Raw genomic sequence first — 72,089 nt, forward strand, 5'->3', positions numbered from 1 at the left:
GGATAGAACAGAACAAGAAAGTAACCAGCAGAAGACCATATCACCAGTAATACAAAGCACAATATCACATCAGATGTTAAAGGAAACCTATCATTTGATTTGATACACTATGAAGCAAACATACCTTGAGAATGCTGTAGCTGCACTGATGCAGGATCATATTTTGTGCTGAGGAGTTTCCCAGGACCCTGGGAAAGCTGGGTCAGGCTGGCTGACATAAACACATTACACACAGAGATTGTAATTACAAATGGAGGTTAACCAAGCATGACTAATCAACCTGGTGCAGAAATTGATTATTCTGCCTTTTGGCACAACCTAGGGATTAAATCATCCTCTCATGCAGTGAATTACTCAGGTGCTAGAAGAAGCGAGACAGAGCTTAATTATCATAATTTTATATCTGTTTTATCAGCAAAACCACTCAGCACAGGGAATAACCAAGATATGATCCTGCATCAGTGTAGCTACAGCATTCTCAAGGTATATTTGCTTTATAATGCATCAAATCAAATGGTAGGTTTCCTTTAAAGAATTTGATACATTTTTCTATGAATAGTTAATTCCGGACTGAAATTAGCTTCTCCTCAGAATATCTTGTCCCATGAAATGTATTTTACAGATTTTTTTTTACATGCAATGATACATTTCTAATATATGTTTAAAGATATCCTAAATGCAATTTCATTACAATCAGTGCGGATACAGAAGTATGCAAATTCTATTTGACAAACAATTGATTATAAAAATTAATTTCAGGTTGAAAGGTAAGTGATCGACTCAAACTGCAAATAGCAAAGTTCCTGATAGGAATACAAGAACCATGGCCAGGCTCGCCACCTTGGAGTAGGCTCCTGCAATAGAATCAAAGACTGTTATAGGGTACTGTGCAAAAGATATGTAGCTACAACATGTATCTATCTGTCTATATGGTAGACAACTGGTATGGAAAAATATAAAAGAGAGTAATGTTGGGTAAAGCCTATATTATAGGACATAATAATAAACTGGAGATGTCAATTATACCTAAAACATTTTATTTAAAGTGGACCTGTCACCAGAAATGTCATTTTAGTTGGTGATAGGTTCCAATAGACTATAATATGCTAATTTTAATATGCCTTTGTCAGTTTTCTGAATAATTTCAGTACTTAATATAAGTTTCATTCATATTACCCTTGTCTGCAAGCAGTATGTGTTGAGTCCTTGGGGGGGGGGGGGGGTCGAGGAACAGCTGTAGCCTGTATGTGCCTATATCTCCTCATATATTCTTTGTCTCCTCCACACCATCCCCCTCCCTCCCCTGCCTGCTCAATGGACATGGCAGGAAGGGGGAGGGAGCTGCATAAGTTTGGAGGTGAGTAAAATGATATAAGCACACACTGGCTGCAGCTGTCCCTCCGCAGGACTCACCACATGCTGCTGGTTGGGAGCCAGGTAATATGAATCAAGCTTATATGTACTGAAATGATTCAGAATTCTGACAAAGGCATTTTTACAATCAGCTAATGGAACCTGCCACCAGTTAAAAATCACATTCCTCGTTACAAGTTCACTTTGAAGTGAACAGTAATATTTAAAGTTAAAGGCAATTGCTGAATGATTTATGCTTCATCTTGGATATTTCTTGCAGACAAGTTATTTTTATCATTAACCTTTTGTTCTATAAGCATGAAGTACTTACCTGCGGTGGGTGGGCTGGTAGTGGGATCAACTAAAAATGCAAAAAAAAGTAGTTAGTAAAAGCAAATTTGGATCACATTCAATCCAGAATAGGAGACCACAAACATTTTTGACAATATGCAATAACTATATCTTTCAAGAAAGCAGAAAATGCGGATGAGTTTAAGGCCTAAGAGGAGACAGAATGAGGTGAGTGTGGATAAAGGAAGAAGAGAGATGAAAAACTGCAAAGAATCACACATTTAAGATGTCAGTAAACATTTGGGTGCACAAATGTGGCAATTTCATATATTATATTTAAGGTTTATAATGTTATATTGAAGGGGTTGTCCGAGTCGTAAAAAAAAAGTGATTTGTGGCCGGGATGGGGCAGTTTAAAACAATATACTAGTACTTACCTCTGCAGTCCCCCCCCAGCCATGCCCGTTTGTTCACACAACCTCCCGTCCTTATTCTCTGTGCTGTATTATGCGCTGAAATATAGGGACAGGCACGAGCTGGAGAGACAACAGCGTGGGACACTGGGAGGGACTGCATAGGTAAGTACTAGTTTATTGTTTTAAGCAGCCCCATGCTGGCCACATATCACTTTTATTACGACTTGGACAACCCTTTTAACAGTTGTGTCACGGGGGCATATCTATGCTCCCCACCGGGTGCCAGCGCCCCAGCAGTCTAAATCACCCGTCCTAGCTCCTGCTCTGGCTCCCCCAGCGGTCTGGTGCGCTCGTCCCCACCTCCTAGATTGGTGCTGGCCATTCCCGGAATCTGTGATAAGCCCACCTCTTCCTTCACACCCTGCCAGATATCTGTGCCTTGTGCCTGAGAGAAAGCTTTGATCCTATACCCTGTTCAGTTCCCGACTTTGGTCCTGTGATGCCTGACCTGACCTTCCGCAGGCAGTATGTTATAGAGCAGAAAGAGATGTGCCAGTGGTACATAATGTCCTATCTACAGGCAGAATGTTATAATGCAGGAGGAGCTGAACAGATTGTACATGGTGTCCTATCTGTAAGGAGCATTTTATAGAGCAGGAGTAGCTAAGCAGATTGTACATAGTTTCCTATCTGTGGGGAACATGTTATAGTGCAGGAGGAGCTGAACAGATTGTACTCAGTGTCCTATCTGTAAGGAGTATGTTATAGAGCAGGAGGATCTGAGAAAATTAATTTAAAGCAAACCTGTCACCAGGAATGTCATATTTTGCTGGTTTCAGGTTCCAACAGCCTATGCTATGTCAATTAAAAAAAATCCCTTTGTCAGCATTCTAAATCATTTCAATCTTTTATAATACTTTATTTTATATAACTTGGCTCCTGGTCAGCAGTGTGTGGGAGGAGGGGGGGGGGGGGGGTAGAAGCTGCAGCAGCCTGTGTGTCTGTGACTCAGTCTTCTCATACATTCTTACTCTACTCCACACCTTCCCCATCCATCCCTCCCTCCCCTACCTGCTCAATGCACATGACAGTTGTGGAGAGGGAGCTGGAGGAGTGTGGAGAAGAGGAGACATAGACACACAGGCTGCCCCTCCCCCTGCCCCAGGACCCACCACACACTGCTTGTAGGGAGCCAGGTAATGTGAAATAAAGTTTTATAAAGTGCTGAAATGATTCAGAATGCTGACAAAGGCATTTTTTAAATCAGCATAGCAAAGGCTATTGTAACCTGTCACCAGCTAAAAATGTCATTCTGCTTAACCTTGCATATTCTTCTTTGAAGCTCATTTGGAGACTAGAAGTGTAGAAGGCAGACTTCTCCACAGCTATGAATCACCGATTGATGTTCAAGCTGACGTCTTATTTAAATAAAAAATGTAAAATAATATTAAAATTTACAAACCTTGTTTATTGATAGGGCCTAAACCTAAAGTGGCATCACTCGATACGGTATCAGTGGCGATCAAAGCTCTGGCTCCACCGCAGCTCTAAAAGCAGAAGATTTTTGGTAAGGTTAGCCTCTTCACATCAGTCATCTGTTTATCCTGTATATGTCCTAATTATTGATATTCTCTTTTGACAGGACATATACAGTATTTTTTGTATTATAATAAGTTTGTTGAAAAAATTCTATGAAAGTGCTGGAAAGTTGTAATGATTATGGTCAACTCTGTCTCCAAAAGTGCTAAATATACAGAATGGGGCAGATTCAGTATCCTTGTGTGCCCAAGTTCCTGCATATGTCGCATACAGTAACGCCCCTGCATACAGTAACGCCTCGCGCCGGCCCACTCCCGTCCGGCCGCGCCCCCCACTCGGCCGGCCGCGCCCCCCTTCACGCCCCACTGGCGTGAAGGTGGCGGATTGGGGAAAATAATTGCAAAAGCTAGCAATAAGCTAGCATTTGCGATTAATTCAGGGCCTCTGCGCCACTGGAGGTGCGCAGAGGTCCTGATAAATATCCCCCATAAAGTTTATGCAAATGGGCCGGAGGTAATCACCGTTCAGCTACCCAAGCGTCCCCTGGCTCCGTCGGAACATAATTTATTCACGCCCCCTCATGCCCACATACTCCGAGCCGGGAGAAAGCGTCTGCCTCCTAAAAATTTGTTGTTTTCTTTGTCTGTGTGTTTTTACTTTATATGTACCGTAGGTCATGAATGACTCGATGGGGCATTTTCCACAGTTTTTTAAATTTAATCTAAATTTTTTTTCACTTTTGAGTTTTCACCTGTAACTGAGGCTGATGTTTGATCAGAGCTGTACTGGGTCTGATTAGACCCAGCAGATCTGATTAATCCCTGTAGACCCGGTGATCACTTGACTGCCGACAGCTGCATAGCTAGTTATAAATAAATAGAGCAGATAAAAAATAATATAACTTGTATAATTATGCTAATGATCCTGAAGGGTTACTGGGGCAGTTCCAAGAACCCCTCTAGGGCTCCTGTATCTACTAACAACTGAGAGATAAATTAGATTAATAATCAAGGGAAATATTCTCTAGGCATCGAAAGCGTTAATGCTTTGCCTCCTTATGTCTCTGAGGTGGATGGACCTCAGAAGGTTTTCAGATACACTGCTCACTTCAGGAGAAAGAAGCAGAAAAAAGACGCAAAGGGGGAAATTTATTGTTGCACTACCAGTCCACACACATTTTTTGTTGGTCAAATCAGAAAAGTGCCAAACATTGGTCTAAAATACAAATATTCCTTAAGCCATTTTAGAGCAAATCCGTCATATTTTGGCACTTTTCTGACTCTAATCTAAAAGCATGTCAAATATTCGAAATTGACAGTCTTACGGCTCTTTCACATTGGCGCTTTTTTTTTACATCCGTGGTTCAGTGATTTCCACAGAAGCCTCACACATTTGGGCAGATTTACTTAACCGGTCCATTCGCGATCCAGCAGCGCGTTCTCTGTGGAGGTTTCGGGTCTTCCGGTGATTCACTAAGGTAGTTCCCCCGATGTCCACTAGGTGTCGCTGCTGTGCTGAATTCCGTCGGAGTTCACTGAAGTTCACAAAGCCAGGCCGGGTGCAGGTAAGCGCGTGTCAAGCGACACATTTTTTTAAAAAAATACGGCGATTTCTCTGAATCCCACAGGTTTTCGTACGACCACACCCCCGATTTCCGTCGCGTGCATGTTGGCGCCGATGCGCCACAATCCGTGTGAGCCAAAATCCTGGGGCAATTCAGGGAAAATCGGCGCAAAACTGTAAAATTCGGGGAACGCGACCGAAAAACGCGATTCAGGCCCTTAGTAAATGACCCCCATTGTTTCGAAGGCGTGCTTGCACATTGGCTTGTTTTTTTCACTGATCTGTTGTCCATGGAAAAAAAAAATTATAAAATCTGTTCTATTTTTTCACAGATGTAGATCACAGAAGCCCATAGAAGTTTATAGGGACGCAATAAAATCTGATAAGGCTGAGAAATCAGGTGTTATGTTTTCTAAGCAATGTTAAACCTTCAGATGGAAATGGACAAAATGGAAACAAAATGGAGACAAATCACTAAATAAATCCTATTTTGGACGCTGAAAACTTCTTTTTTTTTTGTTGTGTTATGCTATTGGATACATGAACTATAAAAGAGACAGAACTTACAGGTGCGCAGGTCCCGTTACAGACATGGATGCTGCAGTACAGATACACGGAATTCAAATTCTGTACGTAGCCAAAGAGCTGAATAGAAAAGCGTGGGCTACTAGATTCTCCGTTTCCTGTCACCTTTATGCTATTGTCTTGCTTAGTGGGGCAGCTGAAAAAGAGAATATAATACATCCGAAGTCATTATGGTATCAAATATAAGCAGTCTATAGACAATTGTGTTTGTGTCTTGGAACAGGTATGGGTTATTAAGGAATAAAGTGGATGCATTAAGCTTCAGCCCACAAGAACATTTTCTATCTGATATATACAAAAGATGTAAGTCATTTTCTTGAAACATCTTAGAAAACAAAATGGTGGACATCAACATATCCTTGTTATAAAGCCTAGTGTCTCCTTCAGGTCTGGTCTACACCTTAGACTTGACTGACTATCAGGTCTCCTCTGCAGTGTTGGCTGCAAGTTTCAGTAGGTCCCTGGGTGACAGAGCCTCAGTGGGCCCCTTTGCAGTGAACACAAGTGGCGGTATTAAAAATTCAGAAACTAACACAGTCTCCTATTCCCTAAAATATACCATAGTTTATCATACTAAACAGCCCCCTCATGGTTATTTTATATAAAGCCCTTCTAACCCTCATGGATTCATGTACAGCCTTATGTGGGCCCTCCAGCAGCTCTGGGCCCTGCCACTTGCCCAGGTCTGCCCAATGCTTCTGCTAGCCCTGCTCCTCTGTATTGGTTTTTATGTCATATGCGGCTTAATTGCTCAGGTTCTGTTAGTTCTGTGGGGTGACTACCTTGTCGATCTAAGGTCCACTTCACAGCTCACTTATGTTTTCAGTTATTTCCTACAGTTGTTTTAAGCTACATCCAGGAGAGATGGAACACGCAGGTAGGTGCAAATCTTTCCATTATACCTCATCTCTTTGCAGTACCCGGAAAGACTTGCACCCGTTCTGTGCTCCTGGTTTTGTCTCCCAATGACTGAAGGAAATAATAACGGCCTATCGGAGATGTGAAATGGCCCTAACACGTGCAATGAGCACAACAAATGTTATTATGTAGATCAAAGTGGATTTATATGGAAGCAGAGAGGATCGTCCGATACGTCTTCTCTAATTGGGTTAAACTCGGTACCATAGACTAAACAAGAAATAAAAGCAATGGAAACATTTTAAAGGAGCATTCTATTGGTCAATGGTCACTTGTGTCTAATTTTTGAGTTGGCTTTTGCGACTTTCTTTGTGCCTAAGTTCACCATTGTCTAGTTTTCTGCTGTGTTCCCCGAGTTATCACCTGAATCCAGATGTAAAAGCTGCAACTTCTTTTTCAAAAAGTTGCAAATTTTGTCGTAAAACCTTGGCTGCCTCCTACGGCATGTAGAAAACAGTTTAGAGAGATGCTTGTGACTTTTCTTTTGAAATGTTGCAAAGAACCTAGAATCCTTAAATGCCACATGTATCTAAGGAAAAAAACACTAAGATACATCTGACCAACAGAAACGCCTAACAAAGCCACCAAGGCCGAACTTGGATATGTGTGCCCCAATGAATCACATACCTGTTCTTAATTATGTCATATTTTGGTGTGGAATTCACTGAAGCTGCAGCGTAGCAGTTTGTTATCTGCACAGAATACTGAGAACTTCCTCCAAGTTTCAGGATTACTCCAATATACAGATTGGTCTTGGACGTCAGCGTCACCTGGGATCCCTCATAGGGTGATGTGTAGGTGGAATCTTTATAGATGGCCATCGTCACTTGCAGCTTCCCAGTGCCTTCTACCACTACCACTTCTGAGCTGTAAAGATAATTAAAGTCTGTGTTACAGAATATTCTTTGGCCACAGAGCTATAACCGTACAGCGAAATATTGACAAACAGCATCTTCAATGCAAAGTCTGTTAAAGGGTCCCAATTACAATGTGTCATGTATACAATGGTGTCTCATAAGAAGAGGAGTCATTGGGCCCACTGAGGTCTTAGGGCCTGGGTATTGCTGTTACCTTTGCGCATCTTTTTGTTGAGATGAGTTACATAGGGATTTAAGCGATGATCACAGGGCCAATAAGATTTTACCAAGATAGAAATTTATAATAAAGCTAATTTGTTCTACTAATCATCCTCTCGGTCTCATCATTGTGGCAGACACCTGGTCTACAGCCTGGGCGGACTGGCTGGAATTGCCACCTCAATCGGGTCCTAAGAATTGCCACCACTACAATACTGGAACCAGTGACCTGGAGCATGGACAGTACCCTTTTTATTTTTATTAGGTTAGCACTGCCCTGGACCCAAGGGGACCCAAACTGTTGATGAGCCATTTAACCATGGTTTTAGAAGCTTTAAGGTTCTTCTAGTATGACAAATGGGATGTAGTTTTATTAAAAGGGTTGTGGTTTAGTGGGTGTGCAACAAAAACTATGCATATGCGCGACAATGTTGCCAAATAGATGGTGCAAAGAAATACGTCAAATTTATAATTCAGCATTAGAATCTTTGATAAATCTTCAGCAAATTAAGACTGTCTGCCTTACTTTGACTAGGTTCAGGGAAAATAATTATACTTACGGATACTTTGCCAATTAAGGCAGCCTTGCAGTTGTGTGGAAACTTATAGCCATTGATACTCCACTAGGAGATTCTGGGAAATATGCAAACAAGTTTTCCAGGATGGGATAAGATAAAAACACACCTCCTTTACTACCTTGTATGGCAGCCTCCTAAGCATGAAGCATGAACTTCAGAAAGCCAAATGACATGATGTGGGATGAAAGCCAAACCAGTATATCTATTCCATAAGGAACAGATTCCCAACTCTAGACAGCAATGTTTCGATGTGGTTGCATCTCTTCAGTAAAGTGTAGCAAACTGTTTTAGCCGACTGATCGAGTGTCTTACTTTGAAAGACTTTTGATAAATCTGCCTCATTGTCCTAGCCAATGCTTGCAATGTAATTTCCATATTACATAAATTCTATTGTTTTTCATACCTGGAGAATGGCTTCAGGGCTGTCTCGAGGGACAGCTGCATGTCAAGCGGATACACACAAGAAATGTTAATTGCAAGTTCATCCACACCACCAACCAATTCAGCCGAGGATAGTAAAATGGTGTTTTTAAAGATTACATGTGTGCCGTTGTTCTGTAGAAAGAAAGGTTGCTATTATAATTTTTTATCCTTTTAGATTTTTATCGTCTGTTTTTGAAATTAAACATGTACTGTTCTCTCGAGAGATAGGAATATATTTTTAACATGGGTGGGGGATTTATCATATGCTTGCGTTTTGTGTGGGGGCCTATGATGAAACCCTGCCCCTCTGCCACAATCGGATATATCATATCATCTACCTAGAGTAATCGATTGCACTAGCATACAATTCTATGCTATTACCAGTAATTGTTCAGGCTTTAACGATCATTGGCTGTAACAGGTGCACAGACCCACTCTACCACTAGCCGTGCCCCCTTCATGCCCCTCCACTCCCTCTTGAGTCCAGTGTTCTTAAATCGATGATTGTATGTATATTCTTTTAGGACAAGGAAGTATATACTATAAAGTCAATAAAGGTTCAAAATAATGCAGCACCTTATCTGTAGGAAGGGCTCAAACAACGGTCCCGGATGTATCCAAGACATCCGAAAGTTTGAAGAAAGTATAATGTAGTGTGACCGGAGCTCTATATAATCTTCAAGTCCCTTAGTTTTAATCCAAATTCATGCGTATTATGTGTACATCTTCCAATAAAATCGCTTGACCTATTGGACCATTAATGTCTCAGACGAAAATAAGGCACCATCCAGACACGGAACCCCTCAAATGTATTTCTAGTCCTTTAGATTTTCCTAGTAGCATGTCCCACTATACAGAGAAAAAAATGCTGTCATAGTGTAGACAGTTCCAAATATTCAATAGTTTATTATCGAATCTCATGCCCCGGAAGAAGCTAAAGTGCAAAACCCAGGCTCGGGCAGTGACTTGGGGCATCCTCGTGGATTTTACATTGCGCAATTTTATCTGATTTGAAGATTATATAGAGCTCCGGTCACACTACATTATACTTTCTTCCTACTATAAAGGCTGGTGGAAAGAAGAGATCTTTTACAGATAGATCTACACTCTGTAGCAATGAGTGGTAAGAACCTGCAAAGTGATTTGGGCCTCCTAATACTGTAATAGTAAGAAGCAAAGTAGAATCTGGACTTGAGATATGGATCTTTTGTGTAAGTCAAATATGGTCAGGATTCATATTATACTGTACGTTTTGCCTTTCCATTTGACACAAGACAGACAGTATATGTTGCCGCTCCTACTATTCTATATTTCCTTCATGTCTACTTACCACCAGCTCGTTTCCGCAGACTCCGTTCTTCAGGATAGACACTACAGTTATGATGTTTGTTGAGTTAAAATCATTAAATCCTGTGCAGTAGCTATCAAGGAGATGAACGTTTTTTGTATTCAGGTTATGTTTTTCTAGATCACATTTCTGAAAGGTAGCTTTAATTTCCTGAGCACCACATGAAAGCTCTGGTTGAAGGTCTCCTAAAGAGGGAAAAGTGGGAGAAACATTATTATGGACCATATCTCTACTCACAACTCCCCTCTATAATAACATTAACCTATAGAAGTTCTCATTTGAACTTAGTTTCTGGTAGCAAAATCAAAGCAGCTTTGCTTTTTCTACTTGACCCTAAAATAGGAAGCTGTTGTAGGCACCCCAAACGAAATTCTGCATACGAGCAATGAGAAGATGCTATAGAGGGGCATCTGTAACTTATAGTTGACCAGGTTTAAATATACTTGCTCACATTTAATAGTTAAATGAACTATTTCATGTCTGCTTTTGGGTGTGATCCACGCACCCTTTTGAGGTGTGACACATTAGGGCTCATTTACTAAGGGTCTGGGGAGCGCATTTTCGTCGGGTTTCCTGCCGATTTCCGTTTTGCACCGAATTGCCCCGGGATTTTGGCGCACGTGATCGGATTTTGGAGCACCAGCGACGGCTTGCACGCGACAGAAATGGGGGCGGTGTAGCGTTGGACAACCCGACGATTTCGGACAACATGCAGGATTTAACATTTAGAATTGTGTCGCAAGACACGCACTTACAGGCACCGGGGAGAAGAAGGTGAACTCCGGCGGACCTCGGTGCAGAAGCGACGGATGCAGGAACTCGAGCGTACGACCTTAGTGAATCGCGGCAGACTCAAATCCTCATCGGACAACGCACTGCAGGATCATGAAAGGACCGGGTAAATAAATCTGCCCCATCCTTTTGTTTTATCTCATATCTGAGATTATGTGGATGTAGGAACGTTCCATACTTCAGGACATTTCAGGAGAGTTGGTAAGTCTTTGTCCACTGCTCTACAGTCCTTTCAGGCGTGCATCTACTGAGGAACAAGTTGAACCTCTTGCTTTGGAGCAGAACCACCTGTGTGGAGTATCAGGGGTACATACATCTTATTTGTAGGTCTGGGAGGAGGGGCAGAGCAAATGTACTGGACTGACTGTATATATTACATGTACTATGTATAACTAACAATTATAGCTTGGACTAATGTCTCTTGTTATCTGATATAAACTAAGGTGTCATACACTGGACTTACACTTGGCTTAAAAAGAGTGGCTTGGAGGGAGTGATTCCTTGATTCCTTTCAATAGTTTACCTCACGCCTGTCCCTATGACCTTATCAAGAGGCCGGCATGTTTACATTGCTCCAGGGAGTCCATGCATCCCCACCGGATTGAGGTATCAGTTTTGTAGGTTTGATGCTTGGACTCCCTTTCCTTGGGGCAGCCTTTGGTTTGTCAAAAGTTGCCACCACAATGTTTCACAGACTGTTTCCCATTCATCTGACACAAGCCTTAGGCCTCACCAGGGCTGAGAAAGCCCTGAAGGACATGTCTGGCGATTGCACAGCCAGATCATGGTGTGGTGAGACACAGAGAGCTCACCGCAATGTGATCCGATATCATAAACCTCTATGGGGGCCGTCATCTGCCCGCCAATTATGCGGCCAGTTCACAGTCCCCATAACGGACGTGGTCATGTGAGGCCTAAATAGGATATTCCGTTGCCTCTTAAATTAATTTCTCATTATTGTATGCAAACTGGATTTTTGTGCATTTAGCATATAATGGGGGTCATTTACTAAGGGCCAGATTCGCGTTTTCCCGCAGTGTTACCCGAATATTTCCGATTTGCGCCGATTTTCCCTGTATTGCATCGGGTTTTTGGCGCACGCGATCGGATTGTGGCGCATCGGCGCTGGTATGCATGCGACGGAAATCGAGGGGCGTGGCCGAACGATAACCCAACGGATTCGGAGAAACTGCCGCATTTAAAAAAAGAAAGTGTCGCGGGACACGCACTTACCTTCACCAAGTATAGGATGGTGCACTCCGGCGGTCCTCGGGGAACTTCAGCGCAGCAGAGACACCTGGTGGACGTCGGAGGAACTACCTTAGTGAATCGCCGGAAGACCCGAATCCACCGCATAGAACGCGCCGCTGGATTGCGAAAGGACCGGGTAAGTAAATCTGCCCCAATATATTTATAATTTGGATAGAAGCTGTGAATGCATTATTGTAATGTGATTATATTATACTGTACGACACACTTCTTAGATATACCGTAATATATGTTGTATGAACATACCCACAGAGCCGCCATCATCTTTGCAGTAGCAGCCGTAATGTCCATCAACTTCTCTACATTCTTCATTGTCAGCGCATAGACAAGAATCTGGGACCGTGGAGGGATCTGGAAACAAAGATGTCAGCAAAGATGTCAGCAAAGATAGCACATGCTATATCGATATCATAATAGTAACATCCCATCCAGAGAAGGTAAATTACTAATAAGCACATAACAAGCAAATCTTCTGTTCACAGCAACTTGTGAACGACCCATGGATAGAAGGCTTTCTCCTCCAGGATCAAATGCTTCATAGCAGCTCCCAAACATCTCCCTCTTCCCACTGAGCTTCAGTCTTCTTAAAGGGGTTGTCCAGGAGTTAAATTCATTTTTAATAGATTGCTTGGGGAGGCTTAAAAAATGTAAAAAAAAAAATAATGGTCACCTCTCTCCTCGATGGCGATAAACCGCCGCACCGCATGTCACTGCCAGTCTTGGTTTGTATACAGAGGCTGCCAGTGGCATCCCAATTACTGCTACTCACCTGCTACAACATTAGTTTCAGGCTGTAGCAGATTGTGCAGCAGTGACTGACGTGGAGAGAGAGGAGTATAAGTCCATTTAAAAGTTTTAATTACCCCCCCCCCCCCATATATATATATTTTTTAAATTTTACTTCTGGTGAACACCTTTAAATCTCTGCCGTTATCCCAGTGCAACCCAAAAATATAGTTGATTACAAATGCAGTGGTTTAGCAGAAGAGTCCCTACAATAAGTGCAGAATTGAACTCCACTACCATTCTTCCTTCCCTTATCCATTTATGTCTGCAGAACATACAATGCATTCCTACCCTTCCTACTGCTTATAAGAAATGAAGGGGAGAACCCTATAAGCAGGAGACAGATAAGACTATAGCCGCATTATATAAAATACTATGATGGGAAATGTAGGCTACAAGTTGGCAGACAACATATACATCATATAAGATGGGACACAAGACATGCAGTAATAGTACTGTATTCTAGATGGGCTGCCTTCTGGGTATAACCACAAAACCCAATCTAAAAGTTTGGCCTCCCCACAGGGGTTTGTGCCATGAGGAGCCCAATGGATAACGTTTTGAGCAAAACCATAAAAAAATGTCTTCTCTCTGAAACCATTTCCCTGTATTAAAATACTATAAAATAGGGCAAAAGGTAAGTATGAACAGTAGCATGATCCTGCAGGTCAACAGTGAAATATCAAAAGTACTGTACATGATACTGGCTTGTAGTTTTACTATACTTTTAAAGTTAATGTCCATAATACTGGAGATTTGTATATTACTGTGTATCTTGCAAAACATTATTGTATCTCAGTTTTATTCTCTTACCTGTGCAATATCCAGAATAGTATTGTATAGCATAACCGAATTTATACACATAAATTCCTCCAGGACAAGCCTTTATCTTCACCGATGATGTCCACTGACAGCAAGTATCATAATAGGAAGTGCAAATTGTACCATTCACAATTCCATCGGAAGGTTCTGGATGTGTCCCTTGCAACCACATGGGGAACATGGTGTAACAACTACCCTGAGAGGGGCAGTAATCTGCCATCTGACTTCCACCACTGCCTGTAAAGCTATACCATCCATTCAGATAATAGTCCGAGCGTCCATAATACCAGTAGTCATAGTAATACAAATGATATGATGTGCTCCTGGTTGGTTCATTCAGGGTGGTATAGCTTAGGCATGGATCAGAACAGTTATGGGACCCATAGTATTTGATGCATTCTCTACCAAACCCACAAACATCTTTTGTACATTCATCTACCTCACACCTATATCCATCTCCATAAAATCCTGTTGGGCAATAGCAGGAGTAGGATCCATAGTAATTGGTACATACAGCATTTGGGTCGCAGTTGTTGAGGTCAGGGGAAGAACATTCATCTATATCTACACAAGTCTTATTCTGTAATTGGAAGCCGCTGTAACAGACACATTCGTAGGACCCGAATGTGTTCAGACAGTAAGAATAAGAGCTGCACGGATTTTGCCACGTATAAGCGTTACATTCATCAATATCGTAGCAGGAATAGCCATCACCGCTGAAGCCGTCTTTACAGACACAGGTGAAGTCAATGACATCTTTTTTACAGAGAGCATTGCTGTCACATCTGGAGCACAATGCTGTGAAAACAAAACATTTTATACCGAGTTAGGAATTTTTTTTTTAATTACAAGCTAAATTGGAAACATTACTAACATGTCTATGGGGCACACGTATCATAGTTTCAGCTAGGCAAATTGCGACTTTTCTTGTTTTGCTACTTTTTTTTTGCGACTTTTGTTGGCGCTCTTCAAGTGCACCTCGGTCTGCACCTTTTCCAGTGTGCCTCATGTATCTTAACTTTCCAGATGTTCCGTGCGACTTTTCACCTTTTTTGCGACATTTTTGTGACTTTTTAGGTGCAAATCTGCACCTGGTCCAGGCCACGTGAAAAGGAAGTTTTTTATTTCATGGACCAGATTTTAACATGTAAATTGGAATTATTTCACGTGCTTTAACTGTTTAACATTTTGCACAGTAACCTCTTTCGTCAAAATTCTTAAATTTTTGCATTTAAAAAAAAAATGTATTGATTAGATCTAAGGGTGAGGTCACACGTAGAGGTTTAATTGCGTTTTTAATGCATTTTGAAACTAATTACAACGGCTGAGGAGAGGTGATTTGCCTTATTTCATTACTGTTAACATTTGTGTTTACAAAACGCAATATAAACGCCGTGTTAACGCATGTGTTAACATTGCGTTTACTATGCGTTTTGTAAATTCAAATGTTAAAAATAATGAAATATGCAAATCACCTCTCCTCAGCTGTTGTAATTAGTTTCAAAATGCATTAAAAATGAAACATGTTAAATCCCAAATTAACAGTAGTGTCCACTCCTGTATATAACCCCCTCACATGGCTTATGTCCATGTGGATTTGAGACATTTGCAACAAAAGTCTCAAAAAGAAGCCAAAATTTGCGCCTGCCAGGATAGGAAAAACTGAACATGTATCACAAGTAAAAAGACAGGATCATACATAAGACGCAAAAAGGAGCCGCCAAATGTCTCTAAAATTCACCTCAGAGAGACCAAACTATAATACAAGTGCCCCTATGTTTATCCTAAAACTGATGATGACTAAAAACAATCAATATCTGGTGATACACTCCCTTTACAGCAAAATGTATACTGCCATGCTACTATTTCCATAAAGGAAAGAGTCATTTGGTGTAACCTGGGTCTTTCCTACAGCTCCGCACTAGATCTCTGTACAAGCAGTAACACTGACTCTGTGTCCGGAGTGGTTTGTGCACATTCATGTGAATGCCCTGAGTTCTATTTGCATCACTGCCCATAGCTGATGTCACAACCAGGAAGTCCCGCCCACTTCAGCTAAGAGTGTTTTATAGATGGCCTCATATATCAAATAGCCCTATATCTTAGGCTAGGAAGAAGCCAGCAGCATGACACCAGTATCGTTGAAATTGTTGTCAAAATCTCTCTCCAGCTGTGCTAAAACTATTTTTTGTCAAGTAACTTTACAGTTACGCTATAAACCACTGACACATGCCCAGCTGCAATTCAATTTTTAGGAGATAATTTGACAACGACATATGTTCAGGGAATAAACTTGGATAGAGAAAATTGTGTCAGTCCTCTAATTTTGATGTGGGGTTGGTGAGTGCCCCCCACTACAGTTTTCCCAACTTGCTGGTGTATGACATAATTTCATAGGTTATATATACTGTAAATATACTCTATACAATGCAAATCTATTAAAGTGGAACCCAGTAAAACTCAAGTTTTTCATGAACTTGTTTCTAGGGGTTAAGACATACATTGTTCCAGTCTTCTAATTATACAAAATCTTATAATATATATTTTTAATTAGCCTCATCAGCAAAATAATAAATGTAATAATCATTTTTTTCTGAATCTGTAAAAAACACATTAAAAAAAACTAAGGACATCAAATTTATTTTAAATTATATCAATATGAATAATTACATGTCATGCATTTGACATACAGTGCTCTAATAGATATGAATTATATTCACCTGATATAACTGTTACATGTACTATAAATATACTCTATACACTGGAAAAATTTACCATATCTATTAAACTGAAACCGAGTAAAAATCTAGTTTTTCATGAACTTATTTTCTAGCGGGGGAAATATACATGCTTACAATCTTCATATAAACATAATAATGCTGATGTTAATTAGTTTTATCATCTTTTCCCCCTGAATATATGCTATAGCAGTGATGGCAAACCTTTTAGAGATCGAGTGCCCAAAATGAGACCCAAAAAACACTAGCTTTTCCCAAAGTGCTAACACGGCAATTTAGGCGGTAACAAACTAATCCGACCCTGTCCACACCGTTTCACTCTTTGGACAGGACAAAGCAGCACAGGATGGGTCACTTTAAAATATCAGGGCACTACTTGGACTGCCTGAGACTGCAGGACGGTGCCATGTCTGGCAAACTCTGTGCCTGGTAGACAGCCCGTGTGCCCACAGAGAGGCCTCTGAGTGCCATCTCTGGCACCAGTGCCATAGGTTCGCCACCACTGTGCTATAGGCATAAAACATACAATAAAAATGTATACTTACAAGATGTGTTGAATGTGAAACCTTTGAAAGAAAAAAAAGGAAAAAAAATGTCACAATAATTTTAATAACAGGCCTACCTTGCACCTTTCTAATTTATTTTATTAAACCTTCCATATCCCTGTATTGACACTGCTGGGAGCTAATGGTTTACAACATTCAAACCCTGAGTTAGATCTACTACAAATCTAAAGCTATCCCATTATTAGTGTCACACTGTACCAATAAATAAAAAAAAGATAGATAGATAGATAGATAGATAGATAGATAGATAGATAGATAGATAGATAGATGCTAGATATTTGGACTTTTAGATGCACCCTAGATTTAGTCTTCCAAAATAATAAATAGTATGTTTGACATAAATTAAAAATTCTCTGTTGGTCACACACAAGTACAGCACATACAGCTCTGCTACAACCATGCACGCTCACACAGCCCTGCTACATCCATTTCCTCACACATAGCTCTGTTATATCCATTCCCTCACGCAAAGCTCTTCTATATCCATTTACTCACAGACAACACTGCTACATCCATTTCCTCTCCAACAGCCATTTAATCACAAAGAGCTCTGCTACAACCACTCACTCACACAGCTATGTTGCATCCACCTATATATTCACTCACATTAATATATTCAGTACTGCTACATCCATTCCCTCTCACACAACCATTCACTCACATACAACTCCACTACATCCATTTCCTTACACACAGTTTTGATACATCCCTTTACTCACACACAGTTCTGCTACACCCATTCACTCAACCAGCACTGCTACCATTTACTCACACAAAGCTCTGCTGCAGCCACTCATATACATTAACTCACATGAATATATTCAGAACTGCAGCATCCATACAATGAGAGCTCTGCTGCATCCATTCATTCATACACAACTCTGCTACAACATTCACTCAAACACAGCTTTGCTGTATACATTCCCTAACCCAAAGCTCTGCTACATCCATTTACTCACAGACAACTCTGCTACATCCATTTACTGCCACAGAGCTGTGCTACAATCATTCACTAACTCACAGCTCTGCTACAACAGTTTACACACACAGAGCCCTGCTACAAGCATTCATTCACACAGCTCTGATACAACCACTCACATAGATTCAGTCACATAAATATATTCATTACTACTACATCCATTCCCTCACACATGGCTCGGATACATCCATTTACTCACACACAGCACTGCTACATCCATAAACTCACCCAGCACTGCTACAACCATTTACTCACACAGCTCTGCAGCAACCACTCATATACATTCACTCAAATGAATACACTCAGCTCATCCATTCACTTTCTCACACAAACACACACACACACAAAGCTCTACATCATACCCTTTGGCAGCCAAAACATCTTATCTGGCTTCCCTGACCCCATCCCCTGGAAGCATTGTAGGGTTTAATGACCTTGCAGGGATGCAGGAAGCATGTGATCAGTCACATGCTACTGACATCACTCTATGTCCTGCGGTAATGGTCAAGTCGGGACGGCTGGGAGAGGGCGAGAGAATTGTGAATACAGTTTGGGTGAAATGTTTTGTGAGTACTTCACTATATCCGTGACAGCTATCGACGTTTAGACTATAAGTGGTGGGCACTTTTTAGCCAGATATTTTCTTGCAAAAAAGTCCATCTTGAAGTACAAAAAATATACTATAATGCAAAAAAATGCATCTTATATTACAAAAAAAATAGTTTAATAATTTTAAATGAATGATAGATAATAGATAAACCGATATTCAGAAAACACAGGTTAGTGAACAAAAGTCTTTAAAATCTATTTAACCTCACTGTACTGTATATTTTACAGAAAAGAAAGGTAGTTTTACTTTAAATAAAGCAGATTAAAAGATCATAATTGCTAGAAAGTAACAATAAGGTTTTATGTGGGATATAAAATCCTGGCTTAGGGTTATATTCAGTGGCGTAACTAGAGTCCTCTGGGCCACGGGGTAAAATTCTCAACAGGGCCCCCCCGCGCTATGCATAAAAACATTGAACACCATCCACCAGTAGCCATAATCAATGTCCCCCCAGCCACCGGTAGCCATAATCAATGTCCCCCCATCCACCGGTAGCCATAATCAATGTCCCCCCAGCCACCAGTAGCCGTAATCAATGTCCCCCCCAGCCACCGGCTGAAACGTAGCACTTATCGAATAAAAGAATTCCTTTTTCACTGAACTTGGAGTGCCACCATTTTTTGATCTTTATATGCAATAGGATTTAACAAACCTGAAGGTTGAGCACCCGATTTTTCTTAACTGGTGCAGCTGAATTGTGAATTGTTTTAATTTATACATATATATATATATTTTACATTTACTTTGAGTTTATCACCAAATCAGTTACCTCATATATTTACCTTTATATCCTTCAATACGGATGGAAAAGGCACTGTATGTATAGACTGTAAATGACCAAACACCAGAAGGAGGACGTTCTAGGTAAAGGACAGTGCCCCAAGCGTCTGAGAAGAAGGTTGTGAAGTGTTGTGTAATACCTAACAAAAAAGATGAACAGTTTAAACCTTGTTGCAATAAACAGAAGTTTTAACCTTTATAAGGCAAATGCATGATTTTTTTTTTTTAGATTTTTTAAAATTGAGATGAGATGAAATGAACTTTACAGTAATAACATTTTGGGGTGGTGATACCTCATGAATGAAAACAGTTGGGATTGTGAGAACTGTGATCCCAGCTGTTAGTGCAGAGGAGCGGCTGTCACATACAGCCGACCTCCTGCACTGATCACACAGGCTCTACTCAGGAACGTCTGGATGCGCTCAATTTGGGCATTTCTGGACATTCCTGAACATCCACATGTAGAAAGGGGTTAATCAGATATTGCCACTCTTGAAACAAAATCATCATCAATCATCATCATCATTAACAAACATATAATGACTGATATAGCATCCTTTGGTTTCTGAATCATCATGAAAACATCATCCACCCACTCCTCCAGCCACTAACCCATCCAATCCCCTGTTATGTATTAATGAAATGTTCTGGGAAAAGGTATAAATACTATTCATGAGACTATTGGCACTGTGACTATTTAGGCTACTGTGGGAGCACCCTTATTACATTGCTAATTTGGGGGCTCTGTTTGAATATTGGCTACTGTGGGAGCCCTGAGACTATATTGGCTACCGTGAGGGGCTTGATTTCTATGTTGTACGCTATGGGGCATATTTACTAAGGGTCGCGCTATCCACTTTTGTCAGACTGTGCAAGTTCTTTGTGGCTAAAACGGCTTGCACAGGTATTTAAGAAGTGTGTGCTCTGGGATTGTGACCCTTTTGTGGCGCAACTGCGATGGCTTCCATGCGACACAAATTAGGGTGCGTGCCGTCGGACGTTCAGACTGATTTGGACTAAGCACCGTATTATTCTTTCAAATTGAGTCGCAGGCCCTATGTTTAAGATGCACCACAAAAAAGATGGTGATCTCTGTCGGACCTGAGCGGGGAAGCGACACATTCATGATTTCTGGCGCACGATCTTAGTGAATCGCCGCACGCATCATTATGGATGGTCAATGCACTTTCTGTGACCTTGTAAGTAAATGTGCTCCAATGTTCTGGTTGGTTCTGATAACATATCTATGTGTTCATTTTTGTTCTGGCACTGTTTCTATGTAGGAAACCTGTTTCTGGTGCAATCTTGGTTCTGGCATTAAATGTATGTACACATCTTGGTTCTGTATGTAGTCTATTCTTCACAGCATCAAAATAATGGGGCACATTTACTTACCCGGTCCTGTTGCGATTCCCATTCCGGACGGCCTGACGAAGAAGAAGTCCGGCGCGATTCACGTAGCTCGTTCGCCCGAGCTCCTGCATGTGTCGCTTCCCTGCCGAGGTCCGCCGGAGTTCACCTTCTTCTTCCCGGTGCTTGTAAGTGTGTGTCTTGCGACACAATTAAAATTTTAAATGCCCGCGTAGTCCGAATCCGCCGAGTTGTCCGACGGCCACGCTCCCGATTTGCGTCGCATGAAAATTGGCGCGATTGCACCCAAATCCGATCGCGTGTGCCAAAAACCCCTGTTAAATGCGGCCAAAACCCCCTGAAACCTGATGAAAATGCGGCCCGCGGACCCTTTGTAAATGAAACCCAATATGTGCAGGGAAGGTGGGTTGGTGGGCCCACAATATTTGCCAGTCAGTGTCCCCAAAATCCCTTTTTGCAGTCCTGGAGCTATCAGATTACATTGCAATACTTTTCATAGAATAATAACGTTACAAGTTCTTACCAAATGAATTATAAAAATACCAATTGCTGTTTGGACCTGATATTGATACAATAAGGGAAGTTAGATTTGATGGCACTGAGAAGCTATCACTGTACCACCAGTAGGTCCAATCAGTATCAAAAGAATACAGACGAGTTGTACTGTTAATTGGAACTTGCATGTAGAAATAGAGGAGGTCGGCAATCTATAAAGAAAAATAAAGATGATGAGAAATACAGAAGCAACGAGGTTCCAATGCAAAATCAGGAGTAGAGTTCAACTTGCACCTTATTTTATTTGTAATACTGTTGTCGTAATTATGACAGAGAAGTTATTGCTACCTCACCACTGTATACAGGCGGTCCCCTACTTAAGGACACCCGACTTACAGACAACCCCTAGTTAAAGACGGACCGCACTGCCCACTGTGACCTCTGGTGAAGTCTCTGGATGCTTTAATTTACTCCCAGACTGCAATGATCAGCTGTAAGGTGTCTGTAATGAAGCTTTATTGATCATCCTTGGTCCAATTACTGAAAATCCAGTTGTCACTGGGGTTTTGACTTCCATACAAATTCAACTTAAGAACAAACCAATGGAACCTATCTTGTATATAACCCAGGGACTGCCTGTATAAATATTACTGCAATAGAATACTCAAAAAGCAGTGGACCCTATGCCTCACCCTTTGCCCCTCCTGTTATAACACACTTACATTCCCTAAACTTCTAAATTCCCTTGCATTCCCTTCCAGCATCATACCCAGTATTTTACCCAACCTAACAAATAATTCATTCATTCAAGCCTGACCGCTAAGGAAGGGGATTGACTCCTGACATTCCTAGGAGGTATTAGATATATTTCTTCGGGTGAGATTCATCAGTGTCTGAGAGCAGAACTGTTCTAGTTGCTCATGACAACCAATCAGAGCTTTTACTTTTCCCTGGTCATTTTTAAAATGAAAGCTAAGCTTTGATTGGTCGCCATGGGTGACTAGAACAATTCTGCTCTCAGACACGTCAGAGTATTTTTTTTTTGGGAAGCGACTTCCTCCAAGATTTATAAAAAATAACAGAGAATTTAGAAAATCATCTTATCCTCAGCCATCAGTTACCCCCACTGATGTAGAATTAATAGAATGGGCTATATACGAAGGGTATATTTGTTAATAAACGAATTAAAGGGATTCGCTTATGAAAGAAAATTCTCAAACTTCAATCCCCTAGTGATGTTTATACAATGAAGATTGTTTTAACCCCTTACTATATAATTTTATTGCAGTGTTAACTCATATAACTTAGTAATGGTCAGTGTAAGATTCCAGAGTGTGGGCGGGGACTCTCTAAGCAGACATTTCATGATTCATTTAGTTCTGTGAGCTGGAAATATGGTTACATTATCAGGGTCCAGGTTTATATACACTTTAATTTAACTTCTGAACATTCAGAGATGAGAGATGATAAAATCCATGAGATGCATATTACACAAGACTTTCTCTCCAGTGCTATAACAGCCATTACATACTATCAGCTCTACTATATACCTCCTTCTGCCCTGGATAAAGATCTTATCTGCCTGTAGCTTGTAGCTTTACCTTCCTCACACGCGGCAGGAAGTCTGTGTGTGTGTGAGCACCAGAGTCAGTCCAGGGGCAACCAAAATTGTATTAAACCCAGACTTATAGAGACAGGTTGGACTTATATCTGGGAAATGCTATATTTTTCTTATAACATTGAATTACAGAATGTGTTATTTTGTTACCCTGAGTAAATTTAAGAAACTTGTCTTCATTCTAATACCCATTTAACCATTTCCTATTCGGGTACTTACATAGGAAGTTGAATAAGAAGCTTGAAAAACAAGGCCGTAACTGCGGGTGGCAATATCTTTATAAACCTTGTAGTCATATCCATACATACTGTCACAATAACCAGCAAAAATGAAGACCTATGTAGAGGGAGAAGTGGAAATGATTTATGTCTTGTGATCTGTTCACATCAGGATACTAGATTATTAAAAATTCTTGCCGAATGCATTGCAATCATTTACCTTAACCTTTAAAGAATCTAATAACGAGAATATTTGGTTGACGGTATCTGTGTCATAATAGTCCTTGGCTGACGCATCTGTAATTAATATGACTACAGAACCGGCTGGGGTGGCTTTCAGGGCTTGCAGTAATCCGGCCATTGCTAATTCTGGACAATCATTCCCACTTTGGGCACTGAGGAAATAAATGGAATTGAAAAAATCTGTTGGCGAACAGGAAACTTGTAGTGGCCCAACATCTGAAAAAAAAGAAAATGTATAAGGTAAAATTATTGCAATATATATAATCGAGTATAAGCCTAGTTTTTCAGCACAAAAAATGTGCTGAAAACCCAAACTCGGCTTATACTCGAGTAAAAAAATATATCAAAACTCACCTTTCGTGCTTCCCCCGCTGCTGGCTATATACTGGGGCAGGGGGCTGGCTATATACTGGGGGATATGGGCTGGCAGGCTATATACTGGGGGGCAGGTGCTGGCTATATACTATGGGGCAGGGTCCGGCAGGCTATATAAATGGGGAGGCTGTGACCAATGCATTTCTCACCCTCGGCTTATACTCGAGTCAATAGGTTTTCCCAGGTTTTTGTGGTAAAATTACGGGCCTCGGCCTTGGGTCGGCTTATACTCGAGTATGTATGGTAGTTTGAAGGAATTGCATTTGATTCTATAGAATCCCTGATACAGTACTTGTATGAGAAGGGGATAAGGACTAAACTTTGCTGCCAAGCTACCTTTCCTTCCCAGAATCCCCAGTGGAGCATGCATGGTGCTTAAGCCACCAGAAGCCTACAAAGGTGACCTTTAACCCCTTAACGACCTGGCCCTTTTTTGTTTTTTCATTTCCATTTTTCACACCCCACCTCCAAAAATATGGGCATATATGGGAATTTTCATCCTCATACATTACAATGTGCAATTAGCACATTGTATTGAATGGGTTAAAATGAGACAGCCTCGGGTCTTTGAAAGACCCGAGGCTGTCATAGCAATGGATAGCCACTCCCCGATGACATCTCGAGGAGCGACATTCTTCGGCAAAATGGCTGCACCCATGCGATAGACAAGATAACACCCGCGAACGGTGCTAGCACCGATAATGGGTGTTACCGGTAAGTATTTGCTGCAATATGCCCCAAAGATTTACCGGATGTGGAGAGGGCTTAGCCCGTGAACCCTCTCCATGCACCGGCACCCGAAGCGCGCTGTACTATCACGGCGCTCGTCAGTAAGGGGTTAATGTCAAATCCTCCCTAATGAGTTTTCATAGTTCTCAGACCCCATCGAGAAACCCTCAACTTATTCCCTTTTATATAATAGACAAAGGTAAGGTATAGATATGAAGTCTCACATAAGTCTTTATGCAAAAGAAAAAACATGAATTAAAATCATTTCTTACTTGGGTCATTAAATTCCATCAGTGTGTATTGTCGTGCTACTTTAGTAGATGAATCCAGGCGAGTGACAAGGTCCTTAGCAACATTTTGGAGTTGATAGAGATAGTAAGACATTGAACCAGATGTGTCTACGACCACAGTAAGTGACGGGAATTCTAGAAACAGATCAGTATTTTATCTGACAGTGATATAAAGGTTACATTTTCAATTAATACATTGTTCCTGCAATACTTTATGATCACCGATGACTAGAAAAATTGGACCAATGGCAGTCTGTTGGGGTTTAGGTAAAAATGTTGAATTTCTGAACTAATGTTGATGGTGTTTTCATACGTTTCTTTGGGATCCACAAGGAGAAGAAAGGGTTTGAAAATTCTATCCGTAGCACCAAAAACATCTATAACATTTGTGCCATTTATTCAGGCTTCAGCATCATCCACTGCCCATAAAGTTAAACAAGAGATGTGTTATTGACTGTGATTTTGTACTTTTTTGGCGTTCTGTCCTGCACTAATCTGTACTTTGCCTTATTTCACTCCTGGCTCTCTTAATTGATTTCTACCACAGCCATATATCTCCTGTTGATTCTGGGCTGCCAACGGTTAACTAGCTTTGATGAACAGATGCCTCCTCCAATAACATTCTTCCCTTGCTAGTCTGGTTTATATGGATCCCAGGCCACCAGTCCAATCACTCATATATTGTCTGCCTATTTTCCAGTGCTTGCTAAGTCCTTTTTGGAGCTTGCTAGAGTTTTCTAGACTACTGTATTTTGGATCTTCTGAACCCTATTGGTTCAAGTATTTTGTACAAACATAGGCTACATTCACACGCCCAGGAGCGGAGGAGGGGATGAGCGCTGCTCACCCCCATCCCTCTCCATAGCGATGTAAATTGAATAAATATAAAGGGGCTGGGGAGAGGATTAGGGGGAACATATTTGGTGGGGGTATTTTTTGGGGGGAGTGACAGGTCCTCTTTAAGCAAAGGTTACCTGCAAAAGAGACATTGTTGATATTTCATATTACTTCCACCTTTCTACTAATATACTCTACATATAGTATATCTTAATGGTACCTGTATCTGTATCATTGCAAGACACATGAGTATCACTGTTGTCAGTCACATATTCATAACCTAGAATAAAAACATAACAATTTTTAGTACCAAAATACTAAGCTGCTTTGATAGAACAAAGAGGATTACATAAAAAGATAATATAATTTTTGTCTTCTCATGCTTGCCATCTTGGAGACACAATTTTTTTCTTTGCAAATTGTGGGGGTACTGCTGTATATTTAGAATTTATGATCATTGGACGCACCCCCATAGCGGCATAACTGTTGGGTGTTAGTTTGAAATAAATTTTCCTACGACTGCAGGGAAATGTATTTAAGGGTATGTTGCTTTAGGGTTTTTTTTAGTGAAAAAGTGTTTAATAACGAAACAAAAAATGTACACATTAATAATTACATTTCATTTCAAACTATCTACATATATTCCTACAAAGTATTGTTTATAATGGGTGACTGTTTTATATTCAGGTGGTGGCTATTATAGACAGTTTGCAAAAGCTGCACCATATGTTAGATGAGGTCAGCACCTTCCCCCCTTACAGTAGGATGGTGAGAAAATAACAAAATGCACAAAAGTGCAAAAAACAATTGATAATAAAGTAAAAGCACATGCAAAGAAGCACAGGCGTATTATACGTATTACAGTCTTGCACAGTTATTTGCCCCAGTTTTGCAGTGCTTACGCATTTGCACTCAATGGGACACATTTACTCAACCGTCCCGTTGACGACGACAACGATCCGGAATGTTCGAAGAGGATTCGGAGCTGCCGCGATTCACTAAGATCGTGCGTCCAATTTCCTGCAGGTGTCGCTTCCCCGCTCAGGTCCGTCGGAGTTCACCTTCTTCCTGGTGCATGATTTTTAAATTCTGTGGTTTGTCCGAATCAGTTGGGTTGTCCGACCGCCACGCCCTTGATTTGTGAAGCAAGAAAGCCGGTGCCGATGCGCCACAATCCGATCGCGTGCTCGGAGCAACTCGGGGCTATTCAGCGCAAAACGGAAAAATTTGGGAAACCCATAATGTGTCCGACAGACCCTTAGTAAATGTGCCCCTATAAGTTATATCAGAATTCATTACTAGCCATTTACTGAAACAAGACCTGTACAAGCAGCCGTCAGGGAAACAGGCAATGAACAAAAAGCAGCATACAACTTCCACCTAGAAAGATAGGTACCCAAAAATGTATCATGACTGCCCAGTATTTAACAGTAAAATCCATACAACTCTCCCAGCAACAAGAAAGTACTTGTGTGCCAACAACATTACTACAGGAGGTCCCCTTCTTATGAACACGCGACTTACAGACGACCCCTAGTTACAGACGGACCTCTCTGCCCACTGTGAACTCTGGTGAAGCTCTCTGGATGTTACTATAGTCCCAGACTGCAATGATCAGCTGTAAGGTGTCTGTAATGAAGCTTTATTAATAATCCTTGGTCCAATTACAGCACAAAATCTTGAAAATCCAATTGTCACTGGGACAAAAAAAATGTTGTCTGGAGCTACAATTATAAAATATACAGTTTAAGGCTACATTCACACTGCCATATGGGGAATGTATATACAGCCGACGTATATACCATGTATATAGATCCCCCATAGATGGCAATGGGTGCACGCCGGCATACAGGAGCGGTACGGGGCAGCACGTATGCATCAATGTACCGTTCCATACCTGAGAAAAGAAAGGACATGACTAAAGAACCGATCTTTTACATAACCTGGGAACTGCCTGTACCTTGTTTTTACTTTTTAAAATGCTTTTTATATGCATTATTTTTTCTCATAAAAACAGTTATTGTATGAATTTGGCCACCTGCCTTACATATACGGTGGAATTTATCATACGCCGACACATAGACCTCTTGATGAATACACCGGGCGACCCAACCTGGCGTGAAAGCACTGATAAACATCCCCCATAGTTTCAGCCTGAGATGACAAGCTATATAGCAAGTTACAAAAAAAGGTTACATTAAAGGAAACCTACCACTGCTCGCATGGCACATAGTTTAGTTAGGCTCGGTGAACTTTAGTTTAGCTAAAAAAAAGATTTTCTTACATATGTAAATGAGCCCTACGGTGCTAACCTATGTCATCTTCGGGCTGGCGATGGCTTCCGATGTTTACTTATTCCCGCCTCCTTCATATTACCCGTCCTCCTTCAGGTGCCGAGAACCGTGACGTTACCAAGCTCTCGGCACATATCGCGCATGCGCAAACACTAAGCCTCGCACAGCCGGCCGGCGATAGGTGCCGAGAGCTTGATGACGTCACAGCTCTCTGCACCTGAAGGAGGACGGGTAATATGAAGACATATTAAACATTGGAAGCCATCGCCAGCCCGAAGACGACGTAGGGTAGCACCAGAGGGCTCATTTACATATGTAAGAAAATCGTTTTTTTAGCTAAACTAAAGTTCGCCGAGCCTCACTAAACTATGTGCCGGCATCAGCATTAAGTAGCCTACAGGTTTCCTTTAAAGGGGTTGGCCACTTTATCTCATGTATCTTGTAATGTGTGTGTAAGTGTAGGGGCAGAATAATAGGTAATTTATCAATATACATTTATTAATAGTTCTTTTTCGCTTTCTTGATATGTGAAGTGAAGCCTCCTGTCTTTTAGCTCATCAGATATTGCTGTCCATAAAATGGCTGCAGGGTCATGTGATCTCCAACTGGCGATTGCTCATGGACAGATAGGATCACATGACCCTCCATCTGCTGCTATTGTATGTACAGGAATGTCTGGCTGATGAGGTAAAAGACAGGAGGCCTCACTTTACATATCAGGAAAGCGGAGCAGAACTATTATTAGATGTATATTGGTAAATTACCTATTATCCTGCCACACTTACACATACTGGAGCACATTTACTTACCCGTCCGGAGGAGTTCACCGAAAGTGCATTGTCCGACGATAATGCACTCTGCCGCGATTCACTAACATCGTGCTCTTGATATCCTGCATGTGTCGCTTCCCTTCTTTTTCATGGTGCATGTAAGTGCTCAGTGTGCCTCGGCATCCCTGAGGACGCCACGCATGCGGCAAAACATGTCGGGGGGCTGTAGTGCTCAATCACTTTTTATTTAGCGATCAAAGGACCTATATAATACATATGTAGATAGGAATAATCAGTGGAAATATCTGAATGTGGATATATGGATGGTGTACAGTATGTGTGCCCAAGACATTACAAGTGTGATTGAGGTTGGAAAGCTTCTTTGAAGTGACACAGCAGAGATAGCAAGCGGGAGTGCCCACACTCCAACCTCCTTACTATTGCCATAATCACAGTGACATTTACGGTACTAATAACATCACTGAGAGAGAGAGTAACGGTGTATCATATCACTAGATGTAATTGATGAATGGAGACTCAGGGGTGACACCTAGTGTCCCAAGTATTTACTATTTATCTGTGATTTAGTGACACTTTCCTCTCTATATCCTGTGCTAAAAAGAAAATATTGACAGTGTGAAAAAGTTAACACACCAGACTATACACCACTCAGGCCACCAATAAACAAAGAAAATATATCCCTATTATTACATCGGTTACTCTAGGTCCTGGGGATTTTTAAATTTTATTCTTTGTAGTGTCTCACTGAAATTTTTTAAAGGAAACCTACCACTTCTGAAGATAGGTATGAGATGCAAACACCGGGCACCAGCTCAGGGTGAGCTGGTGCCGGTGCTTAGTCTCGTTAGTGTTAAAACAGCGGTATCGCGGTTTTAACACTTTTTAAACTTTATAGTAGAAACTGCTTCGGCGCTGCGCGCGACCGTGCGCGCGCAACGCCTGCGGCATTTCCAATGTAGGCGCGCGCACGATCGTGCGCACGCAGCGCCGAAGCAGTTTCTGCTAGAAAGTTTAAAAAGTGTTAAAACCGCGATACCGCGGTTTTAACACTAACGAGACTAAGCACCGGCACCAGCTCACCCTGAGCTGGTGCCCGGTGTTTGCATCTCATACCTACCTTCAGAAGTGGTAGGTTTCCTTTAAGTTAAGACGAAAAGAAAAGGAATCTTTAGTTGTTGACCAATGGGTCTCAGTGAGGTCTTATCCGGGCCTTTTTTGTAAAATTACCCATATTTATTTACTGAGCATTGATCATGTAGTTTAGTATTTTTGTCAAGCAGATAAGATTCTGTTATTTCCGAAGCAGCCATCTATCCGTACTAGAGATCCTTCCGGTCCAGGGGCGTCAAACTCACTTTTATCGTGTTCCACATCGGCCTTATGAGGCCAAATGTAATTTTATAAATTTATGAATGTGTCTACTGTGTAGCAGTTACATTTATACAGGATTACAATCACACTCTACTCTTTGAGGGCAACCGCAAAGCTGAACACATTGTTAAATAGCCTGAGACACTGGCATGACCTATATGTGCCTGCATATGCCAAGTCACCGTGCCCCCTTTAATTTAATAGTCACAGTTCTCACTTTTAGTTAATAGTCATAGTGCCCCCTTATAGATAATAATCACAGTGCCCACTTTTAGGCAAAAGTCACAGTCTCTGTAACTAGAAGGGTACTAATGCTATTTTAAATTCTTTAACTTCATTGGATCATTTGGATGGTACTAACTTCAGGAGAGATATTATTCATTGCACTACCTAAGAAGTTCAGTGCATTATATAAGAGATCAAACAATCTCATTTAAGTGTCCCCTTGTGGATCCATTGCTATGACAGCCTTGGGTCTTCTGAAGACCCAAGGCTGTCTCGTTTTAACCAATTCATTACAATGTACTAATTGCACATCGTAATATATGAGGATGAAAGTCCCCATATACTGCCATACTGTTGTATGGCAGTATATGGTAGGATCGATCAGACAACCTAGGGCTAGGGAGTCTGAAAAATAGTAAAAATAAAAAAAAGGTAAAAAAAATTATAATAAAAAAACCTAAACATTTAAATCACCACCCTTTCCCTAGAAGTCATATAAATATAAATAAACAGTAAAAATCATAAACAAGTTAGGTATCATCTCGTCTGAAAATGCTCGACATATCAAAATATAATAACAGATTTTCACTGCGTTTAACCGTGTAACAGAAAATAGCACCCAAAATAAAAAATGGCACTTTGCCATTTTGAAAAATATATAAAATTTAATAAAAAGTCATCAAAAGGTCATACCGTTATATATACGGTAGCATTGAAAACATCATCAAAAGTCACAAAAATTACACCACCCACAGCTCCATACACCAATGTTTGAAAAAGTTATTAGTGCCAAAAAACGGCAAAATCCTCCCAAAAAATTTTGTACAGGAAGTTTTACTTTTTGTAAAGATATGAAAACATTATAAAACCTATACAAATTTGGTATCCCTGTAATCGTACCGACCCAAATAATAAAGTAGACCTGTCATTTGGGGCACACAGTGAAAGCTATGAAATCCAAGCCCACAAGAAAACGGCACAAATGCATTTTTTCACCCTTTTCACTGCATTTGGAATTTTTTTCCTGCTTCCCAGTACACGGCATGGAATATTAAATACCATCACTATGAAGTGCAATTTGTTACGCAGAAAACAAGCTGTCACACAGCTCTTTACGTGTAAACATAAAAAAAGTTATGGATATTTGAAGGTGGGGAGTGAAAAATGGAAATGAAAAAACAAAAAATGGCCAGGTCTTTATGGGGTTAATCATCCATCACACAAAAAATTATATTGCAATTTCTATTAGGAAAAAGGGGGAGAATATATTTTTTCCCTATATTTTCCCCTCTTTTATATGAATAGAAATTGTCACTACATATTGGTGGTGTACACCTTAGCAGCATTAATTCTGGGGTATTGGGAATACTATATAGTAATTTTTAAAAAATTTATATTAGTCGCAATCAAAAAACTTTTGGACTCCTAATGTGTTTTCAAATAAAATCTACATGTTTTTTTGCAAAAATAAGGCCTCACACACAAACTTCAAAACTTATGGCACATGGAGGGTGGCGTTGCAAAAAGTTTTTTATCACCCCAAAAGTATTTCATTATGCATAGGAAGGTAATAAAAAAAAAAACCCTAAACATTTGGTAACTATGGGTTTTGACAAATAGAAAAAAAATATTGCCCCATATTTATCAAAAATAGTGCAAACTGCACTTTGGAGGTTATTTATCATTAGGGTGGCTCCTTGGGACAGTTCTATGTCTATTTTTGGAGCTCCACTGCCCATCAGATTCATTTAATAAATGGTCTTATAGTCTATTTTCTGTTTGGGATTTTTTTTTTAAAAAGTCCCAAAAAAGTCTCAAAATGCATAAAAAGTCTCAGCACATAGACCAGCAGGGGACTGGTGTAAATTTGTCATAAATGTGGTTTTGCATGGCGTAGCACTAGCAGTAGTTCTATGTTTATGCCAAATTAATGAAGAGGTGTATATAGTCCTGTGAGACTTTCTAGCAGTAAAAAGTGTCAAAAACTCTCAATGTGACTACTTTGAGACTTTTTAATACCAAAAAAGCCCAGGAAAACCCATGATAAATAACCTCTTTGTGTAGTTTGCCTGTTTAGTATACAGAGGGCGCCAGGTTCATGATTTCTAGCCCTTTCTTCATGAATCTGGAACCCCTTGCACTGCTCCGACAGAGTGCACCAACTTTTTTTGGTGCACCTTTAACATAGGGCTTGCAACACAATTCTGTCAGAAACTGGATGATGAATGTGGTGCAGAGTCTGACTGTGCACTGGAACGCCCCCTTCCATGCAGAATCTTGTGTCGCGTGGGATATAGGGCAGCCATGACACAATAATATTGTGGACACTTTATAAATACACATGCAAGCAATTGGCATTGAAAAGAATGTGCAAAGTCAGAAAAAAAAAAAAAATTGGCGCAGAGGCTTTAATAAATCTCAGCCATAATGTTATTTAGGTTTCACGATATGGGCAGAAAAGTTTTATTAGTAAAAAAAAGTCAGAATTTGTTATTAACCACAGAAATGGTTAATTTAAAAAATCCCCAGTAGAGCATATAAAACCCAAAATTGTGCTACTAAAACTACATTTTGTCAACGAAAAAACAAGACCCCATACAGCTACAATGGACGAAAAATATAAAAGTTATGGCTTGTCAAAGGAATTTACGAAAAAAACGGATAAATGGCGGTTAAAATTTCTGCAGAATCAAAAGATCTACATCCTTAAGGTCCTTAAGACTTTCACTTCTTAATATTGTAAGTACAAAATTGATATAATAAAAAACTATTTGTAGAAGTTAATAAAAAAAAAAATCATTGACCGTTTTGTCATGCCCCCCTACATACCACTGGTTGTCTCCATTGATGAGGGCATCGTTGTGAACCATTCTGATGCATACGTGCATGATATCAGGAGTAAGAATAGGATGTGGTGCCCCATTGTGCCTGATCAAATGTACAGTAAGTGTTGCAATATTTATAGGTTTTGCTGCACCTAAAACATGCTAAAACCTAAAACATGCTGTACCACATCATTTCAGGGAAGCGATAGAATGAGGAAGAAATTCACCAAAAATTCAAGTATATGGTATGTAAATTATTAGACCGCAGGAGCTTTACTGCATAGTCAAGGTAATAACGTTCACTTTCTGTGCCGTAGGACTCAAAAGCACATAATAATAATAGAATTAAGAACAATGTGCCTTAAGGAATTAGGAATTACAAAGACAGCACCGAAAATCTAAGCCGCGACTACTAATCACCAGCTTTTACTAGACTAAACCCGCAGCCCCCTCTGGCAGTATATGGATTCTTCTTTCTAGAATGACCTCTTTTATGTAAAAACTTGCGTGATTACCCATAGAAGAAATCCCCTCCAAACACCTTGGGGGGGGGGGGGATTTACTAATTCTGGCACAAGCACGACTGTCGGCATTGGAGATCAGTCTCCGGAAAGCACAGCCCGATGTATTAAAGTGGGGCACGGCTGTTAGTAATTAATGGGTAGACGGAACTAATCAGTTGTGCGCCATAAAAATGCCGACATCAATGATATGTGCGCCAAAATCATACATGGGCTGCGCCTTCATTTTGCTCTCTGACCATTTTTTTCCTGGTCTGTTGTGCGCCAAAATTTGCGCCAAAAAATGCCGCCAAAATACACATAAATGTGACGGATTATGTGGAAAAGCTAGGTCACGCCCATTTGTGCCAAAAAAACCCCCAGAGGAGTTGGGATCATCGGAAACATCTGTTCTTTCTGGCGCAAACTCATTATAAATGATCAGCAACAATTCTGCGCCAAAACAAAATGTAAAATCCCGGCATTTTTTTGCCACAGATACGATAATACATCTGTCCCCTTGTGTGCAAACGAGCAGAGAAGAGCCACATTGAGATGAGTCACTTTTAGATGATATTTTATATGATCTCAAAAATATGGTTCTAAATATGGTCATATTATTTTTGTTGGTAAATGACAGAGATTTTACATAAAAGAGGAGATGATCTAAAGGATATGTCATGCCCTACCTGAAGGCAAGGTTGAGACGAGGGGTAGGTGGAGGTATGTAACTGCCTAGATATTCGTTTTGCTCATAGTCTAAATATCACTCAGTGTTCCTGTCATGGTACTGGGACTATGCTGCCCACCCCATGTACTGAGTGTGAACTACAGAAAGCCAGTGCAGCAAGCTGTAGGCAGTGCAGCCACCCGGAGCCCTTACCTGCTCTTAACTCCTCACCCAGCTGCTACACTGCCACAGCCTGTAACCAAGTAGGGGCAGTTGTACTTTTATTACTGACAAATAAGCAGCATGTGTGGAGCATGAGTGCTTTCTCATCTCTCCCAAAAAAAAAGTTATTATCCCCACCACCAAATCAGCTCCCGGTATAGTCTGCTGCTACAGTACTCACCCCTCCTGTTTCTGGAATAGACTGTAGTCAGAGGGTGGGGGTGAATGTGAGAAGAGTCAGACCAAGGTAGTAGATCAAGAAGACAATAGGTTCATGTCATATCTGTCTCCTATCTGTTTTCTAACCCTTTCCTCCAGCCTGTGCAACATCCCCCACCAGTGGCGTAACTAGAAGATGATGGGCCCCAGTGCAAAGTCTGTGCCAGGCCCCCAGCTATAATGTATGGTTTATAGTAATAGTCCTCTCATATGGGAAAGTGATACCATCAGGGCCCCCTAAGCCTCTGTACCCACTCAAGTTATGCCCCTGTCCCCCACCTGGGCCTAGCCTTTTCTTGGGGCCTGGAGGCAGCCGGGGCCCAGAATACCGGAGTGGCTGGCAGTTGCAGCCTTGGGCACACTGATGTCACAGTGCTTGGTATGGGGACCAGAGGGCAGCCTGGCAGGTCTCCAGCAAGTGGTGTGTGCAAGAAATATGGAGGGAGAGGCTGATGTACTGGTTCTCCCTGGGGCAACCCCTGAGTGTCTGTAAGATAAGTCCTTGGGTAATGGATGGGTTTACCATACAGTCACATCGTTGGATAACATTCTACACCCACTTAACTATTGCCTTTCCAGACGGAGGCTACAGCTGCTATTACCTGAGATATCCCTGCATTATCACTTGGTTGAGTTGATCAGACTTATTATAATGATCCTGACAGGTAGAGGGCCTTATTCAAAACGACCCCCTTGCCTATATGTTGGCAGGGGCGTTGCACATGCTTCTCTTCTCTGTACTCAGTTCAATCTTTGTGTGCAATTTTCTAACCCTCCCACTGATTATACATCTCCACCGTTGCTGTCCTGGATTGGGGCAAGAAGTGATGGACTATACAAGACTTCTTAAAGCTGCTGCATGAAGGGAATGAAGGTGGTAAATACATGTGGAATATGGAAATGTGAATGTGCATTAAACACAGTGGGGTTAATTCATTTGGACTGACTAGGCTTATAATATCTCTTGGTAAATACTAGTGCAAACTCTGCCACCCCAGTAGAGTTTTTTGCTATAATTTATTTTTTTTCCTATAGGCTGGGTATACCTTTAAGAGGAGGCTACAGGGTATATACCAGGGGCAGGGCCTACAGCCTATATACTGGGGGGACAGGAGCTGATGGTTATATACTAGGGGCAGGGAAGCAGGCTATATACTCAGGGGGAAGGGAGCTGCAGGCTGGGGGGCAGGAGCAGATGGCTATATACTAGGGACAGGGGAAGCTGACTATATACTGGGGGGCAGGGGCTGCAGGCTATATACTGGGGAGTGGCAAGGGCTGCTGGCTATATACTAGGGGGGCAGGGGAAGCAGGCTATATAATGGGGGCTATAGTCTATATATTGGGGGATAGGGGCTGCTGGAAATATACTGGGGCAAAGGGCTGGCTTTATACTGGGGGCAAGGGGCTTCTGGCTATAAACAGGGGGTATGAGCTGGCAGGCTATATACTAGGCTTATACTTGAGTCAATAGTTTTTCCCAGTGTGTTAAAATTAGGGGCCTCAGTATTTATTCCAATAATTTTTTTTCTAATTTTGTTACAGTATTTATTTATAGTTTACATCAGAAAAAATGTTTCAAATTCTCCCTGTCAAAATCATCATGATTGACTGAATCATCAAGAATAGCAAAATGTGTGAATGGTTGCAGGTGCTAGAGTAAAATGACTTCTTTAAAAAAAAAAAAAAAATAGGCAATACGAAATATATTGCCTATAATGATTAATATTTTATTCAATTAGTATTATGCTCTGTATATCATAATAAAATCAGCAGAATGGGGGAGGACCTATATATCATAAGTAATTGAGGGAGGCTGTATTAGAATAGTATATTCACAATAAAGTACAATGCAGTCATATTTCTGTATATTGTATGAGTGAGCAGACCCACAAAGGTTCACGCAGCTTTAAAACGTATAAAAAAAACAAAATTAAAAAGGTAAAAAAAAAGTTTGATTTAATTCACCCCCTTTTTCCTAGAATGCATATTCAAATGCATAAATATAAATGACATCTTTAAAGACTTGTCTATCAAAATCTAAAAATGTTTATCCCATATTGTGAAAGTGGTAAGAGCAAAAAAAACCTCTATATTGCAGTTCTTTTTACTTTTTAGCATCAATAAAATTTAAAAGTGATCAAAGGGTCATTAAGGTATTATAGGCTCATTATGGTATAAATAAAACATCAGCTTACCCTGCAAAGAAACTCCATGCGCTGAAGTAAGAATAAGTTACAGTTCAGAATATGGCAAAACATATTTTTTTATTTTATTTTTTAACCCCATTGAGGACGCAGCCTGTTTGTAAGTTAGGGCTCAGTCCTTTTTTCAAAAAATTGACCAGTGTCTTTTCCTGTGGTAATAACTTTTCAACACTTTAAAATATCCCTGTGAATTTGCGATTGTTTTCTTGTGAGACATTTTCTCTGATTTTTCTCGGATCAGTTACTTTTTGGGTGGTAAAAATTCAATAATTGAGGAGAAATTTGAAAAATTACAAATTTCTAAGTTTCATATGTTCTACTTTTTAGGCAAAAAGTCAAACCACAATTTGACACCACACCTGTGCTGCACCGTACCGCTCCCGTAGGGAGTTGTGCGCCCATTGCCGTCTATGGGGGACGTACACTCACCGGCCACTTTATTAGGTACACCTGTCCAACTGCTTGTTAACACTTAATTTCTAATCAGCCAATCACATGGCGGCAACTCAGTGCATTTAGGCATGTAGACATGGTCAAGACAATCTCCTGCAGTTCAAACCGAGCATCAGTATGGGGAAGAAAGGTGATTTGAGGCCTTTGAACGTGGCATGGTTGTTGGTGCCAGAAGGGCTGGTCTGAGTATTTCAGAAACTGCTGATCTACTGGGATTTTCACGCACAACCATCTCTAGGGTTTCCAGAGAATGGTCCGAAAAAGAAAAAACATCCAGTGAGCGGCAGTTCTGTGGGCGAAAATGCCTTGTTGATGCCAGAGGTCAGAGGAGAATGGGCAGACTGGTTTGAGCTGATAGAAAGGCAACAGTGACTCAAATCGCCACCCGTTACAACCAAGGTAGGCAGAAGAGCATCTCTGAACGCACAGTACGTTGAACTTTGAGGCAGATGGGCTACAGCAGCAGAAGACCACACCGGGTGCAACTCCTTTCAGCTAAGAACAGGAAACTGAGGCTACAATTTGCACAAGCTCATCGAAATTGGACAGTAGAAGATTGGAAAAACGTTGCCTGGTCTGATGAGTCTCGATTTCTGCTGCGACATTCGGATGGTAGGGTCAGAATTTGGCGTCAACAACATGAAAGCATGGATCCATCCTGCCTTGTATCAACGGTTCAGGCTGGTGGTGGTGGTGTCATGGTGTGGGGAATATTTTCTTGGCACTTGGGCCCCTTGGTACCAATTGAGCATTGTTGCAACGCCACCGCCTACCCGAGTATTGTTGTTGACTATGTCCATCCATTTATGACCACAATGTACCCAACATCTGATGGCTACTTTCAGCAGGATAATGCGCCATGTCATAAAGCTGGAATCATCTCAGACTGGTTTCTTGAACATTTTTATTCAAAAGGAGAATGGGAAAAGAAGGGAAAAGTGGCAGTAAAAATTAACTTTTATTCTTTATTATTCTAAAAAAGATAATGCTCTTAATTAAATTGAGTGAAATTTATTAAAATCAAAAAACTGATAGGGAAAGTTTTGGGGATATTCTTCCCCTACATGCAAGTATAGACCCCTATAATTTAATTTGCATGTGATCCCCTGAGTTGAGGGATTCATAAGAGGGTTGGTAGAATTCTTATTCCACCATTCTTTTGCTAGCAACTTCATGTAATAAGTAACCTTAGTTATCTTTGTCCTATGTTGTTTGTTTAGAGATCAATTATCTGTTCACACATCATTAAAGAAACAATGTTGCAAGTCGTTGTGCTCCGTGTGTCTGTTTCTTCACACACACACCGAGTCAGCTCACATTTAGCAGAGTGCGATGTGAGATCTTTCAATTAGAAGTCACAGGCATATATGTGATGTTTCATTTAGATGTCACTGGCATATATGTAGATTTTATTACTTATAGCACTGTCTCATCACTATTTATTAGGATCTCTTTTAATTCTTTCTTATTGCGATTCTATTCACTCTGCTTGCATGAGTCTCAGCGGTCTAGTGTGATCGCATGCTGCGGAGCTCTCAAGCTAAGTTGATGTGTCAGGTAGTCACAAATGTGCGCTCACAGATTATATCTGCACTGTGAGACGTAATTGCGCTTCACTTGTTGTCCCAAACTGGCGCGTTATACGCCGGCAGAAAGTTACACTGCTGTGTGTCGCGTGCGGACAGGAGAGCGCTTTCTCCAACTTATACTATAAGGTGCTGTATTGCTTCATTCTTTTCCCCGCGTTTGCGAGGATTTGTAGCCACTGTCAAAAGCTCCTGACACTGGTTACTTCTATTACAGAGTTGCTATCTATCCCTCATTATCATTAGTAAAACTTTCCCTACAGAACCCTACGGCCGTTTCGCCGCCATAATGCGGCTTCATCTAGGGGTGTCGGCGCTCGTTTCCGGGCGCTTTTTATTCAGATCGATTTGATTGACATTGCTTATAGCCAATCAAGTTCTTTTTGTGCATTTGCAAATTTTTTTATTGTGGCAACCCATTGAACTTGCTGGAGTTTTAATGGAGAAAAATTATTATTAATTCGATACGTATATTTTAATCACTATGTATTTATACAACTAGAGAGAGGGAATGATGTGATTCCACTCTTGCGTTTTTATAGATTACACATAAAACTACTAAAATATAACTATTTACACAAGAATAACAATAATTCTTCTGACTTCATTATTATACCTAAAGAGTGTCCTGCTTGGACACAACTTCCTTACAGAAGTTTGTAGATTACAAAAGAGTCAATACCTAATGGCGACCCAGAACTTAGCTGACAGAGTTAAACAAAGATTTGTCAACCAAAACAGCGAGGCAGGCAATGTATTTTTGAAGGATGGTATTAACAGTAGTGAAGTTAATCCAGAAAAAGAACTAAATGACCTACTCAATGATTTCAAAGAGTTATCTATCAAACAGTCTAGATCATGGTGGACCAAAAGAACATTAGAACAATATTTAACTGAGAATCTCACAACCAGAGGACTGAGAATCCCAATTTTTCCCACCTATGAATTAAGCAAGCCAGGCTTAAAAAATAAATGGGAAACCAGTCTAATAGAATGTTCCCGAACACTAATGCATATCTTGATAGAAGATGAAAAACATACACTGGAGCAAATAGAACCACAGATTAGTAATACAATAGAGAAACTTGAGAAAATAGGGACAACCTTTGAAAGTTTTGAGGACAAATTTCAGAAAACCTTAAACCAAGTAGATAGAGCAGAGAGTAAAATCAAAGAGAAAAAGAAGAGAAAATATCAAAGGGATCTGAAGGACTATAAGACTGGACAAATCTATACCTGGGGGAAAAAATCGGATAGGGTACAGTACAATAGAGAACAGACAGGAACTCGGGAAACCAGTGAAGTGGAGACAAGTGACTACTCAGAGGCTGAGACAGAGCCAGAAAACGAGGAGGGTAGGAGAGAAAGACCCAAGAGTCACACACCTAGAACAGAGAATCTAGAACCCATCCCGACTTCTACTGTCCTAGAGGTCCCCCCCCCCCCCCCCCATTTTTTAAGGGATCGTCTGAAATGGGGATTCAGAGAACAGAGAAGAGGACAAAGCTATCACAGAGGGAGAATGAGAGGAAGAGGGAGAATAAAACACTAAACTCCCAACCCCAAATGGGAACAAAGGATATGCAAATTCTAAACCTCTCAAAACATGTACTAACAGGAGCTCAATGTACAGTACTTAAGAAAGGTCTTAACTTTTGTCTACCAAGACGCCTCAACAAATTTGAATGTATAAAAGATTTACATCTATTTGGCAGGAAGCTAATATACAAAAAACTCTTTTCACAATCAGGAGACTTAGCCATCCAGGAAGATAGGGTGGAAGTGGAGGAAGAAGCTCTGGAAAGCCTGGAAGCCCTATGGATGGAGAATTTCTACAGACCTAATATAGATGAAGATCTTGATACATTAATAAATTTAATCAGAGAACAAGATAAATCAGGAAGAAGTATATCTTATGAAAAGAAGATTTTGAGACCTAAATCCCAAAATATGCCCTCCTTAGATAAGAACCCCCAGGTAAAAGTCTTCATTGATTTAGTTTCAACTGAAATAATGGCCCTCCCAGACACCACCTTCAAGGACAATCTAACTAAAGACGAACGTATTGCACTCAAAGAACTGAAGAATTTGGATAGTGTAGTTTTTAAAAAATCGGATAAAGGGGGTAATGTGGTTATTTGGCCTAAAGATCAATATGTAGCTGAAGCTCATAAACAATTACATAATAAAAACTGCTATAAAGCCCTATGGGCAGACCCAACAAAAGATTTCCAGAGAGATTATGATAATCTTATCAGAGAAGGACTGGAGAATCGAGCAATAACGAAACAAGAGAGGAATTTTTTAGAAAATAAACATCCTAAAGTGGCAACTTTTTACATGTTGCCTAAGGTACACAAGAACATAGAGTGCCCACCTGGTAGACCAATAGTGTCGGGCATTGGTTGTCTCACAGAAAAAGCCAGTCAATGGCTGGACAACGAATTACGGAAATATGTGTATCAGTTACCATCTTACACCAGAGATACAATGCAAGTACTACAAGAACTAGATGGCATAAAACTAGAACCAGATGAAATTTTAACAACGTGTGACGTAGAAAGCCTATATACAAGCATAGGGCATGATGTGGGATGCAAAGCAGTGGAATATTTCCTCCTGAAAGATCCGGAGTACAGTCCAGCTCGCAGAGAGTTTGTACTCAAACTCCTGCGTTTCGTCCTCACAAGAAACTACTTTACCTTCTGTGGCCGCTTCTACTTGCAAATTCATGGCACAGCCATGGGGGCAGCCTGTGCACCCACCTTTGCGAATCTATTTTTAGGCTGGTGGGAGGAAGAGGAAGTTTTCAGAGACAACCACCTGGGATGGAAAGACCACATTACATTGTGGCGCCGATATATAGATGATGTGGTATGCATCTGGAAAGGCAATGAAAACGAACTCCAAGAGTACTTTCAGGCTCTGAATAGGAACGAACTTAACATCAAGCTTACGGTAGAACATAGCAGAAACCAAATACCATTCTTAGATCTAAAGATAAATCAAGGTAAAGATGGGAAAGTAGAGACAGAGCTTTATAGGAAAAAGACAGCAACCAATAGCATCTTAGATGCACGGAGTGCTCATCTGCCAAGAACAATCCAGGGGATTCCCAAAGGAGAATTCCTAAGGATGAGAAGAAATTGCTCTTCCTTTGAAAAATTTAAAGAAGGAGCCAAAGATCTTAAGGAACGCTTGAAACAGAGACATTACAGCAATAGATGCATAAAAACTGCATATAATATAGCACTGAGAACTGACCGAAGGACCCTCTTGAAGGTGAAAGAAAAAACAAAGGATGAGGAAATAAGATTCATCACACGTTATCACACCCAGTGGATCGAAATGAAAAACATCCTTAAAAAGTACTGGACAACTTTACAGTCAGACCCAGATTTAAAGAGCTCAATAAGTGAGAAAGCAACCTGTGGATATAGGAAAAGTGTCACAATAGGGGATCAAATTACGAGTAGCCACTATATACATCAAAAAATTCACAAAAAGACCAAATATCCAGGATTCTTTCCCTGTGGGATATGCACAGGATGTCAGATTCTGATTAAAAAGAATAATTTCACAGACAACATGGGAAATGTATTCGCAATTGAAGAACATATAACATGTGCATCAAAAGGGATAATCTATATACTACAATGCACATGCAATCTGCATTATGTGGGCAAGACTAAGAGAGAACTGAAGGTGAGGATTAGAGAGCATCTGAATAAAATAAAAAACTATAGGAAAGAGGAAGAAAAATGCAAAAAAGAAAAAGTTGTGTTCCAACCCACACCTGTGGCTAGACACATGAATATAGTCCACCAAGGAAGATTAAAGGAAACCTACCACCACAAATCTACCTATAAAGGTAGATCGGGTGGTAGGTGAATCAATGGGACGTGAGGATAGCCCTTTTAAGGGCTAATCCTCACGTCCCCGCACTGTTTTATAAACTTTTATTACTTATATATGTTAATTTACTTATGCGGCTACCGGGGCGTGGAGTAGCCGCATCTGAGGTTACACGAGGCGGCTACTCCACGCCCCGGTAGCCACATTACCCCTCCTACTCACCATGTTCGGCGCGCAGCTGCTCGTAGCTGCGCGCCCTCGTCCGCCGATCCTGCCGTCTGCGCATGCGCAGAACAGCAGGCCCGCGCCTGCGCGGTCACTGCTCTGAAGCCGGGGCTGCGCAGGCGCGGGCCTGCTGTTCTGCGCATGCGCAGACGGCAGGATCGGCGGACGAGGGCGCGCAGCTACGAGCAGCTGCGCGCCGAACATGGTGAGTAGGAGGGGTAATGTGGCTACCGGGGCGTGGAGTAGCTGCCTCGTGTAACCTCAGATGCGGCTACTCCACGCCCCGGTAGCCGCATAAGTAAATTAACATATATAAGTAATAAAAGTTTATAAAACAGTGCGGGGACGTGAGGATTAGCCCTTAAAAGGGCTATCCTCACGTCCCATTGATTCACCTACCACCCGATCTACCTTTATAGGTAGATTTGTGGTGGTAGGTGCCCTTTAAGTGAATTGAAAGGATGGGCAATATGCCAGAAAAAACTCAATATTAGGGGAGGCGACCTTGATAAAATTTTGCTCCAAAAAGAAAGCGAATGGATTTTTAAAATGAACTGCGTCAGCCCCAAAGGACTAAATGAGTCCTTCAATTTTGGTTGCTTTCTATAAGTTTTTTTTTTTTTTTTTTTTTAAGGTATGATCTCACCTAATAAGGGCTCACTGTCACTCATATAACATGATCTTGGGCTCTCTTAGTATTGTTATTATTGGGTCTATGGAATAATTGTATTTAAAGCACTATAATAAAAAAGGCCCTCAGCTCCTCCATTCTATCTAGAATAAAGGGACAAAAATTAAGAAAAAAAGCTATGAATATACAAATAGGATAAATATATGATCTTCCTGGTGCAGACAAAATATCTACAACAAAGAACATCATCTGCACCAAAAATCAATAATATTTCAAAAATTCATATGTACATAACAAATTAATTAAAAAAAGCATATGTGAGTTTTATGTGTAATCTATAAAAACGCAAGAGTGGAATCACATCATTCCCTCTCTCTAGTTGTATAAATACATAGTGATTAAAATATACGTATCGAATTAATAATAATTTTTCTCCATTAAAACTCCAGCAAGTTCAATGGGTTGCCACAATAAAAAAATTTGCAAATGCACAAAAAGAACTTGATTGGCTATAAGCAATGTCAATCAAATCGATCTGAATAAAAAGCGCCCGGAAACGAGCGCCGACACCCCTAGATGAAGCCGCATTATGGCGGCGAAACGGCCGTAGGGTTCAGTAGGGAAAGTTTTACTAATGATAATGAGGGATAGATAGCAACTCTGTAATAGAAGTAACCAGTGTCAGGAGCTTTTGACAGTGGCTACAAATCCTCGCAAACGCGGGGAAAAGAATGAAGCAATACAGCACCTTATAGTATAAGTTGGAGAAAGCGCTCTCCTGTCCGCACGCGACACACAGCAGTGTAACTTTCTGCCGGCGTATAACGCGCCAGTTTGGGACAACAAGTGAAGCGCAATTACGTCTCACAGTGCAGATATAATCTGTGAGCGCACATTTGTGACTACCTGACACATCAACTTAGCTTGAGAGCTCCGCAGCATGCGATCACACTAGACCGCTGAGACTCATGCAAGCAGAGTGAATAGAATCGCAATAAGAAAGAATTAAAAGAGATCCTAATAAATAGTGATGAGACAGTGCTATAAGTAATAAAATCTACATATATGCCAGTGACATCTAAATGAAACATCACAAATATGCCTGTGCAGGGCCGCTTCTGCCATGAGGCGGGATGAAAATCCCGCCTCAGGCGGCATTTTGCAGCTCCGTTCAGAGGGCGGCGTTCGGAGCGATCGCCGCTCACCTCACGTTGCCTTGCCGCCGGCAATACCGCCGCTGTGTCCCGGGCGGTGTTGCCGGCGTTTGCGCAGCAGTAAACCGCTGCGCTTAGTCTCCGCCCCCCACGTGTGCCTCCGCGGTCCCGCGGACCGCCCTGACTTCCTCTGGCGCCAGAAGTTCGCGCGCGCCAGAGGAGAGAGGACAGCTGAGGACCGCCCCGCACCTGCTTCAAACAGCTCCCGGCCTCTGAGGTAAGAAACTACTAAGGAGGCTTATGTCGGCCTGGTGTGTCTTTGACTGAAATGCCTATAACCAGTCTTAGACACACCAGGCGGCAGCCCAGTGGATAGGGTTCGATTTCTATATGAACCCTGTCAACTTGCACTGCAGGAATATGAGGAGAATATTCCTTTCATGTGGCTTTCTGCATTGGAAAGGGTTAATATGGCATTGAAAGGGTGGTAAAGGTAGTCCTTTACCACCCTTGCATTGCCATATTAACCCTTTCCAATGCAGAAAGCCACATGAAAGGAATATTCTCCTCATATTAACCCTTTCCAATGCAGAAAGCCACATGAAAGGAATATTCTCCTCATATTCCTGCCATGTTGCTTTCTGCAAGGCAAGATGACAGGGTTAATACAGGAAATTTTCCAGCTTGATAGTTCTTAACCCCTTCCCGACGCGCGCTGTACTAGTATGGCGCGCGCCGGGTCCCAGGGCATGGAGAGAGCTCGCGGGCCGAGCCCTCTCCATAGCCTGTAAGTCTTTGCTGCATATTGCAGCAAATGCTTACCGGTAACACCCACTGATCGCTGCTAGCGGCTTCAAAAAGTTGGCGGCGCATGGGCGCCCCTTATACTGCCATACTGTAGTATTGCAGTATAAGATAGGATTGATCAGACAACCTAGGGTTAATGTACCCTAGGGGGTCTGAAAAATAGTAAAAGTGAAAATAAAAAAAAGTGTAAAAAAAATTAATAATAATAAAAAACCTTAAAATTTCAAATCCCCCCCTTTCCCTAGAACTGATATAAATATTAATAAACAGTAAAAATCATAAACACATTAGGTTTCGCCGCGTCCGAAAATGCCCGATCTATCAAAATATAATAACGTTTTTCACTGCGTTAACCCCATAACAGTCCTAAAAATGATAGCAATGAAAACGCTGTCAAAAGTCGCAAAAAATTACACCACCCACAGCTCCTCACCGTACCGCTCTGTGCGCCCATTGCCAGACTATGGGGGACTTGTGTGTGTGTGTGTGTATATATATATATATATATATATATATATATATATTTATATACACACACACACACGACCCCAACAGTTGTGTGAATGTAGCCTAAGGATGTATTCACACAGTTGATTTTTGTATGCATTTTGAAATGCACGTGACGGAACGCATGCATCTTAAACACATGTGTTTTGCATGTATTGTTTAGGTGGGTTGCTTTAAAAGTGTCTTTTTTCTTTTCTAGGCTCCTGGACCCTATGGATTAAATAACAAGTGGATTTTATTACAGTTAATAAAATGGTCAAAGAGGGGTCTGGGGGAGTTTTTATTTCAATAAAAAAATTATTTTACATTTTGTGTGTTTTTTTTATTGTTACCACTATGCAGCCTTAGTAATATTCGCTATCTTACAGACGGCGACCATTACTAAGGCTGGGGGCTTAGTGTCGACCACTAACCCCCAAACAATTACCCCGGCACCCACCGCCACCAGGGGTGTCGGGAAGAGCCGGGTACCCGCAGGAACAGACCATCTACACTGATGGTCTGGCCCTGAGGCGGCAGCAGGCTGGTTTTGCTGGGCCAGGAAGGGCCAATAATATCGGCTCTTCCTGCCCTGGCACTGCCAGGCTGCTGCTGCTGGTTGTATCTGGCTGAAGAAGTAAAAATGGGGGAACCCTATTCGTTTTTTTCCCCCTAATTATTTATTTATTTATTTAACAAACAACATGAGTCCCCCCTATATTTTACTTCTTCAGCCAGATACAACCAGCAGCAGCAGCCTGGCAGTGCCAGGGCAGGAAGAGCCGATATTATTGGCCCTTCCTGGCCCAGCAAAACCAGCCTGCTGCCGCCTCAGGGCCAGACCATCAGTGTAGATGGTCTGTTCCTGCGGGTACCCGGCTCTTCCCGACACCCCTGGTGGCGGTGGGTGCCGGGGTAATTGTTTGGGGGTTAGTGGTCGACACTAAGCCCCCAGCCTTAGTAATGGTCGCCGTCTGTAAGATAGCGAATATTACTAAGGCTGCATAGTGGTAACAATAAAAAAAAACACACAAAATGTAAAATAATTTTTTTATTGAAATAAAAACTCCCCCAGACCCCTCTTTGACCATTTTATTAACTGTAATAAAATCCATTTGTTATTTAATCCATAGGTTCCAGGAGCCTGCAAAAAAATGAAAATACATTAATATGCATCATATAAATACTACTCACCTGTCCTCAAATTCATACAGTGCTATCCTAATCCCTGGAAGCAGCAAGAATAGGGACTTATAAATATCAAATACTCTCCCTAAAAGAGGCGTAGTTTTCCTTATCCCATCCTGGAAAACTTTGCATATTTTCCCAGTCCCTGCTCTCTCTATTTCCATGTGATGTGCCACCTATTGGCCAAATTTAATGATTGCATCTAGATCTGTAACTAAATATTGAAGAGTATAAATAACTGTTAATGTTGAATATAGTGGCATATATATGTATATAATTTTTCTCACCTTGACAGTTTGGATGTGAGTTTTATTGGGAAATTGTATGTTCTCATTTGTGTAAAAATTCTGTGTTTGCCACAAAGTTGCATGAAGGTAGTAGAGGGTGTCAACTGACAAGACAGATGCAATCACTGGATTGTCTGCTTTCAGAACTATATAGGTTTTAGTGCATTTACTTTTCAATGTGGAGATGTAGTGAAGCATTTTAATGAATTACTACCAGTGGACGAAATCTGACCATGGTCATTCAGTTTACACAGCTCGTTATATCACACGGCTCTGATTACTCTCTGTGATATAACGAGCCGTGCACCTGTGTGACCATGTTCAGATTTCTGTCCACTGGATGTAGACGTAGAAGCTTTCTGTAGAATGACAGCAAGCAGAGATCTAGAAAGCCATGAGGAATTAATTCAGAAAGTATAATGGAAAATTGTATAACTTTTCAGTATGCAAACAATAACATTTATTTGCTGAAATGGGAACACCCCTTTAAGTTTTTGTCATGTTTTAATACCGATGCATAATAGACAATGCATGCTATAGACAGAAGCATATTTGTCAGCACTGTAGATGAGTTTAAAAATTGCTCTGTGTATTGAGACCTGTAACTATTTAAGAAATTATAACATGAAACACTTATTTTCAGAGAAACGGAAGAATGTCTGATGGAAGAAAGCGCCTCTCTGGAGCGGCATACAAAAAGAGGCGTGAAGCCAAAAATGCTGCTCTTGCCAAACAAAAAGGGTCTCTGTTGAAGTTTTTGTCATCAGAACCACAACGTGAACCCTCTTCTGAACACAGTGAAAACGTCACCATGTCTAGCGATGTTGATCCTAGCACAAGTGCTTCTTCATGCAACCTTGCACCTGTTGAACTTTCTGGTTCCTTACAGACATCAGCAACGTCTCCTGAATTTTTACATGGTCCTGAAGAACAAAGTTCTGAAGACGTATTTGCAGAGGTGTTATCTACTACATCAACATCAGAAATGGATGTAATTTTGGTTCAAGAAGAAGCTGAACTGGAACCCAGTGCAACTGAGGTGGAGCTTGATCTGCGGCCTGGATCCAGTTTGGACTTTGAGCCTATACTATTGCAAGATCCGGGTCTTTGGATGGACATGAACAGAAACCTGAGGGATTTCCTTGTATTGCATGGTCCCCAGCAAGTGAAACGTTTTAGATATCCCAAGGATGGAAGTAAAAGAAGCTTTGACCGCAAGCATTATAATCGTGAACTTCCCAACAAGGAGATAACAGAAAGGCAGTGGCTCATGTATTCAGCAAGCAAAGATGCTGTTTATTGCTTTTGCTGCAAAATTTTCCCTCCTCGATTTATTGTAGCTGCCTTGTGTTCTACTGGTACAAGTGATTGGAGGAACTTAGTTCGAAATTTGGCAACCCACGAAAAAACCGATTACCATGAAAGAGCATTCCAGAAATGGAAAGATCTTGAGACAAGATTGCGGATGAACCTAACCATTGAAGATCAAAATAAAGTAGTTATTGAAGCTGAAACACTTCACTGGCAAAATGTTTTAAAAAGATTGATTGTGCTTGTTAGAACACTGGCTGTGCAAAACTTAGCTTTCCGTGGGACATCCAACAAATTATTTGAAAAAAACAATGGAAACTTCCTGAAGTTTGTGGAGGCAATAAGCGAATTTGATGAGGTCATGGAGAAACATGTTAGAAGAGTAACCAATCATGAAACTCACAATCATTATCTTGGAAGTGGAATTCAGAACGAGATGATCCAATTACTGGCACAACAAGTAAGGCAGAAGATCCTAGCGCAGCTGCATTTTGCAAAATATTACTCGGTTATCTTAGACTGCACTCCTGACATTAGCCACAGAGAACAGATGACTTTAATGGTGCGCTTTGTTCGATTGCAGGAAAGTGATACCACTGTGGTGACCATTAAAGAACACTTCTTGAGTTTTATTGAAATGGAAAGCACAACTGGTGGCGAAATGACAAGTGTCCTTCTTCAACATCTGGAAAAACTTGGAATTGACTTCAAAGATATGCGAGGTCAGGGCTACGATAACGGCGCCAATATGAAAGGCAAAATCAGCGGTGTCCAGGCTCGTGTGCGGGAACTAAATCCTCGCGCTTTTTTTGTACCTTGCAGCTCACATTCATTGAACCTTGTTGTCAGTGATGCTGCATCAACTTGTGTGGAAGCTGTGGAATTCTTTAATGTAATTCAAAGCCTCTACATGTTTTTTTCTGCATCCACCCAACGATGGAACCTACTAAAGCAGAATTTGGCAACTTCACAACAATATTTAACCCTAAAACCATTGAGCACTACACGCTGGGAAAGCCGAATAGATGCTGTGAAGGCTGTCAGGAACCAGTTGCCAAAAATAGATGATGCCTTGACTGCAGTTATGGAGGATACTACCTTGACAGGCACAGCTCACTCAAAGACTGTTGCAGAGGCTAGAGGAATTCAGAAAAATGTTACAGAGTTCAAATTTTTTTGTGGCCTTGTACTGTGGTTTGACATTTTATTTGAAATAAACGTCACTAGCAAGAGACTCCAAGGCATTGAAATGGACATTTCTGGGGCCATAGAACAATTGGAAAAAACCAAATTGTACCTTCAAGAATATCGTTCTGATGCACAATTTGAAAATGTTCTGAAGGATGCAAAGAAATTAGCAGAGGAATTAAATGTTGATGGAGATTTCCCAGCAGTCCAAGGAAGAAAACGCCGCAGAAGAAGACTATTTGATTATGAGGCAGAGGATGAACAGCTCACAGATCCAAAGGAAGTTTTCAAAGTTCAGTTCTTCTATCAGATTTTAGATTGTGCAATCCAGTCAGTAGAGGAACGTTTTTTGCAGCTTCGAGAGCACAGCAGTGTCTTTGGGGTACTGTATAAAATACCCCAAATAAAAGATTGGACAGTGGAAGAAATCAACATCCATTGCAATAAGTTAGGAGAAATTCTAGCACACGACAATCAACGGGATATTGATGCAGCAGATTTATGCCATGAACTAAAATCTGTCTCCAGATACATTCCCACTGATTGTATCACACCCAAGAGTGTTTTAGAGTATATTGCGAAAACAAAAATGACCAGCATATTTCCTAATATCTGCATCGCTCTTCGCATTCTCCTTACACTTCCAGTAACCGTTGCAAGTGGTGAGCGCAGCTTTTCCAAATTAAAGCTCATCAAATCATATTTGCGGTCAACTATGACACAAGAAAGACTCATTGGCCTGGCCACAATATCCATTGAGCATGAACTTGCCCAAGAATTGGACCTGAATGAAGCAATACGTACATTTGCTTCTCAGAAGGCAAGAAGAGCAACTTTATTTTAACATATTGTTGAAGTTTCAAGTTCTGGTTTGTGTTTCAAGTTAAGCAAGTTGGCAAGTTATCAAGTTTTTGCTGTTGAGTTTTTCTGATCCAGAGAGAGAGTAACCATTAAGTCTTCCTGGTAAGTCAATGTTAGCACAAATAACGACAGAAAGTTTATATCTTTTTCTAAAACTTGCTTACTGAAATTCACAGAAATACCTGTTACTTTTTAGTGTATTGAATATGCAATGCATTTTTCTTTTCAAGATCAAAATCCTAATTATTTGTCTATGTTTTTCGTCTTTATTATAGTTTCAGGTGTTTGATTACTTAAAGTTTCAAGAAGAAGTTTAAAAAATGTGGGCCTTCATCCAGATATCCTGGTAAGTAACTGTTTTACTATTTAAATTCTCTATTTATTTGCAGTTTCAAGTTTTGCCTAGTAAAACTAGTAACATTAAATATTTTCTGTCTTTATTATAGTTATATTTCTGCACATGGGTGAAATATTGTCTGATGCAAAATTTGCTGAAAGAAGCTGGATATAGATTTTTCTGGTAAGTTATCATTTTTCTACTTACAGCTGTGTCAATATTCACATTTAACTGTCATATCATGCATCATTATATCTAAATGTTTAATTTAACTGTGGATGATTTTCAGTAGTAGGCTACAAGGACTTTTTTTTTTACCTCTTATGCGGGAAGGGGGGGGGGGGCAGCATTTTAATTTTCGCCTCAGGCAGCAAAAAGGCTAGAATCGGCCCTGTGCCTGTGACTTCTAATTGAAAGATCTCACATCGCACTCTGCTAAATGTGAGCTGACTCGGTGTGTGTGTGAAGAAACAGACACACGGAGCACAACGACTTGCAACATTGTTTCTTTAATGATGTGTGAACAGATAATTGATCTCTAAACAAACAACATAGGACAAAGATAACTAAGGTTACTTATTACATGAAGTTGCTAGCAAAAGAATGGTGGAATAAGAATTCTACCAACCCTCTTATGAATCCCTCAACTCAGGGGATCACATGCAAATTAAATTATAGGGGTCTATACTTGCATGTAGGGGAAGAATATCCCCAAAACTTTCCCTATCAGTTTTTTGATTTTAATAAATTTCACTCAATTTAATTAAGAGCATTATCTTTTTTAGAATAATAAAGAATAAAAGTTAATTTTTACTGCCACTTTTCCCTTCTTTTCCCATTCTCCTTTTGAATAAAATTGAACTAGTTTATGGTGGTGTACACTTGGCAGGAAATAAACTACTAAAATATAACTATTTACACAAGAATAACAATAATTCTTCTGACTTCATTATTATGGTTTCTTGAACATGACAATGAGGTCACTGTACTCAAATGGCCTCCACAGTCACCAGATCTCAATCCAATAGAGCATCTTTGGGATGTGGTGGAACGGGAGATTCGCATCATGGATGTGCAGCCGACAAATCTGCGGCAACTGTGTGATGCCATCATGTCAATATGGACCAAAATCTCTGAGGAATGCTTCCAGCACCTTGTTGTATCTATGCCACGAAGAATTGAGGCAGTTCTGAAGGCAAAAGGGGGTCCATCCCGTTACTAGCATGGTGTACCTAATAAAGTGACCGGTGAGTGTATATCGGCCATATATACGTCGGCCATATATACGTCTCCTATACGACCATCTGAATGTATCCTAAGATGTAATATTGCCTGCTAGCTGGGGGCCGTGAGGTAAATGCCCTAAGCTGGGGAACACTGGGTGGTAAACTTCTTAAATTCCCTGGTGTGGTAGGAGGGGTTCACACTCGAATTGGGAAATAGCGCATGTGTGGTCCCGGGCAACCCACTAGCAGTATTTCTGCTGCATGTGTGACGACGGAATAGCAGCTGAGCATGCGCACATGGGGTAGGTGGTGATATGGAACGGTTCAGCCAATACTGAGCCTTTCATAGCTAGAGAAGGGCTTTTTGAGAGGAAATTGCTGTATGTAAGATTTATGCTTATGGTTCAAACATATAGTAGACTCCTGTAGTGTTGGGTGTTAGAATTAGTACAAGAATTATTCTTATTATTAATTGTATTGTTAATGCAATGGGAGGAGTGGAATGATTGTACTTTGTGTTGGATGTATGAAATATTGAATAGGCAATAAGTATATGTTAGTCAAATTATCTAATTGTGGGTGAGCTGGGAGTACAAACACCCCCAATTAGGTAATTTGACTAATAGATATTTGTATTGTATTATATTAATAATAAAATTAATAATAATAATAATAATAATAATAATAATTGTACTAATTCTAATACATAACACTACAGGAGTCTACTATATGTTAGAACCATCTGCATAAATCTCACATACAGCAATTTCCTCTAAAAAAGCCCTTCTCTAGTTCTCCCTCTGCCTATGACAGTCTCAGTATGGGCTGAACTTTTCCAAATTACCACCAACTCCATGTGCGCATGCGCAAGCCCTATTCAGTCACCACACACAGAGCAGATATACTGCTGGTGGGATACCAGGACTAACAATTCCAATTCAAACACAAGCCGCTCCCACCACATCAAGGAATTTAAGAATTTTACCACCCATCTTAGGGCATCTACCCCACGGCCCCCAGCTATCAGGTAATATTACATAACTATAAACAATATTAATTGTTTATAGTAATGAAGCTGCTATACTATCTACATATATATTTATTTATTTATTCATTCATTTTATCAATCTTTGTACAAATGTTTCTTCTCTGCACCCAGTTTGATTTTTTTTTTAATTTTACATCCTCTTTTTAATAATAATAATAATAATCTTTTTCATATAGTGCCATCAAAATTCTGTTGTTACTAATCTTATTAATTTTGATATTTTAATGGTTATGTACAAGCGTAAGCTTTCAATATTGATCTATAGCCCCTATACTAATATAAAGATGGTTTAGTTACATTCCGTCATTACTTAAATGCATTTATTTAGTATTCATTATGTATTATTAATGTGTGTGTGTATATAACATTTACATATACACTCACCGGCCACTTTATTAGGTACACCTGTCCAACTGCTTGTTAACACTTAATTTCTAATCAGCCAATCACATGGCGGCAACTCAGTGCATTTAGGCATGTAGACATGGTCAAGACAATCTCCTGCAGTTCAAACCGAGCATCAGTATGGGGAAGAAAGGTGATTTGATGCCTTTGAACGTGGCATGGTTGTTGGTGCCAGAAGGGCTGGTCTGAGTATTTCAGAAACTGCTGATCTACTGGGATTTTCACGCACAACCATCTCTGGGGTTTCCAGAGAATGGTCCGAAAAAGAAAAAACATCCAGTGAGCGGCAGTTCTATGGGCTGAAATGCCTTGTTGAGGTCAGAGGAGAATGGGCAGACTGGTTTGAGCTGATAGAAAGGCAACAGTGACTCAAATCGCCACCCGTTACAACCAAGGTAGGCAGAAGAGCATCTCTGAACGCACAGTACGTCGAACTTTGAGGCAGATGGGCTACAGCAGCAGAAGACCACACCGGGTGCCACTCCTTTCAGCTAAGAACAGGAAACTGAGGCTACAGTTTGCACAAGCTCATCGAAATTGGACAGTAGAAGATTGGAAAAACATTGCCTGGTCTGATGAGTCTCGATTTCTGCTGCGACATTCGGATGGTAGGGTCAGAATTTGGCGTCAACAACATGAAAGCATGGATCCATCCTGCCTTGTATCAACGGTTCAGGCTGGTGGTGGTGGTGTCATGGTGTGGGGAATATTTTCTTGGCACTCTTTGGGCCCCTTGGTACCAATTGAGCATCGTTGCAACGCCACAGCCTACCTGAGTATTGTTGCTGACCATGTCCATCCCTGTATGACCACAATGTACCCAACATCTGATGGCTACTTTCAGCAGGATAATGCGCCATGTCATAAAACTGGAATCATCTCAGACTGGTTTCTTGAACATGACAATGAGTTCACTGTACTCAAATGGCCTCCACGGTCACCAGATCTCAATCCAATAGATCATCTTTGGGATGTGGTGGAACGGGAGATTTGCATCATGGATGTGCAGCCGACAAATCTGCGGCAACTGTGTGATGCCATCTTGTCAATATGGACCAAAATCTCTGAGGAATGCTTCCAGCACCTTGTCGAATCTATGCCACGAAGAATTGAGGCAGTTCTGAAGGCAAAAGGGGGTCCAACCCGTTACTAGCATGGTGTACCTAATAAAGTGGCCGGTGAGTGTATATATATTACATTGTTCTAGCATGGCTACTGAGAGTTTCCTTGGAAGGCAGCACCATTTGGTATCACAAACAGGTGTTTGATTAGAGTTGTGCCTAATAAGCAGCACAACCATATCTGGTGAGCCTCTTTCCACTTATTACCACCACATTTATATTTAATAACAGAGCCTACTTGTAACGTCCGTGCCTAAACGTTGCACTATTCGCAGTTGGCAGAATAGGTGGCGTTATTTTTTTGCGTGAACTGTGGCTTGGATTCTGAGCCACGCCCTGCACCTTACATTTCAGCCCTGCCCCGCAAGGGTTACTGCCTGATTGACAGTTACTATGGTGTGCTGCTGGAGGCATGTCCAGGAAATGCCATATATACCTGCCTACTCCCATTATACCTTGCTGGTTATTTCAGTCTTACCTGTGTATCTAGTGCTGTTGCTATCTTGTTTGGTATTCTGTGTATTGACTTCTGCTTTGCCTACTGACCATTCTATTTGCTATACGATTCTGTACCTTTGCCGCTATCTTTGTTTTGACCCGGTTTGTTTGACTCCGTTTGTCTTATCTATGGTTTGTCCCTCAGTGTTGTTGTCTCTCCCTGTGTGACCTGTGTTTGTTTTCTGTGCACCAGTGTGAACACCGGTCTATTCCTGTATTCCGGTTCCCTGTTCAGTCTTGTATTACATTTCTGTGCACCAGTGTGAACACCGGTCTATTCCTGTATTCCGGTTCCCTGTTCAGTCTTGTATTACATTTCTGTGCACCAGTGTGAACACTGGTCTATTCCTGTATTCTGGTTACCTGTCCGCACCACCATCCAGAAGCTGCTAAACAAAGTAAGTTTTCTCTGTTATCTTGTAGGGTCCCTCAGGGACTGTCAGTTAGGTTCCAGATAGTGGGTTCGCCCTTTTCAAGAGCGGTGTATCTGCTTTAGGCAGGGCCTTAGCCCGCAAGGACGTCGCAGGGGGAGATCGCCACCACTTACCTAGTCTGGCAGCTAGCGCCAAGCCTGGTTGTGGTTGCTTGGTTGCTGGACAGGTACTGACACTACTACTCTTTTCTCTTATCTTTCTCTGCCTTTCATAAACCTATAAAAGAGAACACAACTATGTGCAAAAACTCTGCAAATTATATTAAACAAAATTGATTTGTGACATTTGAACTAGACTAAGACCAAACCAATCATAATTTTTAGCCTACTATAGTCGGAGACACACTGTAATAAAGAAGCAGTATATTCACAATATGTAATTATAATAGTATTGCAGTGTATTGTATAAGTGATCAGACCCCCTAAGATTTAAGCAACCAAGGAGTCTTGAAATAATAATAAACAAAAAATTTAAAGTTTTAAAAGTATAAAAAAAATAAAAATTCTATTCACCCCCTTTCCCTAGAACACATATTAAAATAAGTACAATCAGAAACAGATTACATGGTGCCACTAAAGAATACATTTTGTTTTGAAAATAAAAAGCTCTCACATAGATTTGTAAACCAAAAATAAAAAAGTTGCACATTGTAAAAGTAGTGGAGAGAAAAATGCAAAAAAAAATTTAAAAAGCTTGAAGGGGTTAATTAAGTTTATTGCAAGGTTTACGGTTGTCTTTTACGGTTGTATGATTTTGTATCAATTTTTAAATTGATTTAACATTGTTTTTCATTAGTATAATGGGGCAGATTTACTTACCCGGGCCTGTCGCGATCCCCGAGGTGCGTTCTCCGACAAAGATGAAGTCCGGCGCCATTCACGTAGCTCGTGCGCCCAAGTTCCTGCATCCGTCTCTTCCCCACCGAGGTCCGCCGGAGTTCACCTTCTTCTTCCCGGTGCTTGTAAGTGCGTGTCTTGCAACACAATTTGATATGTTAAATCCAGCGTGTAGTCCGAATCCGTTGGATTTTCCGACTGCCCGAACCCCGATTTGTGTCGTGTACAAGCCGACCCCAATGTGCCAAAATCCCATCGCGTGCGCCAAAATCCCCTGTTAAATGCAAACAAATCGGAATTCGTCGGGAAACCCAACGAAAATGCGGACCCTTAGTAAATGAGCCCCAATGATCTATGCATGATTGCATTCTAATGTAGATATTCACTTTCTTCTTTATAAATCCAGTCATAAGCGCTATTCCTAGTGATGATCAATCATATAAAGCTCTTTTCAGTGTTCAGAGTTTCCTAGATAAAGGAATTTACCAAATCATATCGACCACAGTTTCCCTATAGTTATTATTAGTTTATACTGTAGACCTTCAAAAGTATTTCCAGGTGACATCATACCGAAATAGCAAAAATAGGTAATTCTCCATTGTGTATCTCTATTTATACATTATCAATTACATAATTAGATAAATTATCTATCCTGCCATCAGTGCAATATCAATGGGTGTTTCATCTCCATTTTAATGCGCAAAACCCACAGAAATTATTTTTAGGGGTTGACCACTTCACATCATATTTTTTGTAATGTGTGTTTAAGTGTGTGGGGGGCAGGATATTAGGTAATTTACCAATATACATCTAGTAATAGTTCTGCACTACTTTCTTGATATGTGAGGTGAAGCCTCCTGTCTTTTGCCTCATCAGCCAGAGATTCCTGTCCATAAAATGGCCGCAGATGGAGGGTCATGTGATCTCTAACTGTCCATGAATAATCGCCCTGCCAGAACCTTAATCTTTTATTCACAAATACTATCCTATGGTCCTGGCAGGGTGATTGCTCATGGACAGTTAGAGATCACATGACCCTCCATCTGCGGCCATTTTATAAATCTCTGGCTAATGAGGTAAAAGACAGGAGGTTTTAGTTCACATATGAAAAAAGTGGAGCAGAACTATCAGTCAATGTATATTGGTAAATTACCTAATTTCCTGCCCCCCATACACGTACACACATTACAAAATACATGACCCAAGGTGGCCAACACCTTTTAAGGTAGAGCATTTCCAGTAAATCATAAAAATATGACATGCACATTCTTTAAAAGGGAAAGCCCATAACCAATTTCATATTACATACCATGTTAAGGGTATGTTACATTCTCCAGGCAAAATCTGTAATAAGGCCCCACGCCCTCTCCTCTATGTATGATACAGGTATTTTCTAAGGTGACAGAGGACAGTATAAGCTCTATTTAAAAAAAATTGAGGATACGTAAAATACAAGAGTTTTAACCCCATAGCGCAATAAGACGTACCCTTACGTCTTACTGCGCATGGGGGAGTATGAAGAGGGCTCACGGGCTGAGCCCTCTTCATACTCACCAGGCATTTGCTTAATAATGAAGCAAATGCCCGTCGCTAACACCCGATCGCGGGTGTTAACCCTTTGATCGCCGCCGGCAAAGCTGCCGGCGGCATTAAAGAGCCGGCGGCGCGTGGGCGCCGCCATCTTGGCTCCGATCGTCACTCCCCGTGACGTCACCGGGGAGCGGCGATCCGTTGCCATGACAGCCTGGGATCACACAAAGATCCCAGGCTGTCATGATCGAGGCTATCTATTACAATGTGCGATCTGCACATTGTAATAGATGGTATGCAAAATCCCCATATACTGCCATACTGTAGTATGGCAGTATATGGTAGGATCAATCAGACAACCTAGGGTTAAAGTAGCCTAGGGAGTCTAAAAAATAGTAAAAAAAATAAATTAAAAAAAGTAAAAAAAAAAAAATTATATTAAAAAAACATAAAAATTCAAATCACCCCCCTTTCCCTAGAACTGATATAAATATAAATAAACTGTAAAAATCATAAACACATTAGGTATCGCCGCGTCCGAAAATGCCCGATCTATCAAAATATAATAACCGTTTTTCACTGCGTTTAACCCCGTAGCGGAAATTAGCGCCCGAAGTCGCAAATGGCATTTTTTTGCCATTTTGAAAAATAGAAAAAATTCTATAAAAAGTGATCAAAAGGTCGCACAGTCCTAAAAATAGAAGCATTGAAAACGTCATCAGAAGTCGCAAAAAATGACACCACTCACAGCTCCATACACCGAAGTATGAAAAAGTTATTAGCGCAAGAACACGGCAAAATGAAGAATTTTTTTTCTGTACAGGAGGTTTTAATTTTTGTAAATGTATGAAAACATTGGTACCCCCGTGATCGTATTGACCCAATGAATGAAATAGACCTGTCATTTGGGGCGCACAGTGTAAGCTGTAAAAACCAAGCCCACAAGAAATGGCGCAAATGTGTTTTTTCATCATTTTCACTGCATTTAGAATTTTTTTCCCGCTTCCCAGTACACGGCATGGAATATTTAATACCATCACTACGAAGTGCAATTTGTTACGCAGAAAATAAGCCATCACATAGCTCTGTACACGGAAAAATAAAAAAGTTATAGATTTTTGAAGGTGGGGAGTGAAAAATAAAAACGCAAAAACGAAAAAGGGCCTGGTCCTTAAGGGGTTAATCAATGTTATTCACTAATGAGTTTTTTTTAGGTGTCATAGAAAAATCAACCTGCACATTAAAAGTAAAAAATAATGAACAAAATTGTAACTAATGTTATTATCAATGTTACATCAAGGAGAAGAGTCATTACATGTAAAAATAATACATTTAGGTTATAGCTACTTACAAGTTTTTTCCTTGCTTCTTTCCAAAGCATTGAAAGGACACTTTGATTCTTTAAAGAGGACTTGTCACCCTTTAAAGCGGCACAAGGAGCTGCTTACTAAAGTACACTAAAAACGTTGGACCGCGCTCAAAGCGGTCCAGCATGTTCATGAGGGGGCGGGATAAGGGGATGTAACCGCCGGCCTATGGAGTGGGAAGAGGCAGTGCGTTTCTAGTGTACAGTGCGGCAGTGTCTGCTGGCAGGGGTGTAACTAGGTGCGGTCGCAACCGGGCCCAAGAGGCTTAGGGAGCTCATAAGGTGTCAATTTCCCATATGAGGAGACTAATACTATAAACCATAGATCAGCGGTGGCAAACCTATGGCACGGGTTCCAGATGTGGCACTCCGAACCCTTTCTGTGGGCACCCAGTACAGAATTTACCAGACAGGACTCAAGGTTTCCTCCTGCAGTTCAAGACAGCCCGGGACGAGCCACGCTCAGTACCAGGACAACAGGAGGAGCGAGAAGGTGTGGACAGAGATGGATTATCTCTATTGGATCTCCTGCTTTGGGTCCCCTGATTCTTCCTCTTCAGGGGAGACAGGAGGGAAGCTTCAATCCAAACGTCTCCTGCTCTATATTGTATTGGTGTACTGAGGACACCAATACGATTTAAACTTTTGATACAGCAGAGATCAATAGGTTACTGCTCAAATTGTCATGTTGGCACTTTGCGACATAAAAGTGGGTTTTGGTTGTAGTTTGGGCACCCTGTATCTAAAAGGTTCGCCATCACTGCCATAGATTATAGTCGGGGTTTGGTACAGACTTGGTACAGACCCTGGGGCCCCTCAACTTCAAGTTACGCCACTGTCTGCTGGCGTTATCGGAGTGTAACACTGCTGGGACTGTTGTAGCACTAGAAGCTGTCTACTTTAGTAAGCAGCTCCTAGTACCTTTTTTAAGGGTGACAGGTACTCTTTAACCCTTTAGGACAAAGCCCGATTTTTCAAATCTACCATGTGTCACAATATGCAGTTAGAAATTTAGAACATTTTAACTTACCAAGTTTACTTTTAGACTGTTTTCATAACATCTTGCACTTCACATTGATTCTAAATTTTGTTTTAAGTGTTTTGCACTTATTTCTTTTAACCCCTTAAGGACGCAGCCATTTTGCAGGTTAAGGCTCAGCCCGATTTTTTGGATTCTGACTTGCTTCGCTTTATATGGTTATAACTTTTGAACACTGTTACTTATCAAAACGATTCTGAGATTGTTTTTTCCCCACATGTTGTACTTCATTTTAGTGGTAAATTTTGGCAGATAAGTTTTGCGTTTATTTACAAAAAAAAGAAAATATGATAAATTTTTTGAAAAATTTGCCATTTTCGAAATTCTAAATCATTGCGTTTTCAGGCAGATCGATTTACCACCTAAATAAGTTGCTGAATAACATTTCCCATTTGTCTACTTTACATTTTCATAATTTCTGAAATGTCTGGATAATTTATTTTGATGTCACGCGGCTTACAAATAGAATAGCGCTTTTCCAGATTTTCAGAATTGACTATTTTGGGGATAAATACAGTTTTGAATGAAATTTTACATATTTAGCATCAAAACCCCCTATATAATCTACCCATTTTCAAATCTGCACCCCTCAAGCTATCAGAAACAGCTTTTACGAAGATTGTTAACCCCTTGAGATCTTCATAGTAATTGAATCAAAATGGAGGTGAAATTTAGAATGGTCATACTGTTCCCTTATACGTTCATTTAGCACTAAAATTTACACATTTCCAAAATATAAAAAGAGAAAACCCACCATACAATTTGTTCTGCAATTTCTCCTGAGTACAAAGACCCCCCACATGTGGCTGTGACTTGTTTTATGGGCGCACAGCGAGACGCAGAAGGGAAGGAGAGCCCTGCAGCTGCCAGGATTTTAGTTTCCTCATTGGCCCCTTTTGAAGGCTATAAAATTTTCGCTTTTTCGTTATTGGGGCCATGTGACGGCATTTTTTTTGCGGGATGAGATGCTTTTTCCATTGTTACCATTTTGGGGTTGGTATCACCTATTGTTGAAAATTTAGGAACTTTTTTTGAGGGCAGGAGTAGAAAAGCATCAATTCTGTACTGGATTTTTGACTTTTTTTTTTTTGGTGTTCACCGTATAGACTAATAATCCTGTTAGCTTTATTCTATGGGTTGATACGATTACGGGGATACCAGACATGAATATATTTTCTTACGTTTTACTAAATTTGTCAAACAAAACCCTAATGTGGGGAAAAATCTATAATTTTTGTATTGCCATCTTCCAAGTGGCATAACTTTGTTACGTTTTTGGCTACGGAGCTGGTTGATGGCTTGTTTTTTGCGGGACATGTTGTACTTTGCACCAGTATCATGTCTAAGTACATATGGTTTTTTGGTCGCATTTTATAGCATTTTTTGTGGGATTGAAAAGGTAAAAATCATAATTTTTGGAGGGTTTATAACAGTTTTTTTTTACGGCGTTTATCGTGCGGGTTCAATAATGATTTACTTTTATTCTACGGGTTGTTACGGACGCGGTGATACTATATATGTGGGGTTTGTGTTATGATTTAGACTTTTTTTTTGAGTTATATGTCTCTTTATATGTTTTGGGGGTTTGGGGCATTTTTAGTGATTTATGACTTTATTTTTTTATTGAATAACTTTTTTTTTTACTTTTTCACTTTTATACCATGGGACATGAAGAAGCAATCCTCTGATTGCTTCTTCATGATAATATTCTGCAATACTCATGTATTGCAGAGTATTATCAGTGTCAGCCTATGCACTTGCATAGGCTGGCACTGTGCCAGTAAGATGACGTCACAGACGCCATCTTACTGGCAATTCTTGCTAGTAACTCTGGGGTCCAGATCGGACCCCAGAGTTACTATAGCAACGATCGGCGCCCCCCGAAAACGGTTCGGGGGGGCCGATCGTGGGGGAAAGACACCCCAGATGCTTGTTAGATGCCGCGGTCGCGCTGACCGCGGCATCTAAAGGGTTAAGCACCCGCGATCGGAGACAACTCCGATCGCGGGTGTTACACTGGGGTGCCGGCTATTAGTTACAGCCGGCACCCCGTGTTTCCCGATGCCGGTTCGGCTCTGATCCAGAGCCGAGCCGGCATAAGCGCCGTGGCGGATATATCCGCCACTGAGCGCTAAGTCACTGCGCTCCGTGGCGGATATATCCGCCGCGGAGCGTGAAGGGGTTAAAAAAAGGAAATTTGGTAAAAAATGGTGAGGAGGCTTAAAGTTCAAACAGCGATTTCCCAAATTTTTAAGTCAATTTTCTTTCCAATTATTTTACAGGACAATTTATCTTTATAAGAATTTTTAGAGTTCATTTTATTAGAAATTTTTAAAACTGCATCAATCTATTCAAAACTGCCTTTCGTAAGCTTGTTAACCCTTTAGGCATCTCACAAGAAATAAAACAAAATGGAGGTTCTATTTAAAATTTTTAAAGTTTGAGACTATAACGATTATTTAGCCCTAAAATGTACATGATCGTGCAGGATAAAATGAAAAAACACATCTCACATTTTGTTGTTCAGTTTCTTATGAGTTTAGAGGTGCTATTACACACTTGAAAAGTTCCTGTTGTACCAAAACAGTGACCCCCCACCCCACAAATGATCCTATTCTGGAAACTACAGCAAAAAGGGAAAATATCAATGTTTATATTGAGTTTTTTACCACCACAGATGCTTTATAGAAAGTGTGAGAGATATCATATTTCTCTTCAGACGCCATCTTGTTCACCGTCATCCATCTCATGATTCAGACACCATATTGTGTAATCTATCTAGTGATAATTTCTGTCCATGCTGCTGTTTTCCTTCTTCTCTGCAGTGGCTGCTTATCTTGACTATTGGGTAGCCTTCACTGTACGTTTAGAGAAAAGATCTTGTTCCCTTGAGAACAGACTCTTTAGAAGAAACGAAACCTAGACTTCACTTGAGGAAACAGAGAAACTCCAGCGCAGGCTCCATGGTCTTTAAAAACAAATTTTCTTTATTCAGCATACAGCATGGACATACATCGGGTAAAACACAGTGGGGCTCATTTACTAACTGCCCCGCGGACCGCACTTTCATCAGACTCCCCGATGATTTCCATTTTGCGCCACTGGGACAGGGATTTAAAAGGGGTTAAAAGGAGATTGTATTTTGGTGCAATTGCGTTGGCTTTCATGCAACATAAATCGGGGGGGGGAGGGGGGTGAGGTTGCGGTCAATCGAACGATCTGACGGATTCCGACAAACCAAGGAATTTAACTTCAAAATTGTGTCACAAGCCAAGCACTTACATGCACCGGGAGAAAGAAGGTGAACTCCGGCGGACCTTAGCGGCAGTGGCGTAACTAGGACAGACAGGGCCCCTTAGCAAGATACTGCATGGGGCCCCCTTTCCACTTAAAAAATATACATATTAGTATACTCACACATGCAAGTTACAATCACATATAAATACACTCATGTGCATATGCACATACATACAGTGCCATATGCAACATACTCACATACAGTGTATACAGACGCCATATACACATCGCAGATACTGCATATATACATCACAGTATATGTTATATACATATTCTGCTGGACATGTGCAGTACAATATAGATATAATGGTGAACATCCTCCATTCTTTATTGTGTCAGGTCAAATGACGGGGCCCCTAGACACTGTGGGCCCCATAGCGGCTGCTATGGCTGCTACCGCTGTAGTTACGCCCCTGCTTAGCGGGGAAGCGTCACATGCAGGAAATCGGGCGCACAATCTAAGTGAATCGCGGCACAGTGCATTCTGGACAAACAATGCACTTTCGGGGACTCAGTGGGACCGGGTAAGTAAATGTGCCCCAGTAGGTTCTGATCTAGACTTCACTTGGGAAAAGCACTTAAGGGGGTTTCTGGGAATTGCTCAAAGTATATTGAAGCTAATCTATAGTATTTTAGCATTTTATCACCTTATAACACCCTATGCAAATCATTGTGTAATCATTGTGCTTGTGTAATTGAACATCTTTTTCCAAAACACCTCTATTTGGCCCCTTAAATTTTATTTTTCAAAGGGATTAAAGTAAAATTAAGTTGACACACCCCATAGTTTGTTTACCCAGTTTCTGTAGAATGCAGCAATATGCCACATGTGGTCACAAACTGCAGTAGGGGTGCACAGTGTGGCACAGTGCAGCAGAGTAATAAGCTTTTAGAGGGTGGATTTTGCAGAAAAAATGTTGACAGACCCATTTTGAAAACTAGATCCCTAAAGTAGAAACACCTTTTTTGGGGCGCAATACACAGTTTTTTTAACCTTAATTAGGTTTTCCATTCTGTCTTCGATTTTTACTTTTTTCCGTTTTTTTACACCAATAGCATAGATAACATGTAACTTATGTTCTATGAGTCAATACGGTTGTGGCAATAACCCATTTTATAGCTTTTTTATGTTTGACTTGTTCTACAGAATCAAACTGGAGAGAAAAATCCCTTGATTTCCCTTGTCTCCTAAGAGATACTAAGGGCCCGATTCGCGTTTTCCTGACGTGTTACCCAAATATTTCCGATTTGCGCCGATTTTCCCTGAATTGCCCAGGGAATTTGGCGCACGCGATCGGATTGTGGCGCATCGGCGCTGGCATGCACGCAACGGAAATTGGGGGCGTGGCTGAACAAAAACTGACGGATTCGGAAAAACCACTGCATTTTAAAAAAAAATTGTCGCAGGACTCGCGCTTACCTTCACCAGGTATAGGCTCGTGCATTCCGGCGGACCTCGGGGAACTTCATCGCAGCAGCGATATCTGGTGGACGGCGGAGGAACTACCTTAGTGAATCGCCGGAAGACCCGAATCCACCGCACAGAACGCGCCGCTGGATCACGAAAACCGGGTAAGTAAATCTGCCCCATAATGTTATTTTTTGGTTGATTGAGCTGTTTTATGGCTTATTTTTTGCGGGATGAGTTGTCAAATGAGTGTTAAATGACTTTTTGATCAATTTTTATGTTTTTTTTGTTTGGTTATTGTGTTAATTGCACGGGTTTAGTAATGATTTTATTTTATTGTGCGTTTTGTTATGGACATTGCGATACCTAGGGAGTCATTTATCTTATTTCTGTTTGTTTTGGCTGGTTTTTGCCGTTTTTCTGTCTGCTTCTTTGGTAATTTATCTATCTCACTTTTTTCTTGTGTTAAATGGGGGATCTTTTAAAGATAATTTTTTGAGACATTTGTTACTTTCCAACAAGACAATGGGGGATATTTATCAGGACCTCTGCGCACCACCGGTGGCGCAGAGGCCCTGAAATAATCGCAAATGCGTTACTGTCCCCGCACCTGCGCACTTGCTGCTGCTGGCGACTTTTCATATGTGAAAAGTCGCCGGTCGCGTTTTCTTCTACGCCAGGCAGGGCCAGGATAAACGCTTTGCAGCCTCCCGCCCCGATACATCAAGAGGCAGAAGCCTCTTGATGTATCGGGCTGCGAATTTGCTGCAGCGGGGCGCACAAGCGCCAGCATATCATAAATATCCCCCAATGACCCTAAGCACACAAATAAAATTACAAAGCAGTGGCTTCAGAACATCTCTGTGACCATTCCTGAACGGACCTAAAGCCAATTGAGCATCTCTGGAGAGACTGGAAAATGGCTTCCACCAACGTTCACCATCCAACCTGAGGGAACTGGAGAGCATCTGCGAGGAAGAGGCAGAGGATCCCCAAATCCAGGTGTGAAAAACCTGTTGCGTCATTTTCATGAAGGCTCCTGGCTGCACCAGCCCCAAATCTGCTTCTACTCAACACTGAGCAAAGGGGCTGAATACTTAATACCATTTGATATTATTGTTTTTCTTGTACAATGAATTAGCAAAAATATCTACATTTCTGTTTTTTTCTGTCAAGATGGGCTGCAGAATGTACAATAATCAGCAAAAAAAAAGCAAAAACTTTAATCTTGCCAAAATTTTTTAAAAGGAATGTGATTCCTTCCCATTTCCACTGTAGATGCCAGTTTTTACAAAGTATATATAACATAGGCGCTAATGGTAGAGAACACTAGGCGGCTTAAGTGCCGGTACTTGGCAAAACTGGAGCTATGAGCAGTGTCTCTTCTGCCAAACCAATAGCAGCACACCACAATATCATTAGCGCTGTATTGACACCCCTACTGTAGTAACCTCTTTGCATGTCTGTCGAGCCTGTGTCTATTTTTATTGTGACTGGTGTTTTTCATACCGTATTTGTTTCCCCATATGTAATGTAATGTGGTCATGTTAACCTGCAGTGGTTTTTATCGCTATATGTCCTGTAACTATGTTTTTATGCAACCAAAGAACTAGCACCATGTAAGAAATCACCTCTCGAAGTGTATTCATGTAACTGTAATGTTAAGCTTATCTCTTACTATGTGTAACAATGGCCGGAACACTTTGTACAAAAGAATGTCCCCCTGGTGAACAATAAAGCACTAGGGTATCGTATTTTATAATTATAATTGTACAATGGATATCCCAATCTGGGTAAATATACAATCATTGTGAAACAAGACACACAAATGAAGAAAAAACATATAGTGAGACAATTTTAAAATGCTTAAAATCAACATCCAAAATTTTTTGGTTTACATATAAGTTCATATGATCGCCATTCCCAGCATGTAATTTGAGGTCCACAAATTCAATGCCCTTGTCATGATGAAAAAAGGTAAGCTATAAATTATATGAATTGGCAATAAAGGTTTTACCTATTTTACCAAATTGTCAGATGTTATTCTCCCTAACAAACATAACAACAGATTGGGGGTCATTTACTAAGGGCTCGATTCGCGTTATTCCGTTACCCGAATATTTCCGATTTGCGCCGATTTTCCCTGTATTGCCCCGGGATTTTGGCACAAGCGATCGAATTGTGGTGCATCGGCGCTGGCATGCACGCCATGGAAATCGAGGGGCGTGGCCGAACGAAAACCCGCCGGATTCGGAAAAAACTTTGCATTTAAAGGGGTTGTGTCACCATTGCACATTGCTGTAATTGGGTCCAATGCATTGTTAAAAGTACTTTCACCATTTACACTTATTACAAAATCTGCAGGCTTACTGAGATAACTCCTTTTGTCCTGGTTGCTGGCGCCCCCCGGTGGTAGCTGTGTCCCGTCCTGAGCTACAGCTGATCTGGCCGAGTCTGCGCACAGGGAGTCAGTCAGCTGTTCTCCACTACAGATCACTCCACGGGCTTACAGCTCCTCTGCACACTGAGAGATCACCTGACACACTGCAGCCAATAGGAGGTGAGAGAGGAGGAGGGGCAGAGATTGTGCTGTGATGGCCACTACTTACCAGCTCCTCAGGAGCTTCCAGCAGCAGATACAAGGTAACTGCAGCCAGACATGTCTGCTCAGAGGAGTCCTCCCCTAACATGGATCATAGCAATGTATCAGCCCTTTCCTCCCTCCACCATTAGTCAGGTCACACAGGAGCCTACAGCAGCAGATACAAGGTAACTGCAGACATACATGACTATCTGCTGCTCAGAGGAGTCCTCCCCTAACATGGATCATAGCAATGTATCAGCCCTTTCCTTCCTCCACCATTAGTCAGGTCACACAGGAGCCTACAGCAGCAGATACAAGGTAACTGCAGACATACATGACTATCTGCTGCTCAGAGGAGTCCTCCCCTAACATGGATCATAGCAATGTATCAGCCCTTTCCTCCCCCCACCATTAGTCAGGTCACACAGGAGCCTACAGCAGCAGATACAAGGTAACTGCAGACATACATGACTATCTGCTGCACAGAGGAGTCCCCCATAACATGGATCATAGCAATGTATCAGCCCTTTCCTCCCCCCACCATTAGTCAGGTCACACAGGAGGCTGCAGAGATAACACAAGTAACAGGCTCAGCTCTGACCTCTCCTGATGCAGTCCTCCTCCTGTACTCTCCTCCATGCACTGTCCCTCCATGTTACACTGCTGTCCTGCAAAGGGGCCCCTGTGCCTGACTAGCAGGGGAGTAGCTAAAGATCATCACATATCTATCACATATCCATTTATCTATCTATCTATCTATCACATATCTATCTCCTATCTATCACCTATCTATCTATCTATCTATCTATCTATCTATCTATCTATCTATCTATCTATCTATCTATCTATCTCATATCTATCTATCTATCTATCTCATATCTATCTATCTCCTATCTATCACATATCCATCTATCTATCTCATATCTATCTATCTCCTATCTATCTATCTATCTATCTATCTATCTATCTATCTATCTATCTATCTATCTATCACATATCTTTCACATATCCATCTATCTATCTCATATCTATCTATCTCCTATCTATCTATCTATCTATCTATCTATCTATCTATCTATCTATCTATCTATCTATCTATCACATATCTATCACATATCTATCACGTATCTATCTTTCTATCTATCTATCACATATCTATCTATCTATATATCACATATCTATCTATCTATCTATCTATCTATCACATATCTATCTATCTATCTATCACATATCTATCTATCTATCTATCTATCTATCTATCACATATCCATCTATCTATCTATCACATATCTATCTATCTATCTATCTATCTATCTATATATCACATATCTCTCTATCTATCTATCTATCTATCTATCTATCTATCTATCACATATCTATCTATCTATCACATATCTATCTATCTATCTATCTATCTATCTATCTATCTATCTATCACATATCTATCTATCTATCTATCACATATCTATCTATCTATCACATATCTATCTATCTATCTATCTATCACATATCTATCTATCTATCTATCACATATCTATCTATCTATCTATCTATCATCTATCTATCTCATATCTATCTATCTATCACATATCTATCTATCTATCATCTATCTATCTCATATCTATCTATCTATCTCATATATATCTATCTATCTATCTAGTGATTTGGTTGCAATTCCTTACAAAATACACAGAAAGAGATTCAATCAACATACAAAAATACAAAAGTTTATTAGTAAAAGTTATAAAAACAACTATTGCACATAATTTTGTACAATCAATGCATACAAGAAGAACAAAACAATGTATTCTCACAGCATCATGGTCGTTCAGGCGGACAGTAAAGTGTAAATATGTCGGAGGTCTAGAAAAATGCAGGGACAGCAAACTCCATGCGTATCCTCACTTCAAAGTGACTTCCTCAGGGGTAAGTGGCACTTTGGAGTGACGATACACGTGGGGTTTGCCTTCCCTGCACCCACCTAGACTTCCGCCATGCATGTCAGCCTGACCGACCATGATGCTGTGAGAATACATAGTACATGTGTACTATGTGCAGCGTCCTGTGTAATGTGCAGGGGGCGCCAGATTCAGGATTTCTGGCGCACGTTCTTCATGAATCTGGTGCCCCTGCACTGCTTTGACAGACTGCACCAACTTTTTTTGGTGCACTTTTAACATGGGGCGTGTGACACATTTCTATTGGACTTCTATTGGATCAGTAAATGCAGGGACTATTTGAGCACAGCAGGTGGAAGGAGACTCTGAAGGCTGAGCGCTCTGTAGTGCTGAGGTGAGGCCAGTGAGTTGTCTCTGTCAGTGCTGTGCATGTGCCTGGCCCCTCCCACATCTGCTTCTGTGTGGAACAGAGTAGAGGCTGAACACGCATCATAATAACAAATAGAAAGGTATCTTTACTTCCAGGTAACCATTACATATAGATTTTTGAAATATTTTAACCTCTTTGACAGCTTTTTGTAGTCAATTGTTTCGTGGCATAACCCCTTTAAAGAACAAAAAGTGTCGCGGAGCTTGCACTTACCTACACCAGGAATAGGCCGGTGTACTTGAGTGCATTTCAGCGGACTTCAGCGCAGCAGCGCCACCTGGTGGACGTCGGAGGAACTACCTTAGTGAATCCCGGCCAGACCTGAAACCACTGCAGAGAACGCGCCGCTGGATTGCGAATGGACCGGGTAAGTAAATCTGCCCCATTGTGTTACTCACCCTTTTCTTTATGAAAAGTTATGAAGCTCTGAAGCTGTTTGACAAAAAAACTTTCTCACCAGAGGTGAAGTGAGCAGACCGTCCCACAGGGTACCTGCAGCATTGTATTTTTTCTCACAGAATGCAGAAGAAACGTTTATGTGTCATTGGGGCCAAAGCCCTAAACAATCTGAGCACTCCATGTATGACCAGATATCTGCAGAGTAAAAATGAGCAGTGGCTACGACACCAAAAAAGCCGGGAAAGTTCCCCCTGAAACTTTAGTTGGCCAAGCCTAATCCACTGTCTCCACTTTTGTTGGGTCTTAACTTTTCTGATCCACATATTCATGTGCACTCATCTGTGAGAACAAAACTTTTCTGATTCATGTAAGTTCTGCTCTAAAATCCTGCATGATCCGCAAGAATATCCCTGCACAGATTCAATTCTTCAGAGTGCACTTTTAATGTCAATCATTTGACATTTCCACCATAATATGAGCCTCTTCTATACACCTGACATGGATGATTGCTGTATTTTTACGAAGTCCCTGGATAATGCAGTAAATTGTAATAATCCTGTTTAGTCTTAAGAGTCAGTAAGAATATCCCTGCACTAATATCCCTGCACTTCATAGGGCCTTTTTAAGGGCAATTATTTCAGATTTCCACCCGGTTGAAATTGCTCGTTTTTATCAAGTTCTTGCTCGTCTGACTGCAGTATGACAAGCAGTAACCTAGCTGTTTTGTATGTTTTCTTGGGCTGGTTTTGGGGTGTAGGAGCAGTGTTTGTGTGCTTTATGTCTCATTGGCCTGCGGTGGGTCTCTGGCATACACCACTGTGTTGTTTTCTTAGTTATTTCATGTATTTTGTTTCTAAGATATTGTATTATATATTATCGTTCTGATACCAATGACTTCCACATGCCTAATAACATTTGTTTACTTTTTAATTGAAAAAGTCCATAAATAGCTGTTTAAAAAAATTACTCATTTTTGCGTTGTTAAAAATCTGAATTTCAGAACTTTCCTTCCTTAATTCACTTAAAGGGGTATTACGGTAATATGGACGTCTGATAGAAAAACCCATAATGCTATAAATAAATTAATATAGCAAAACTTAATGCCAGTAGTCACAAAATGGAGCTTAAATAGTTTGATTTGCCTGGGACTACAGGAGAAAAGAGTTGGTATAGAGAGTGCTGGGTTGTCATTGAAGCTCCTGCTTCGGGTCCTGTGATTTTTCATGTTCAGATGAACCCTGGAATTAAGCTGCAATATTAATCCAAATT

At 40.8% G+C, this 72,089-nt stretch overlaps 1 protein-coding gene across 1 annotated transcript; it reads right to left on the minus strand.

Moving 5' to 3' along the window:
• Positions 1–504: 504 nt before the first annotated feature.
• LOC140075108 (uromodulin-like) lies at positions 505–33,254 on the minus strand. The gene is made up of 17 exons (XM_072120612.1): positions 33,119–33,254; positions 25,829–25,888; positions 24,754–24,906; positions 23,355–23,593; positions 23,136–23,252; positions 21,327–21,510; positions 19,435–19,572; positions 17,043–17,063; positions 13,751–14,557; positions 12,398–12,502; positions 10,073–10,275; positions 8,723–8,874; positions 7,293–7,532; positions 5,730–5,883; positions 3,523–3,607; positions 1,685–1,714; positions 505–854 (listed from the first exon to the last, which is right to left on the minus strand). Exons 1-17 carry the CDS (start codon positions 33,210–33,212, stop codon positions 781–783), a joined length of 2,856 nt encoding a protein of 951 aa, XP_071976713.1. The 5' UTR covers positions 33,213–33,254; the 3' UTR covers positions 505–780.
• Between the last annotated feature and the right edge of the window lie 38,835 nt (positions 33,255–72,089).

The sequence above is a fragment of the Engystomops pustulosus genome, chromosome 8 (genome assembly GCF_040894005.1).
Source record: "Engystomops pustulosus chromosome 8, aEngPut4.maternal, whole genome shotgun sequence".
Lineage (NCBI taxonomy): Eukaryota > Metazoa > Chordata > Amphibia > Anura > Leptodactylidae > Engystomops > Engystomops pustulosus.

Coding starts and splice junctions, on each gene's coding strand:
- LOC140075108 (XM_072120612.1), bottom strand. CDS start 33,212: ATGGGGCACCACATCCTATTCTTACTCCTGATATCATGCACGTATGCA. Junction 23,594..24,753: donor GATGGAATTTAATGACCCAA/GTAAGAAATGAT, acceptor CTTTTTTTTCAG/ATGTTGGGCCACTACAAGTT. Junction 5,884..7,292: donor TATGACATAATTAAGAACAG/GTATGTGATTCA, acceptor TCTCTTTTTCAG/CTGCCCCACTAAGCAAGACA.